The sequence below is a fragment of the Tachyglossus aculeatus genome, unplaced genomic scaffold (assembly GCF_015852505.1).
Source record: "Tachyglossus aculeatus isolate mTacAcu1 unplaced genomic scaffold, mTacAcu1.pri scaffold_140_arrow_ctg1, whole genome shotgun sequence".
Lineage (NCBI taxonomy): Eukaryota > Metazoa > Chordata > Mammalia > Monotremata > Tachyglossidae > Tachyglossus > Tachyglossus aculeatus.
Window position 1 is genome coordinate 406,558 of NW_024044866.1, and position 72,089 is coordinate 478,646.

A 72,089-nucleotide genomic window follows, 5' to 3' on the forward strand; every position below is an offset into this window, starting at 1 on the left:
CAGGTTTACGGGCTTGTGAGACGGGAAGGGTGGTAGGGCCGTCAACAGTGATGGGAAAGCCAGGGAGAGGGCAGGGTTTGGGAGGGAAGACAAGGAGTTCAGTTTTGGATATGTTGAGTTTTAGGTGGCAGGCAGACATCCAGATGGAGATGTCCTGAAGGCAGGAGGAGATGCGAGCCTGGAAGGAGGGAGAGAGAGCAGAGGCAGAGATGTAGATTTGGTTGTCATCAGCGTAAAGATGATAGTTGAAGCCATGGGAGGGAATGAGGTCACCAAGTGAGTGAGTGTAGATCGAGAACAGAAGGGGACCAAGAACTGAACCCTGAGGAACCCCTGCAGTAAGGGGATGGGAGGGGGAGGAGGAGCCTGCAAAAGAGACTGAGAATGAACGCCCGGAGAGATAAGAGGAGAACCTGGAGAGGACGGAGTCCTTGACGCCAAGGTTCGATAGCGTGTTGAGGAGAAGGGGGTGGTCCACAGTGTCGAAGACAGCTGAGAGGTCGAGGAGGATTAGGATATAGTATGAGCTGTTGGATTTGGCAAGCAGGAGGTCATTGGTGACCTTTGAGAGGGCAGTTTCAGTCGAATGTAGGGGACGGAAGCCAGATTGGAGGCGGTCGAGGATAGAGTTGTTGTTGAGGAATTCGAGGCAGCGCGTGTAGACGACTCGTTCAAGGAGCTTGGAAAGGAATGGTAGGAGGGAGATAGGGCGATAACTAGAAGGTGAGGTGGAGTCAAGAGAGGGTTTTTTTAGGATGGGAGAGACATGGGCATGTTTGAAGGCAGAGGGGAAGGAACCAGTGGAGAGTGAGCGGTTGAAGATGGAAGTAAAGGTGGGGAGATGGGATGGAGTGAAAGATTTCATAAGATTAGAGGGAATTGGGTCAGAAGCACAGGTGGCTGGAGTAGTACTTGAGAGGAGGGAGGAGATCTCCTTTGAGGATACTGCTGGGAAGGATGGGAGAGTAGCGGAGAGTGTTAAGAGCCGGGGGGTTGAAGAAGCGGGGGGAGTGACCTTGGGCATCTCACACCTAATGGATTTAATTTTATTAATGAAGTAGAAGGCCAGATCGCTGGGGGTGAGGGACGGAGGTGGGGGAGGAACCGGGGGACTGAGAAGGGAGTTGTATAAACGGAAGAGCTGAAGGGGATGATGGGCATGGATGTCAATAAGGGAAGAGAAATAGTTCTGTCTGGCAGAGGAGAGGGCTGCGTTAAGGCAGGAAAGGATAAACTTGAAGTGGACGAGGTTGGCATGGTGTTTAGACTTTCGCCAGCAGCATTCAGCAACTCCAGCATAAGAGCGAAGGAGGCGGACAGTGGCAGTTATCCAGGGCTATGGGTTAGTGCTACGAGAGTGGAGAAGGGAAAGGGGAGCGAGCGAGTCAAGCTGAGTAGAAAGCGTAGAGTTGAGAGCAGTAATCTGATCATCAAGATTGGGTAGAGAGGAAAAGTAGGTGACGTGGAGTGTGAGGCACTCAGAAAGATAGATGGGGTCAAGAGAGCAGAGATCTCTGTGAGGGAGTAATATGGATTTACAGGGGAAAGGGGTGTGAGTGAGGAGGCAGGTGAGAATATTATGATCAGAGAGAGGGATTTCAGAGTTGGTGAGGGTGGACACAGTGCAGCGGTAGGAGATGATGAGGTCGAGAGTGTGACCAAGTTGGTGAGTGGGCGAGGTGGGGTGGAGCAAGAGGTTGGCAGAGTCAAGGAAAGATGGAAGCCGGGTGACAGAGGAGTCACCAGGGATATCCATGTGGATGTTGAAGTCTCCGAGGATCAGAGGAGAGAAAGTACGTGAAGAAGGGGTCAAAATCGTTAAAGTTGGAGGTGGGGCCGCGGGGACGGTAGATGATGGCTACAAGAATCTGGAGGGGGTGGTAGAGGCGAATAATGTGGGCTTCAAAGGAAGGGAAGGAAAGAGAAGGGGGAGTAGGGATAGTGCGAAAGCGACCTTGGAGGACGAGAAGGCAACCGACACCTCCTCCTTTTCCGGTGAGTCTGGGGGAGTGGGAGAAGAGAGACCTCCACTGGAGAGAGCAGCAGAAGAGACCGTGTCGTCTGGAGACAGCCATGTTTCAGTTTGGGCGAGGAGGAGTAGAGACCTAGATAGGAATAGGTCCAGGATGAAAGGGATCTTACTTAAAACGGAGCGGGCATTCCAGAGGCCACACTTGGCTGTAGCTGTTGAGGGAGGGGAGGGAGGGGGAAGGGTGCGAGGGGTGGGGAGGGTTTGGATTGGGATGAGTTAGCGGGGGCCTGGGTGGGAAGAGTGGGAAGAGGAGTGGCGATGGGAAAGGAGAACTGTGATGAGGTGGGGCGGGGAGGAAGGGAGGGTGTGGGCTGGGGGGGAGGAGTTGAGGATTGGCGCTGGTACAGAGGGATCCTGGGTAGGGGGTGAGGGGGAGTGGGGGGGAGAGGGAGGGAACAAGCTAGGTGGTAGAGGGGAATGGGATGGTGAAGTTTGGGAATGGCAGTTGGGAGCAAGGGAATTGATAGTTCATGGTGAGGCCAGCAGGTCAAATGACAGCACAGCTTGGGGTTAACAATTGAGATGCAGAAGCAACAAAACAGTAGCAATGATATAAATAGGCGATGCTATCACAGAGGGTAGGTAACGATTAACATGCTATGGCAATAATAAAATAGGCAGATAATGATGTCACAGAGAGCAGATACAAACAATTATGTGCTGGAGTAGGATGGACCTGCTAAGGGGGGTTAGGGAACAGAGATACCTGGGGAGAGAAGTGAACAGCCAAATAGCATGGGAGGGCTGAGTAGGTGCGAATGAGGTTGTCGTTAATATATCTTGGTGATAACAAGGGCCTTTTTCCCGGGGGAGGGGGGCAGGGAGAGTCAGTCAGGTCCGGACCGGGAAGGAGGGTATGGGGGAGCACTTTAAGGAAGGTCGCTTAAGCGTTGGTGCTGGGGGTGGAAACAGGGGGCGCCTATGGGGGCGATCTGAGGAGAGGATCCTTCTGGGAGCAGCAAGGCCGCGTGGAGTGATGGCGGGCGGGCCTCTTGGGAACGGAGTCCCGGGCGTCAATGGGGGCGACCTGAGGAGAGGATCCTTCCGGGAGCAGCGGGGTCCCCGCGGTGTGATGGCGGGCGGGTCTCTCGGGAACGGAGTCCCTGGCGTCTATGGCGTCTATACTCAACACCACACTGTAGATAAACAGTGGGGGCAAACAAAAATGGGACAGTTGTTACTACTCAGAAGTGTGCATATTTCCCAGCCTGATTTCCCCTTTTAGAATAGCTGATGACCACCTCTACAATGGTCTGAAGTTTTACAATCCTTACTTCCACTCCCCTTTCTCTGCAGCCCAATGGTAAGAGGGACTAACCTAAAAAGATTCAGTCTCTAGATGCTGAAAGGCTGAAAAGTGTATGGATGGTGATTGATGGATCCAATATATTTCATGGATCCAGTAGATTTCTAGCATCCAGTGGGGTAAAACAACTCCAACTAGCCCGACAAGTAAAGTTCTTCAGTCGTGCCTGGTTCCAACCATCTTAATTTGCAAAGTTTGGATCTCACACACCCCTAGCCTCAAGTTAAACTTCTCTTCTGTCTGATGAATTCGACACGATTCCCAGATTTACTGAGATTTTTTTGTCTGCTGGATTCTCAAGAACTAAGCCATCTTTTCGTCCATAACTCAGGAGGTCACAAGAAATAAATCTGTCACTACTAGCACGACAAAGAAACACATTCAGTTAATCTCTCTGAAAATATGAAAGAAATGCAGGAAACGCTGTGTTGAAAAGGATTGAGCAGAGAGCAGGAAGGTTTATGGGCCTTACAGCGAGCTGGGGAATGATTCTCCAGAGGCATTTTAAACAGATTTTCTCCAAAGTGTCACAAGCGAAGAACCAGATTTCATTTCCATTTCTCCCTGGCCAGGAACGGAGCTCAAATGTTGCATCAGGTAAATTCCTTTATTTTTCTTCTCAGCTTCTCTCTAGGACTAGGTTCAGGGAGCTTTAGTACTAAATGTACAGTACATTTGCTGTAGGTTATGGACAGAATCCAGAAGCCTGCAGAAGCCAAATTCCAGATTCTCACCTGGTCATAGTAAATGTGCCCTGAATGTAGCCCCACCCTTGATGTTCCATTGGCCAAGCCCATTTGCACACCGCCTGACTTCCAGAAATGAGAGTGAGTTCCTCACAAGCATATTAATGATACACAAGTTCAATAGCCCCAGCCATACTGTAAGCTCTAAACTGTAAGCTTTGAGGTTTAGCTTGGACGGGGAACGTGTCTGCTAATTCTGTTATATTGTGCTCTCCCAAACACTTGGGACAGTGCTCTGCATGTAGTAAATGCTCAATAAATAAGGTTGATTGATTGACTGATTGGATAACACAGACTCCTCACATGCATGAAGTACCATCATTGTGTCATTTTCGGTGACCATATTTTCTAAAGGACAATGACGTAGGATCAATGAAATCATACTTATTGAATATCCTGGGTTCTTAATGTATTAAACGCTAGAAAGTGTGCATTGTACCAGAATAGGTTGACACATACCCTGCCTTCCAAAGGAACTGATAACAGTCTACAGAACTGGGGGTGGGGCCCCTAGGGTGTTTGGAGATTTGGGTTGTGGGAAGGAGGGAAGGCCCAAATGCAAAGCAATTGGAAACAATGTGGCCAGAGGGGAAAAGAGAGACAGAGAGGATTGTTTTAATCTCCATTTTACAGACGGAGAAATTGAGGCAGAAAGCCGTTGCCTAAAGTTATTACATTGGTCAAACAGTTAAAGAAATATGTTTTCTGAACTCCAAATCCAATACTCCATTAACTACTTGGAAACCCTTTCAGGATAAATAGAGTTGCGCATACAGGGTGATGGTGAGAGAAACCAGAACGTATTTCTTAAAATATGTCCACGTGTCTAGTCTGTTCATTTATCTCATGGTTTTAAGAAAAGCCTTTAATTTTCCATGACTTTAATCCTGAAGAGGGAGCGAGACTCAGTATGTCCTACAGGAAACAGCACAGACCTGGGAGTCGGATGACCTGGGATCTAATTCCATATCCACCAGCGTGGTTTAGTGGATAGAGCATGGGGATATGGGTTCTAAACCAGGCTCCACCACATGTCTGCTGTATGGCCTTGGTCAAGTCACTTCACTTCTCTGGGTTTCAGTTACCTAATCTGTGAAATGGAGATTAAGAATGTGGGACCCCAGTGCTTAGAATCGTGCTTGGCACATAGTAAAAGCTTACGAATTACCATAATTATTATAATAATCATTTTGTGACCCCAGAAATCCCCTGACCTACCACTGCCCTCACCTTCAAGTACAGCAGTGAGGCTCATCTTGCAACCTAGCTCAGATCTCTTTGGAACTGGGCCCTGGAGTTCCAAGGGAGGAGTTAATCTCTACTCGTCCTGTGAAAAGCCCTGAAGGTGCTTTAAAGCCAACTCTAGGGTTTTATTTTGGTCTGGTGTCCCCCTCCTCATCATGAAAGTTAGGCCACCATGACTCCTTGGATTTATCCTGAGTAAACACTCATTATTAATAAACACTATGTGTCATTATTGTTAAATGTTTACCATGTGTCAAGCACTGTTCTAAGCACTGGGATAGATGCAAGGTTATTAGATTGTCCCACTTGGGGCTCACAGTCTTGATCCTCATTTTACAGATGAGGTAACTGAGGCAAAGAGAAGTTAAATGACTCGCCCAAAGTCACAGAGCTGACAAGTGGCGGAGGTGGGATTAGAACCCATTGACTCCCAAGCCCGTGCTCTTTAGTGAATCGATGTCCTAGAAAACCTCTGAGCAATGTTATTCAGGTTCAGTGATCTGCACACAGAGGTGCCTCCATAAATTCTGTTAGTGATGAATCCTGACAATTAAAAAAATTATAAAAAAATACATTCATATTATCCTATCAGTACCCTTAATCTCTGATTTTGTTTTCAGTGGAGGGCTGTGACAGTAGGGTGTTGTGAAAGCAGTGAGACCTAGTGGAAAGGCCACAGTACTGGGATCCAGAGGACCTGGAATCTATTTACTGCTTTACCAATTGCTTGTTGGGTAATCTTGGGCAAACCACTTAATCTCTCTGTGCCTCAGTTTACTCAAATGTAAAATAGGAATTCAATATCTGTTCTCCCTCCTACTTAGAATGTGAGACAGGGACTGTGCTCCACTGATTAACTTGCATCTACATCAGTGCTTAGAGCAGTGTTTGGCACATAGTAAGCATTAAAAAGGAAAAACAAAGACCCTCCTGGATTTTCTGGATCGGACCATTGGCCCACATACCAACAAATATCAAGTTGCGGGGCAGCATTGAAGGGTTCTGGTTAGAGCTCTTGATGGACTTTTCTAGACTGTGAGCCCGCTGTTGGGTAGGGACCGTCTCTTTATGGTGCCAACTTGTACTTCCCAAGCACTTAGTACAGTGCTCTGCACACAGTAAGCTCTCAATAAATACGATTGAATGAATGAATGAATTGAAGGCAATGGACTCTAGTCTGAGCATCCTTTTCCCTCGAAAGTTCTCAGTCCTCTGGAGGGAACAATGTTCTCTGGAGAGAACAATCAAGCAATCTATCAGTGGCATTTATTGAACACTTACTGGGTGCAGAGCACTGTACTAAGGACTTGGAAGAGTACAATATAACAGAGTTGGTGGTTGACTTGTTCCCTACCAAAAGTGAGCTTCCAGTCTAGAAGCAGAGATTACAGAGACCATGAGATGAGGGTGTTCCTGGTGCAGAAAGCTAGTCCCTCCAGAGTGTAAACTCATAGTGGGCAGGGAATGTGACTGTTTATTTTTATGTTGTACTTTGCCAATAGCTTAGCACGGAGCTCAATACCCAATAAATGCATTCAATCATATTTACTGAGCTCTTACTGTATGCAAAGCACTGTACTAAGTGCTTGGGGGAGTACAATGAAACAGCAGACACATTCCTTACGATTGAATGAATTAATGAATGAAAACAGAGACTCCAGCTTAATATCTGCAGTGTTCAAATGCAATTGGCTCATGGTTCATTATAATAAGAACTTAGAGGAATGTCTTTCTCTCACAGCTTAAAGCACTTAGCCAGTCTTGAAGAGTGCTGGGTCCTGGGGCACAGAGAGAAGAAGAGAAGGGTCTCCCGCAGTTGGTCCAGGAGGTCCCGACTCTCGCTGGGAGGCAGGTTGCTGAGGAAGTATGGCGGGGCCAGCTCCACCAACCTGGGGGCCCAGACAAGGAGGCTCTCGCACCGCGCCCCCTCCCCATGGGGACCCCCACTTCCACCGCCCAGGACCACATCCCTACTTGTACATATCTATCCTATTTATTTTATTTCGTTGGTATGTTTGGTTTTGTTCTCTGTCTCCCCCTTTTAGACTGTGAGCCCGCTGGTGGGTAGGGACTGTCTCTATATGTTGCCAACTTGTACTTCCCAAGCGCTTAGTACAGTGCTCTGCACATAGTAAGCGCTCAATAAATACGATTGATGATGATGATGATGATGATGAAGAGACAATTTGGTTTCCATTTGTTTGTGGATTTTCTTTGTTTTTATGTCATTTGTTAAGCATTAACTATGTCCTACTGTGCTAAGTGCTACGGTAGATACAAGTTAATCATTTTGGACACCATCCATGGCTCACAAGGGGCTCACAGTTATAATTTCCATTTTACAGATGCGGTAACTGAGGCACAGAGAAGTAAAGTGACTTGCCAAAGGTCACATAGTAGACACTGTGAATCCCTGCAGAGTTCAGGTCCTCTGACTCCCAGACCCGTACTCTATCCACTAGGTCATGCTACTTCTTGTTGTTCATTTTCAAGAAGGCTGGCCAGGGTGTGGTAAAGGTGGGAGAAACAATTACCTCTCCTAACCAGGGAAACCTTGTTCAAACAGGGGCATTCATTTCCACAGGAAGCTGGTCCAGAAAACTCCAACAGGTCCAAGGTGGGGTAGAATAAATTCAAGAACGAGAGGGAAAGTTGCCAATGTGAAGGGATAAGTTAGGGATGTTAAATGGCCCAGCACTAAGCGTGATTATGGATATAAAAAAGGGCGATCATTCTGTGGAAACTCAAAGAACCTAGTACAGCCATAGATAGGTTTTTTATTGTTTTTTAAGTTTTCAATAGTATTTGATAAGCACTTGCTCTGTGCCAGGCACTGTACTAAGCGCTAGAGTACATACAACATAATCAAGTTGGACACAGTCCATATCCTACATGGGGCTAATAGTCTTCATCTCCATTTTACAGGTGAGGTAACTGAGGCAAAGAGAAGTTAAGTGACGTGCCCATGCTCTCCGAGCAGCCAAGTGGCAGAGCTAGAATTACTTCTTCACAAAAATGAGATTATTATTATTGTGCCATTGAGTCATTTCCGATTCATAGTGACTCCATAGATATATTTTCCCAGAATGTCCTGTTCTCTGCCATAATCCACAACCTTTTTTACCGTTCTTCCCATATCGTTCTTATGGTCTCTCTCCATCTAGCTGTTGCTCTGCCTCTTCCACATTTTCCCTGGACTTTTCCTAACATTAGTGTCTTCTCCAGAGAAGTAATCATTCTGAGAATAGAATTATGATTGCTACTAGGATTGAAGGTCAGGTTATGTTTAAGATCATTAGATTGCAAATTAACTAATAATAATAGCATTTTTAAGAGCTTTGTGCTTACTATGTGCCAAGCACTGTTCTAAGTGCTGAATAGTCAGGGAATGTGTGTTTCATTCAATCATTCTCTTCCAAACACTTTGTATGATGTTTTGTATTAAGTCCTGGGAAGAGTGCAATTGGTTAAGGAATATAATTTCTAGCTTTAAGGAATTCACAGTCTAGCAAGAGCAGTTGACAGACCCAAGCCATTCATATATGCTACTGCTGTTTACAGGAAAAGTTCATAAATGCAGAACGATGAATACGTTTAAATGAATCTGATCTGATAATATGAGGACATAGCATGACCTAGTGGATAGATCATGGGCCTGGGAGTCAGAAGGACCTGGGCTCTAATCCTGAATCTGCCACTTGTCTTCTGTGTGACCTTGGGCATGTCACTTCCCTTCTCTGTGCTTCAGTTAACTCATCTATACAATGGGAATTAAGCCTCTGAGGCCCATGTGAGACATAGATTATGTCCAACCTCATAATCTTGTATCTACCTCAGTACTTAGTACAGTGCCTAGCACGTAATAAGCGATTAACAAATACCATAAAAAGTGCAAGGATGCATAAACATAAATATTAAGGGCGACTGCTTAATGGACACAACACGAGGAGATGGGTCTGACTCAGGGATTGATAATTCCAATTTTTAAAACTGTTCTTCAAAGAAGCCTTGCAGGGCATCAATCTATCGATCAATCGGTGATATATATTGAGTGCTTATTTTGTGCAAGGCACTGAACTAAGATCTTGGGAGAGTACAATATAATGGAGTTTGTAGACACATGCCCTGCCCATAAGAGGCTTACTTTCCAGAAGGGGGGACAGACACTAAAATAAATTATGGATCTGTAAATGAAGGCTTGGGGACTGAGGGTGGGGCGACTATCAGGTGCTTACAGGGTAGATTCAAGTGCACAGATATTTGCAGAAGGGAGAGGAAGTAGGTGAAATTGATGGCTTAGTTTGGGAAAGCCTCTGGGAGGAGATATGATTTTTGGAGGGCTTTGAATGTTGGGAGAGTGGAGGGAAATGGAGGGAGTGCCAGACAAGAGGGAAAATGTGGGCAAGGCATAGGCAGCAAGATAAAGACGTAGCATGGCTCAGTGGAAAGAGCACGGGCTTTGGAGTCAGAGGTCATGGGTTCAAATTCTGGCTCCGCCAATTGTCAGCTGTGTGACTTTGGGGAAGTCACTTAACTTCTCTGTGCCTCAGTTACCTCATCTGTAAAATGGGGATTAAGACTGTGAGCCCCCCGTGGGACAACCTGATCACCTTGTAACCTCCCCAGCGCTTAGAACCGTGCTTTGCACATAGTAAGCGCTTAATAATGCCATAAAAAGATAGATGTGATCATGATGCAGTGAGTAGGCATGGATCAAATCTCCCCCGGTGTGGACAGGGATTGTCTCTGTTTATTGCTGAATTCTACTTTCCAAGTGCTTGGTACAGTGTTGTGCACACAGTAAAGCATTCAATAAATACGATTGAATGAATAAATGAATGAATCTTCCACATTTCTGGGATCCACAAAGGAGGAAGCCAGGGTAACTTTTTGCTCCAGCATAAAAAGGGGTAAACTGTGCCCAACTCAAGAGTGGCAATCAGTCACAGAGCTCTAGCCTGCCCCAAAGCATTTTTGGCTGCAGGAGTGAGCTGTCACTGGTAGTTCGTGCTCAATCATCGTCATCATCATCAATTGTATTTATTGAGCGCTTACTGTTTGGAGAGCACTGTACTAAGCACTTGAGAAGTACAAGTTGGCAACATATAGAGACAGTCCCTACCCAACAGTGGGCTCACAGTCTAAAAGGGGGAGACAGAGAACAAAACCAAACATACTAACAGCTCGGGGGGTCGCGTAACTAGTTCAATAAATAGCTCAATAAATATTGCTGATTACTGATTGATTGATCAAGGCAGGACTGCACTGTCAGTTCATCTGCCGTTCATATCTTAAAATTGTTGAATTTTTTACTTCTTCTCATAGACTTCTGCCCACCTTCGTGTGGGCAGGCAGGGATCACATTTACCAAGGCTATTTTATTGTACTCTCCCAAACGCTTAGTACAGTACTCTGCACACAGTAAGGGCTCAGTAAATACCATTGATTGATTGTCACCTTGACATTTTGAATTTGAAGATGTTGATTTTCTGTTGAGTGTGTCAGATTGTGTTCGTGAGCTACTTGCAAAGCAGGGACCAGATCTAAATGGACTTCTTATATATTCTCCTTAGTGCTTGGTATGGAAATCCTCCACCCCAGCACACTGAAACTACTGTGGCACACTGCTGCCTGTCCATACTGTGGCACACTGCTGCCTGTCCATGATGACCATACATTGCAAGGGTTTGCAGATGGCAATATAGCAATCATAGGCCATCCCCACAAGGATGAAGACCTCAACTCCACCAAATAAGGGCTTGATAAAGGGTTGCATCGTGCAGTCACCGAAGGAGATGGTTTTCTTCCCAGATAGCAAATCTCGGACCAGTTTGGGAATAACCATGGAAGTGTAGCAGACATCCATGGGGGATAAATGGCAGAGGAAGAAGCACATGGGCTGCTTGATAAGGGAGCTGCCTCTGATAGTGATGAAGATGAAGAGATTCCCTAACAGGATTGCAACATAACAGGAGAGGAACAGCCCAGAGCAGAATATCTGCAAATTTCTATTACCGGACAGTTCTAACAGAACAAATTCTGTGACACTGTTCCTATTTTCCATCCTGGCCATAAAGAATAATTATCTGAAATGATTGCAAAATAAAATACTGTAAATACCATTTAGCAAATTGCAGTTCATTGCACATGTAATTGAAACCGACTTGTAATATTGTTTCAATGTGTATGAGAAATTGCATATCTTTGCTGAATATACATCCCTTTCATTTCTAGTGAGATGATAATTTTTATTTATTTATTAAGTGCTCACTATGTGCCAGGTATTGTGCTAAGAACCGTAGGAAACAGTCCTTCACCCATAAAGGGCTTACAATCTAAGAAGTAGGGACAGAGAAAATTTTATACCCTTTATACAACTGAGAAAACTAAGGCACATAAGAAGAAGCCTGGCCTAATGAAAAGAATATTGACCTGGGAGTCATGAGATTTGGGTTCTAATTCCAGCTTTGCCACTTGCCTGCTGTGTAACCTTGACCAAATCATTTAACATCTCTGTGCCTCAGTTTCCTCATCTGTAAAATGGGGATTCAATCCTACCTCTCTCCTACCTAACCTGAGAGCCCCAGATGGTATAAGGACTGTGTCTGGATTGATTATCTTGTGTCTACCCCAGTGCTTATTGCAGTGCTTGGTAATAGTATGGCTTTAACAAATACCATGATAAAAATAATAATTATTCTTCATCTATCCCTGCGCATAAAACAGAGTAAGTGCCTTAGAAATGCCCTAACAATTATAAATCAAGCAATCAGTCGTATTTATTCATTCATTCAAACATATGTATTGAGTGCTTATTGTATGCAGAGCACTGTACTAAGCACTTGGGAGAGTATAATACCACTGAACTGGTGAGAAGAAAATGATCAGCAAAGAGTTCACTTACAGTAAAAAATACGGGCAAAGTTAAAGAATCAATAGCAGTGCCCATGAAGCTTGTTTTCAACAAGATGCAGAAAAGTTCCTAGCTTTGTTCCCACCACCTCTGGTAATAACAATAATAATTATAATATTTGTTAGAGCTTACTATGTTCCAGACACTGTACAAAGCACTGCTGTGGATATAAGCAAATTGAGTAGGACATAGTCCTTGTCCCAAGTGGGGCTCCCAGTCTCAAAGCAAGATCTTCAGGGACTTTGGGGTCTGGTAGTTCAGGCACTTAGTTCAGGTGCTCAATCAATATTATTGATAATGACTGTGAATACCCCGAAAAGTCCCTTATCAATAGTTTTCACTGAGTGCAATTGGTATGCAGAACTCTGTATTAGATGATTGGGGAACATATAAAAGTCATAAGCCTGAAGCCTATCCTCTAAGAGCCTCCTGGCCTGAGAGAGTTAATGCACTTCCAATCGTGGCAGACACCATCAGAACCTTTAACAGCTAGCTGCATCTTCTGTGCAAAACTTTTCCCAAAGACAACTGTGCACCACACATTTCCTGAGTCGAGGGGGAAAAACTTTGTAGTTGTTTCCTTTTCTTCTCTTCTGAGCTCAGACATAGGTGTGTGAGGTTGCACGTCTCAGAAAGCCCCAAGGAAATAAACTTAACTCCTGGGAAAACCAGAGTTGACTCGAGATTCAGAAATTCCAGTTTCTCGGGAACTGCCTCCATCCATTGTGAAGATTGGACTAAAATCAAGATTTGAGTTCTATCCTGATGCAGCTCTGAAAAGCCTTTTGGTTCCCATGATTGGAAATAAATATCCAAGCACAAGGAAATGCATCACTGTGGGAAGGCTAACAAAGGAGTATTTTATTTTTGTCTTTTCTTTAACATGATCTCTCTTGATCTCTCAGTTATCATGCTTTAGTTCATGGACTTTTCCTGTGCAGGTCCCTGGTCCTTTTAGTATACAAAACAGCCATATTGAAAAGACCTAAGCTAAATTGGCTGACTCTCCTTGGAAAGTTGAGCATGGATTGTAAATTTTGGTCAACATTTAAATCACAATCTTACTTCTAAAATAACGTAAAACAGACCAGACTCATTTCTTAACCTGCCACATCTCTTTTGGCAGATCTTTAAAGTCTGTTTAAAAGATACCTGCATGAACACTTTCATGTGATTCCTTGGTCCTAATGAAGTGGTCCTTAAAGGAATCCCATGACTGATGGGCTTTGTTAGACACAGGAAATCATCCTGTGGTGCTGGGCTTAATGGGTATATAGACCCAAGTGCAGTGGTGTAAGTGGAGCAACGTTTGAAGGCCAGAGTCTAGTAGAAGATCAGAATTTATGTTAATGCCCTTACACTTTATCTGTTCCTCTAAATAATGTTTTTGGGTATTTTTAAGTTTGTTTTTTATCCCTTCTATCCATCTAGATTGTATGTTCTGTGGGCAGGTATCATGCCTACCAACTTGGTTGTACTGTACACCTCCAAGTGCTTAATACAGTGCCTTGCACAAAGTAAGCACTCAATAAGTAATAATGATAATAATAATGGTCGTTTTACAGCACTTACTATGTGCCAGGCACTGTACTAAGCACTGGAGTGGATACAAGCAAAGAGATTTGGACACAGTCCTCGTCTCTCCTGGGGCTCCTAGTTTCGATCCCCATTTTCCTGATGAGGTACCTGAGGCCCAGAGAAGTGAAGTGACTTGCCCAAGGTCACACAATAGACAAGTGGTGGAGCTGAGATTAGAACCCAGGACCTTCTGACTCCCAGGCCCATGCTCTAGCCACTACACTATGGTGCTGCTTCCCAAGAAAAATTGATAGGTTGAGACCCATTCAAGCTAAGTCCCACTCAGAGCCTGCACAGCAGCATCGGGCTCTCCTTTGCTGAGATCGGTCTGGCCAACTCCCCTTGGCTCCTCCAGATCCATCCCTGCCCTGCCAGGGCCTCCTCAGCTCTCTCGGGGCCAGGTCTGTCCTGCTCCACTGTGCTCATATCCGTCTCTTCAGGGTGACGCCCCATACATCTTAGGGGAAGGCAGTTGGACGCTGCATCCCAATCCTCTCCTGGGATCAAAACCCAGCTTGAAATTTAGCCTTAAATCAATCATTCAATTCATTCAATCATATTTATTAAGCACTTAGTGTCTGCAGAACGCTGATTTAAGTGCTGCGGGGAGTACAATATAACAATAAACAGAAACATTCAAGTCATAGTCCTAACATTTGCAGATAAGTGGATAGAACGTGGGCCTGGGAGTCAGAAGGACCTGGGTTCTATTCTTGCTTCGGCCACTTACCGACAATGTGATGTTGGGCAAGTCATTCACCTTCTCTGTGCCTTAGTTACCTCATCTGTAAAATGGGAATTAAACCTGTGAGCCCCATGTGGGACATGGACTCTGTACTATCTGATTAGATTGTTTCTACCCCAGCACTAAAGTACAGTGCCGGACACATAGTAAGCCCTTGACAAATGCCATTTAAAAAAACACTGACATTAACACCCCTCATCATTCATCATTATTCCAACAATTAACTGATATTTTACCTGCCAAGAAGGGGAAAATAAGTTTCACGTTATAACTTAAAACGTAAACAAAGACATCTGAACATTCTCTTGGAGGGTTCCTTATTACCCCTCTGACCTCTACATCTTAATCTTTAAACTCCATAGATATGCATATTGTCTCTAGACTTTAGACAGTTACATTTCCCAGTATTTATTATCCATTCCAGTGGGTTTTCCATTTTATCCCATTATCAACAGCCAGCTCCCCATTCTGAGTTTCTTTCTCTTTCTATTCCTAAATCCTGACATCGCAGTTGCAAGTGAAGAAGGTACACCTAGAACACTGTCCCATTTCCTTAAATGAAAACTATGATCTCAAATAAATCCCTTCTACTGAGCAATTCCAGGCCCCCCAACATGTTTAAACTACCTCAGTCTGGTGAATTATTCCCTTAGCCAAAGTTATACATCAATAGACTGAGCAAAGTGAAGATGACTTTTTTAATTGTTATTTAACTTTCTACTATATGCAAGGAACAGTACTAAGTGTTGGAATAGATACAAGATTATCAGGTTGGGCACATGGGGCTCACTGTCTCAATTCTTGTGTTATACCTGAAGTAACTGAGGTACAGAGAAGATAAGTGAATTACCCAAGATCACACAGCAGCCAAGCGACAGAAACAGGATAGGAACCCAAATCCTCTGACTACTAGGCTTGTGCCTTTTACACTAGGCAACACTGCTTCCCACTGAAAATCCTAAATGCCTCCTCCCCTATGTCTGAAAAGCGTTTTCAACACCCCCTCTGTGTCTCACCTACCAGCAAGGAGGGACTGAGGCACTTTGTATGAGTAGAACCCACCGAAAACCCTGCTTTGCACATAAACATATAATAGTGACTGCTAAAACCCATATCTGCCATCACTGTACAGCACACATCAAAGCAGTAATTCCTGCTCCCTGAAGTTTACAATTGATTTCAACATCAATTGAAGACCATAATTAGTTTTCCATCCAACTGAGAGGAGTTATTCCTTTTTCTGAAAATATTTTATTTGGAAAGGCATAAGGTAATGGATGACAGCATTAAATATAGACATTGAAATGGAGGAAGAGATGTTTACAGCCCGATAAACAGTAAACAATTCACATTTCCCTTGAGCCTAGAAGAAAACTCGGGTAAATTGTACAGAAAAGAGCTGGGTATATAGAATAAGACAAACACAGGAGGGGAAGAGATGTAGATATCTGTTTCACCTGACTGATTTTCCCTCCAAACACGGCTTCCAACACCATACCTTTCTCATGACCGTTGTCATCTCTCTGTTCCTCAGCGTGTAGATGAGGGGGTTGAACATGGGGGCGATGATGGTGTAAAACAGAGCAAACACCTTATCCTCGGGGAAGGTCTGGGATGGGTGGAGGTAAATGAAGATGGTGAGCAAGAAAAACAATGCCACCACGGTGATGTGGGAAGCACAGGTGGAGAGGGTTTTGTGATGTCCTTTCGAAGGACGGGTCCTCAGACTGGCTAAAATGGTGACATAAGAGAAGTCCAAGACTTCAAATGGGACCACCACAATTGTCCCTGTATTGGTGAGGACTAAAAATCCAATCATGTCAGTATCTGTGCAGGCTAGTTCCAGGAGAGGGTAAATATTGCAGAAATAATGATCAATCTTATTAGGGCCACAGAAGGCCAAATATGTGACAAGAAATCACTGGACCGTGGACTGGAGAAGTGCTCCTTCCCAGCACACTGCAACCAGTGTGGCACACTGCTGCTTGCTCATGATAACCACATAGTGCAAGGATTTTCAGATGGCAACATAGCGATCGTAGGCCATCGCCACAAGGATCAAGTGCATGGTGAAGATTTGCATCATGCAGTGGCTGAAAGAAATGGTTTTTCTCTCAGATAGCAAATCTCTGATCAGTTTGGGAGTCACCGTGGAAGTGTAGCACTGTGGACCACCCCCTTCTCCTCAACACGTTATCTGACCTTGGCTTCACAGACTCCGTCCTCTCCTGGTTCTCCTCTTATCTCTCCGGTCGTTCTTTCTCAGTCTCTTTTGCAGGCTCCTCCTCCCCCTCCCATCCTCTTACTGTGGGGGTTCCCCAAGGTTCAGTGCTTGGTCCCCTTCTGTTCTCAATATACACTCACTCCCTTGGTGACCTCATTCGCTCCCACGGCTTCAACTATCATCTCTACGCTGATGACACCCAGATCTACATCTCTGCCCCCGCTCTCTCCCCCTCCCTCCAGGCTCGCATCTCCTCCTGCCTTCAGGACATCTCCATCTGGATGTCCGCCCGCCACCTAAAGCTCAACATGTCGAAGACTGAGCTCCTTGTCTTCCCTCCCAAACCTTGTCCTCTCCCTGACTTTCCCATCTCTGTTGACGGCACTACCATCCTTCCCGTCTCACAAGCCCGCAACCTTGGTGTCATCCTCGACTCCGCTCTCTCATTCACCCCTCACATCCAAGCCGTCACCAAAACCTGCCGGTCTCAGCTCCGCAACATTGCCAAGATCTGCCCTTTCCTCTCCATCCAAACCGCTACCCTGCTAATTCAAGCTCTCATCCTATCCCGTCTGGACTACTGCACTAGCCTTCTCTCTGATCTCCCATCCTCGTGTCTCTCTCCACTTCAATCCATACTTCATGCTGCTGCCCGGATTATCTTTGTCCAGAAACGCTCTGGACATATTACTCCCCTCCTCAAAAACCTCCAATGGCTACCGATCAATCTGCGCATCAAGCAGAAACTCCTCACCCTGGGCTTCAAGGCTCTCCATCACCTCGCCCCCTCCTACCTCACCTCCCTTCTCTCCTTCTACTGCCCAGCCCGCACCCTCCGCTCCTCCACCACTAATCTCCTCACTGTACCTCGCTCTCGCCTGTCCCGCCATCGACCCCCGGCCCACGTCATCCCTCGGGCCTGGAATGCCCTCCCTCTGCCCATCCGCCAAGCTAGCTCTCTTCCTCCCTTCAAGGCCCTGCTGAGAGCTCACCTCCTCCAGGAGGCCTTCCCAGACTGAGCCCCTTCTTTCCTCTCCCCCTCGTCCCCCTCTCCATCCTCCCGTCTTACCTCCTTCCCTTCCCCACAGCACCTGTATATATGTATATATGGTTGTACATATTTATTACTCTATTTATCTATTTATTTATTTATTTTACTTGTACATTTCTATCCTACTTATTTTATTTTGTTGGTATGTTTGGTTCTGTTCTCTGTCTCCCCCTTTTAGACTGTGAGCCCACTGTTGGGTAGGGACTGTCTCTATGTGATGCCAATTTGTACTTCCCAAGCGCTTAGTACAGTGCTCTGCACATAGTAAGCGCTCAATAAATACGATTGATTGATTGATTGATTGATTGTAGCAGACGTCCATGAGGGACGAGTGGCAGAGGAAGAAGTACATGGGCTGTTTGATTAGGGAACTGCTTCGGACAGTGATGAGGATGAGGAAATTCCCTAAGAGGATTGTAATGTAACAGGAGAGGAACAGCCTAAAACAAAATATCTGCAAATTTCTGTCACTGGACAGTCCTAAGAGAACAAATTCTATGACGTTGTTCCTATTTTCCATCCTAGGAATGAAAAATATTTCCCTGAAATGATTGCAAAATGAAACATCGTAAATAGCATTTAGGAAATTTAAGTGACCAGTTCATTGTACTTATAATTGACTATCACTTACAATACCATGTCTATACGTACAAGAACACTGCAAGAGAAACTTCTTATCTTTTCTGGATATACATCCCTTTCATTTCTATTGAGGTGATAATTTTTAATACATTAAGAGCTCATCGTGTGCTAGGCATTGTGTTAAGTACCAGAGTACAAGCTAATTGGATAGGAAACAGTACTTCTTCCACATAGGGCTCACAATCTAGGAAGTAGGGAGAGGGAAAATTTTATCCCCATTTTGCAATGGAAAATATTGAGGCACAAGAGAAACAGCCTGGCCTCATGGAAAGAGCACAGGCTTGGGAGTCACAAGATTTGGGTTCTAATTCCAGCTCTCCTATCTGCCTGCTGTGTGACCTTCACCTACTCATTTAACGTCTCTGTGTCTCAGTTTCCCCATCTGTAAAATGGGGATTAAATTCTACCTCCCTCTTTATTAGACTCCGTGCCCCCATTTTTTATGTCATTTGTTAAGTGGTCACTATGTGCCAGACACTGTTCTAAGCACAGGGATAGTAGAAGCTAATCAGGTTGGACAGTGTCTGTGTCCCACATATTAACATGTTGATGCAGCCTGGCTTAGAGGAAAAAGCCTGGGGTTGGGAGTCACATGTCGTGGGTTCTCATCCCAGGTTCACCACTTGTCAGCTGTGTGACTTTGGACAAGTTGCTTAACATCTCTGTGCCTCAGTTGCCTCATCTGTAAAATGGGGATTGAGACTGTAAGCCATACGTGGCACAACCTGATTACGTAGTATCTACCCCAGTGTTTAGAACAGTTCTTGGCACATTATAATTGCTTAGTTATTATTATTATGATGATGATGATGATGATGATGATGATGATGATGATGATGATGATGATGATGTTATGTGATTTTCCCGAAGTCAAGCAGCAGACAAGTGGTGGAGCCAGGATTAGAACCTGGTCCTTCTGACTCCCAGGCCCATGCTTTATCCACTAGGTCACACCGCTTGTCTATATTGATTATCTTTTATCTATCCTAATACTTAGTACAGTGCTTAGCACATGGGATTTAACCAATACCAAAATTAAAATAATAACAAAAATAATTATCCTGAATTTATTCCTATGTATAACCCAGAGTAAATGCTTAACAAATACCATAACTATTACAAATCAAGTAATCAACCCTATTTATTGAATGCTTACAAGGTGCAGAGTACTGTACTAAGCACATTGGAGAGTACAATATAACAGAGTTTATACTGACATTTCCCGCACAATTGCTGTAAATATCATTATTAAGAGATTGAGTGGCTTGTTCAAGATAATCCAGCAGTCCAGGAACAGAGCAGGAACTAATAATAATAAGAAGAATAATTATTATGGTGCTTGTTAAACACTTACGATGTGCCAAGATCTGGAGCAAATACAGGTTCATGAGGTTGGACATAGTCTCTGTCCCACAGGCGGTTCGCACTCTTAATCCCCATTTTACAGATGAGGTATCTGAGGAATAGAGAGTGAAGTGACTTTTTCCAAGGTCACAGAGCAGCTATGTGGTGGAGCTGGGGTTAGAACCCAGGTCGTTCTGACTCCCAGGCCTGTGATCTATACACTAGGCCATGCTGCTTCCCATATCCAAGTCTCTCACTCCCAGTCCTATCATCTTTCCACTGGGCAATAGTGCCCAGCAGTAAATATATTCTTCTAGAGATCATGTCTGTCACATGAGGATGTTTCAGAATTCAAATAATCTGATTTCCTTTTTCTAATATATCCTACTTTCCTTTGAATACACACCTTACCGTGGAAGTAGAGTCTGTGTATGCTGACAAAGCTTAGAGCTTAGAGCACGAGAGTTATACTCTTATCAGGCTTACCCATAATGGTAAGGTCTAAGCCAGAGCATCAGACAAAGTTGATTCACCTGTGCTGGGCAGCAGCAGCACCAAAGAGAAGGCAATAGAAAAGGAGTTCCCATTTCTTTGACCCAGAAAACTCTATGCACTACATACCAGAACAAGTACAGAAAGAAAATGCGATGTTCTGGAAAAGACATGTCCAAGGAGTCACCATGGTATGAAACGACTCAAAGGCATTCGACAACAACCATAAAGCCCATCAGTCACGGGATTCCTTTAAGGAACACCTGATTAGAACCTAGAAATCATGTGAGGGTGTCATTCAGATATTTTTTAAACAGTCCTGGAGATCTGCCAAAAGAGAAACCGTGGGCTAAAATAAAATTCTTTTTTTTAATCTGTTTCACAATATTTCAGAATTAAGACTGTGACTTTGGTGAAGACAAAAATTCACAATCCATGCTCAAATTTCCAAGGAGAGTCAGCCAACTCGAACTTAGGGTCTTGCAATCTGGGTTCTTTATTATATTAAAACGACAAGGGACCTGCACAGAAAAGTCTATGAATCAAATAATGAGAACTGGGAAATTAAGAGAAAACTCTGTTTTCATAAAAAAGAAAAAAAAAAACTTACTCCTTTGTTAGTCTTCCCACAGTGATGCATTTCTGTGTGCTTGTATCTTTATGTCCAGTGACTGGAAACAAAAGGCTTTTCAGAGCTGCATCAGAACAGAACTCAAGTCTCAGTGGAAATCCAACCTTTACATTGGGTGGAGTCAGTTTCCAAAACACTGGTGTTTCTGAATCTCAAGTCATCTCTGGTTTCCCGAGAGTCAAAATTATTTCCTGGGTGCTATCTGAGACATGTAAACTCACCCACCTATTTCTGAGCTCAGAGGGGAAAAAAAGAGGCAAATACAAAGTTTCCCCCCTCAAGCCAGCAAATATTTGGTGCAGAGCTAACTTTGGAAAAATTTGCCTAGAAGACCCACCCATTAAAGCTAAACATTTCAAAGGTCCAGGGACTCTGCCAGATCCCAAAGTCCCTGAAGATCTTCCTTATCAGAGGTGGGGGTGGAACAAATCCAGGAACTTTTCTCCATCATGTTGAAAACAAGTTTGAGTACAGCTTTGTAGGTACTGCTATCAATTCTGTAACTTTGCCCATATTTTTGATTATGATTTAATCATTTGTTGATTACTTTCTTCTCCCCAGATTATACCATCTTAACTACGCAGTCAGTTCATTTGCACTCACAGCCAGCCATACAACGTAGGCACTATTAAATAATTTAAAGACTCATTTAACCATCTTTCCATTTTCTTTTTCGTCTAATTGGAAATTATTCTGTACCTCTTGAGCCCAGGGATCATGTCTTATCTTGTTATACTCCTTCAAGGGCTTAGGTTTGTGCTCTGCATGCAGTCGATACTCAGGAAATACTATACATTGATTGTTTTAGGAGCTAGTTTCAGAACCGTACAATAACCCTAATGGTCAACAGAAAGGACAAATGTTCATTCACCTTTAAATTTCAAATATTTCATTCTACTAGTTGGCTACAGAATTACGAAGTTATGAAAACATTGAAGAAACTCTCAAATCATTTAGCTAAGATGTCTTGTTTGAAAAGAAGCTGGTAAAAATGCCCATAGGAAATAATAAATTATACATCATCCATATGCATTGGAACTCAGGTTTACCTATTTCTAAATCATGGAAGAAGTCGTTGAAGATTGTCTTTAAATTTTTTCAGAATCAAAGAATCAATGTACTCATGGAGTTTGTGTCTCCCTCCTGAGCACAGCCCACCTCAGCATGTGAAGCAAAGAGCAGGTCATAAACACACAGACCAACTGTGAGTGGAGAAGGTCTCCTCCCAGAGACCTTCCCTGAATAAGCTCTCTCTTCATTTATCTTCCCCACCCTCTGCTCTGCAATGACTCTGCACTTGACTGCGTACCTCTTAGGAACTTTAGTTTTTGCCCCCAAACTCATCATTTATAGTACATGTCCTTATGCTCTCATGTTTCCCCATCTGTAACTGATTTCAACCTCTATCTCCCCCCTGTAAACTGTCAGCCTCATTGACAGGGCATGGTGGGCTGGGTAATATCTACCAATTCTGTTGCATTACACTTTCCCAAGTGCTTAGTAAAGTGTTCTACCTGCTTAGTACAGTGGTTTGCACATAGTAAACGCTCAAAAAATACGACTGAATGACGGCTCTTGTGGTCAGGGATTGACTCTATTTCTGTAGTATACTTTCCAAGTGCTTAGTACAGTACACTGCACACACTAAGCGCTCAATAAATATAATTGAGTGAAATGAATGAATGCTCCGCACATGGTAAGTGCTCAAAAATCACTATTGTTTGACTGATTAACATAATCCCTTCCTGAGCTCAAATATTATGGTACTATCACCTAGCACTATTTTCCCAAGGGAATACTAATAATCATTATGATACTTGTTAAATGCTGACTATGTGCCAAGCACTGTTCTAAGAGCTGGGGTAGATACAATTTAACCTGGTTGGACACAGTCCCTGTTCCATATGGGACTCACAGTCTTATCCCCATTTGACATATGAGGTCACTGAGGCACAGAGAAGTGAAGTGACTTGCCCAGGGTCACACAGCAGATAAGTATGGTGCTGGGAATACAGCCCAGATCCTTTTTACTCCCAGGCCATGTTCTATCCCTTAAGCCATGCTCCAGTACTCCAGGTCTCAGAGGGAAACAAAGACTTCTCTTATACCCTCTTATATTCCTGTCCCTTTTGTAAAGGTTCTCTATAGTTACTAGATGTCTAAAAGAAATAGTAGTTGGAAATGTGATATTTCTCAAGTGCTCACTATTTGTCAAACATTGTATTTAGCAACAGGGTATACAGAAAATAATCAGCTCAGACACAGTCTCTTTTCCTTATAGGACTCACAGTCAAAGAAGGAAGGAAAACAGGTATTGAATCCCCATTTTACGGAAGAGGAAACTGAAACACAGGGACGATAAGACATACCCAAGGTCACAGGGCAAGCAACTGATTTTTATTTTTATTATTATTATCATATTTGTTATGTGCTCACTGGATGGATACAAGCCACCCCGTGCTCCTCAAGGGAAACTGGGGTGACATTCTATTCCAATTCTCTCTTGAGATCTAAATCCAACTTGAAATCTAGGCTAAATTCCAACCAGAGTCCTAGTTTTAGTAATATTTCTAGCTGTTGCAGCCTCACCTAGAGGATATGACAAGGGCCTGGGAATCAGAAGGAACTGGATTCTTATTCTGGGTAGAGACCGTCTCTAACTTTTGCCAAATTGTACTTTTCAAACGCTTAGTACAGTGATCTGCACACAGTAAGTGCTCAATAAATACAATTAAATGAATGAATGTCTTTGACCTTGAGCAAGTGACTCAACTTCTCTATGCCTCAGTTACATCACCTGTAAAATGGGACACGGACTCTGTCTAACTTGATTAGCTTGTATGCTTAAGTGCTTAAGTACAGTGCCTGACAGTTAGTAAGTACTTAACAAATACCATTAGAAAAAAGAAAAGAAGATGAAAAACTCTGACCCTACTACAATGCATTATGCTTGCAAAATTCACCTTTTAGACAGTACACTAATGATTGTCTACCTGCCAAGTGAGGAGCATATTGCCTTCCACATTATAAAACAAGCTGCAATGAAGATATCTGAACATTCTCATGGGGATAGCTCCTTACCTCACCTCCGACTTCCAGATCATATTTTTCAGAATCCATGGATATGCACATTATTGTCTCTATCATTCTGAAAGCTACTTTTCCCAGTATATATCTTCCATTCTAGTAGGTTTTGCATTTTATCTTATTTAAAGGCAGCCATCTCCCTATTCTGAATTTCTTTTTCTCTCGAGTCCTAAATCCTCACATCATGGCTTCAACTGCAGAAGAAGGTACCACTAAGAACTTTCCCTCTTTCCTTCAATGAAAAATATGATCTCAAATAAATCCCTTCCATTGATCAATTCCAGGACTCCCCAACTTGTTTGAAATATCTCAGCCTGATGAAGTAGTCCCTTAGCAATATTATGCACCAATAAAATGCACTAAGGATTGTAAAGATGATTTTCCAGTCATCTTTTTTAAGTGCTTACTGTGTGCCAAGCACTGTACTAACTGCTGGGGTAGATATAAGATAATCATTTTAGACATAGTCTAGATTCCACATGGGGCACAGAGTTTCAACTTCCATTTTACAGATGAGGTAACTGAGGCACACAAAAGGAAGTTAACTGACTTGCCCAGGGTCACACAGCGGGCAGGTGGCAGAAACAGGATTAGACTCCAAATCCTTTGACTACTAGTCTTGTGATCTTTTCAATACCTCCCATTTGAAATTATATATGCTGCCTTCCCATGTCTGAAAATTGTTTTCAAATCCCCTTCTGTGCCTCATCTACCAGCAAGAAAGGACTGAGGCAATTATATGAGTAGAACCCACTGACAACCCTGCTTTGCACAGAAGCATTTAGTAGAAACTATATCTGCTAAAACCCACATCTGCCATCGCTGCACAGTGTACGTCAAAGATGTAACTCCCTCTCCCTAGAAACTTACAATTAATTTTAACATCAAATGAAGGCCATAATTAGAAATCCATCTCATTAAGAAGGGGTTATTCTGTTTCTTGAAAATATTTTATTTGAAATGGCATAGGATAATGAATGGATGCATTAAATATAGGCATTGAGGTGGAGAAAGGGATGTTTACTGTCTGATAAACAGTAAGAATTCTCCATTCCCCTGAGCCTAGGAGAAAACCTGGGTTGATTGTACAGAGAAGAGGTGGGTAGATAGAGTAAGCCAAATGCAGGAGGGGAAGACAGGACATGTGGACATCCATTTCACCTGCCTGCTTTTCCCTCCAAACGAGGCTTCCAACACCACACCTTTTTCATGGCCGTTTTCAACTCTCTGTTCCTCAACGTGTAGATGAGGGGGTTGAACATGTGGGCGATTATGTGTAAAACAGAGTAAACACCTTATCTTCTGGGAAGGTCTGGGCTGGCCGGAGGTAAATTAAGTTGCAGGGCAAGAAAAACAATGCCACCACGGTTATATGGGAAGTGCAGGTGGAGAGGGCTTTGTGACGTCCTTCGAAAGAGTGGGTCCTTAGACTGGTTAAAATGGTGATGTAAGAGAAGACCAAGATTGCGAAAGAAACCGACACAACTGTCCCTGTATTGACGAGGACTAAAAATCCAGTCACGTAGGTATATGAGCAAGCCAGTTCCAGGAGAGTGTAAACATTGCACAAATAGTGATCAATCTTATTAGGGCCACAGAAGGGCAAAACAAGACAAGGAGCCACTGGACTGAGGAATGGAGAAATGCTCCTCCCTAGCACACTTCAACCACTGTGACACATCGCTGCGCGATCATGATGACCATATAGTGTAAGGGTTTGCAGATGGCAACATAGCGATCGTAGGCCATCCCCATGATAATGAAGATCTCCAACCCACCAAATAAGTGCAAGGTGAAGAGTTGCATCATGCAGTGGTCGAAAGGAATGATTTTCTTCTCGAACACCGAATCTCTGACCAATTTGGGAGTCACTTTGGAAGTTTAGCAGAGGTCCATGAGGGAGAAGTGGCAAATGAAGAAGTGCATGAGCTGTTTGATGAGGGAATTGCCTCTGACAGTGATGAGGATGATGAGATTCCCTACGAGCATTGCAATGTAACAGGAGAGGAACAGCCCCAACGAAGAATATCTGCAAATTTCTATTACTAGACAGACCTAAAAGAACAAATTCAATGACGTTTTTCCTATTTTCCATCCTGGGAATGAGGAATATTTCCCTGAAATTATTGCAAAATGAAACATCGTAAATAAAATTTAGAAAATTTCAGTGCCAAGTTCATTGTATTTATAATTAAATATCACTTACAATACTGTGTAAATGTATGTGAGAACACTGCAAGATAAACTTTATATCTTTTCTGGATATACATCCCTTTCATATCTACTGAGATGATAAAAACATATTTTTATTCATCAAGAGCTCACCCTATGCCAGGCATTGTCTTAAGTACCAGAATGCATGATAATAAGGTAGGAAACAGTCCTTTTTCCATATAGGGCTCACCATCTAAGAAGGGAGATGGAAAATGGTATCCCCATTTTGCAGTGCAAAAGCACAGGCATAGGAGACACAAGATTTGGGGTCTAATTCCAGCTCTCCCACCTGCCTGCTGTGTGATCTTGACCAACTCATCGAACGACTCTGTGCCACATTTTCCCAACTGTGTAATGAGGATTAAATTCTACCTCCCTCCTACTTAGACCCCGTGCCCCCATTTTTTAATGTTATTTGTTAAGTGCTTACTATATGCCAGGCATTGGTCTAAGCACTTGAACAGTGCTAATCAGGTTGGACAGGATCTGTTTCCCACATGTTGACATGTAGAAGCATCCTGGCTTAGTGGAAAGAGGCTGGGGTTGCAAGTCAGAGGTAGTGGGTTCTCATCCCGGCTCTGACACTTGTCAGCAGTGCAACTTTGGACAAGTCACTTAACGTCTCTGTGCCTCAGTTACCTCTTCTGTAAAATGGGGCTTAGGAGTGTTAGCCACACATGGTACAATCTGATTAGTTTGTATCTACTCCAGGTTTAAGAACAGTGCTTGGCACATAATAAGTACTTTAAAAAGCCATTGTTATTACTATTATCATGTTAAGTGATTTGCCCAAGGTCAAGCAGCAGACAAGTGGTGGAGCCAGGATTAGAACCCTGATCCTTCTGACTACAAGGCCCTGTCACCTGTCGTCCGGGGACGGGTTCGTTCAGTGATTGGTGAGGCAAGAGAGAGAGAGAGAGAGAGAGAGAGAGGGAGGCGGGGGATGGAAAGCCTGAGTTTTATATAAAATTTATTCCGCGAGGCGATTTGAACTTATGTAATTGTTTAGGTGCAATGGATTGAACTTCCCTTTCGGGAGGAATATAATCAATTAGCGATATTAGAGCTTCCGTACATGGGAGGAACACAATCATACGTTAATCGCACGTGGGTGAGGTGGCTAGCTCTCACTCATGTGCACTTCCCACTCGGGAAGAATTCATTTCATGCCTAGCTCTCACCATGTGCTCTCCCTACATGGGAGGAATCCACTCATGATTCCCATCAGCAGCGGGGTACCAGGGTCCCACTCACGAGACACTCACACCTCCCGCGGCTCTTGCCTCAGTGTGTTGGTTCTGGTTGCAGAGCGGGCGTCTGGCCTTCTGGGCAGAGAGAGACACGTGGGCTGCTGTTGCTGCAGCGGCTGCTCCTCCTGCTGCTGCGTGTCCTGGTGTTCTGACCCCGAAGGTCAGAGGCGATAGGTATTTATTACCTGTGCCCCCAGGCCATTCCAGCTTCGGGCATCAGTCTATCCAATCTCTGCCCTCCCCCCTCCTCCATACCTAATTTGATTGGCACGGGGCAAGGGACACCTTCTGTATTCCCAGCTTGGGCTGTCAATCTAGCAGTTTTGGTTGTGCGGGCAGTATTCCACCCTCACTTCCGAGTTCCTCCTGCTGGCTCAGTTGGTCACGAGATAGTATTTGACCTTGAGATGGCCGGTACCCCAGGGTCACCTCGGGACAGGCCCATGCTTTATTCACTGGATCACACTGCAAGCCTTGTACAGATAATCTTTTATCCATCCTAATACTTAGTACAGTGCTTAACACATAGGACTTAACAAATAGAATAATAAAAATAATAACAGCAATAATCATCCTGAATTTATTCCAGTGTATAACACAGAGCAAATGCTTAACAAATACCATACATATTATAAAACTAGCAATCGATCCTATTTATTGAGCACTTACTATGTGCAGAGCATTGCACTACGTGCATTGGAGAGTACAATATAACAGAGGTGATGCACGTATTTATTCATTCATTCATTCAATCAATCATATTAAATGAATGCTTACTGTGTGCAGGGGACTCTATTAAAGCGCATGGGAAGTACAAGTGGGAAACACATAGAGATGGTCCCTACCCAACAACGGGCTCATGGTCAAGAAGGGGGAGACAGACAACAAAACAAAACATGCAGACAGCTGTCAAAACCATCAGAATAAATAGAATTATAGCTATATGTACATCATTAGTAAAATACATAGAGTAGTAAATATATACAAGGAAAATAAATGGAGTAACAAATATTTACAAGTATATACAAGTGCCATAGGGCACAGTGGAGGGTAATGGAGAAGGGAGGAGGAGAGGAAAAAGGGGGCTCAGTCTGGGAAGGCCTCCTGGAGGAGGTGAGTTCTCTGTAGGGCTTAGAAGGGAGTAAGAGAGCTAGTTTGGCGGATGTGTGGAGGAAGAGTATTCCAGGCAAGAGGAAGGACGTGGGTCAGGGGTCTATGGAGGGATGGGCAATAACGAGGCACAGTGAGGAGGTTAGCGGCAGAGGAGTGGAGAGTGCTGGCTCGGCTGTTAAAGGAGAGAAGTGAGGTGAGGTAGGAGGGGGCGAGGTGATGAAGATCCCTGAGGCCGAGAGTAAGGAGCTTTTGCTTGATTCGTAGGTTGACAGGCATCCACTGGAGAATATTGAGGAGGGAAGTGATATGCCCTAAGCCTTTCTGTACAAAGATAATCCACGTAGAAGAGTGAAGTATAGACTGAAGTGGGGAGAGACAGGAGGATGGCAGATCAGAGAGGAGGCTGATGCAGTGATCCAGTCGGGATAGGATGAGAGATTGAACCAGCAAGGTAGCGGTTTGGATGGAGAGGATAGGGTTGATCTTGGCGATGTTGTGGAGGTGAAACCGGCAGGTTTTGGTGACGGATTGGATGTACGGGGTGAACGAGAGAGTGGAGTCGAGGATGACATCAAGGTTGCGGGCTTGTGAGATGGGAAGGATGGCAGTGCCGTCTACAGTGACAGAAAAGTGAGGGAGAGGACAGAGTTTGGGAGGGAAGATAAGGAGCTCAGTTTTGGACATGTTGAGTTTTAGATGGCGGGAAGACATCCAGATGGAGGTGACCTGAAGGCAGGAGGAGATACTAACATGGAGGGAGGGAGAGAGAGCAGGGGTGGTGGAGATGTAGATTTGGGTGTCATCAGCATAGAGATGATAGTTGAAGCCGTGGAACGGAATGAGTTCACCAAGGGGGTGAGTATAGATAGAGAACAGAAGGGGATCAAGAACTGACCCTCGAGGAACCCCTACAGTATGGGGATAGGAGCGGGAAGAGGAGCCCGGGAAGGACACTGAGAATGAACGGCCAGAAGTATAAGAGGAGAACCAGGAGAGGACGGAGTCTGTGAAGCCAAGGTTGGATAGCGTGTTGAGGAGAAGGGGGTGGTCCACAGTTTCGAAGGAAGCTGAGAGGTCGAGGATGGTTGGGATAGAGTAGCAGCCATTGAATTTGGCAAGAAGGAGGTCATTGGTAACCTTTGAGAGGGCAGTTTCGTTGGAGTGTAGGGGACGGAAGGCAGATTGGAGGGGGTCCAGGAGAGAGTTGGATTTGAGGAATTCGAGGCAGCAAGTGTAGACGACTCGTTTTATGAGTTTGGAAAGGAAAGGTAGGAGGGAGATAGGGCGATAACTAGAAGGGGAGTTGGGGTCAAGTGAGGGTTTTCTTTTTTAGGATCGGGGAGATGAGGGCATGTTTGAAGGCAGAGAGGAGGGAAACAGTGGAGATTGAGCAGCTGTAGATGGACGTTAAGGAGGGAAGGGGCGATAGTTTTCATAGGATGAGAAGGAATGAGGGAATCTTAGAATGAGAACTGGGAAATTAAGAGAAAACTCTGCTGTTATAAAAAAGAAAAGAAACCTTACCCCTTTGTTAGTCTTCCCACAGTGATGCATTTCTGTGTGCTTGGATCTTTATGTCCAGTCACGGGAATCAAACGCTTCTTAGAGCTGCATCAGGACAGAACTCAAGTCTCAGTGGAAATCCAACCTTCACATTGGTTGGAGGGAGTTTCCAAAAAAACTGGAGTTTCTGAATCTCGAGTCATCTCTGGTTTCCCGAGAGTAAACTTTGTATCCTTGGCGCTGTCTGAGACATGCAACCTCACCCACCTATGTCTGAGCTTAGAGGAAAAAAAAAACCCGGCAACTACAAAGTTTTCCTCCTCGGTCCAGCAAATGCTTGATGCAGAGATAACTTTGGAATAAACTTTGCTTAGAAGACTCAGCTGTTAAAGCTAAACATTTTAAAGATCCAGGGACTCTTCCAGCTCCCAAAGTCCCTGAAGATCTTCTTTATCAGAGGTGGAGGTGGAACAAACCCAGGAACCTCTCTTCATCACGTTGAAAACAAGTTTGATACATCGTGGGCACTGCTATCAATTCTGTAACTTTGGCCGTATTTTTGATTATAATTTAACAATTTGTTGATTATTTTCTTCTCCCAGATTATACCCTTTCAACTACCCAGTCAGTTCATTTGCATTCACAGCCAGCCATACACATTAGGCACTATTAAATAATTTAAAGACTCATTTAACCATCTTTCCACTTTTCTTTCATCCAATTGGAAATTATTCTGTACCTCTCACAGCCAATAGATTGTACGTTCCTTGAGCCCAGGGATCATGTCTTTTATCTTTATTATACTCCTTCAAGAGCTTAGCTTTATGCTCTGCTTGCAGTTGATACTCAGGAAATCCTATGGATTGATTGTTTTATGAGCCAGTTACAGAAAGCATATGATAACCCTGATGGTCAACATAAAGGATAAATGTTCATTCACCTTTTACTAGTTGGCTACAGAATTATACTGTTATGAAAACATTGAAGAAACACACAAATCATATAGCTAAGGTGTCTTGTTTAAACAGAAGCTGGTTAAAAATGCCCTTTGGAAATAATAAATTATACATCATCCACATGCATTGAAACTCAGGTTTACGTATTTCTTAATCATGAAAGAAGCATTTGCAGGTGGCCTTTAAATTTTTTCAGAATCAAAGAATCAACTGGAAATTTACTCATGGAGTTTGTGTCTCCCTCCTGAGCACAGCTCACCTCAGCATGTGGAGCAAAGAGCAGGTCATAAGCACACAGACCAGACGTAAATGGAGAAGGTCTCCTCCAGAAGGCCCTCCCTGAATAAGCTTTCTCTTCAATTACCTTCTCCACCCTTTGCTCTGCAATGACTCTGCACTTGGCTGTGTACCTTTGGTTTTTGCCTCAGCCCACATCATTTATAGTACACCTCCTTATGCTCTAATGTTTCCCTAGGTATAATTGATTTTGATGTCTAGCTCCCCCTGTAAACTGTTAGCTCACTGTGGCCAGGGGTAATGTCTACCGATTCTGTTCTATTGCACTTTCCCAAGCGCCTTGTAAAGTGCTCCAATCTCTTAGTACAGTGGTTTGCACACAGTAAATGCTCAATGAATGCGACTCAAGAACATTTTAGGCAGGAATTGACTCTATTGCTGTAGTGTACTTTCCAATTGCTTAGTACAGTGCTTTGCGCACAGTAAGCTCTCAATAAATACAATTTAATGAAATGAATTTATGCTCTACACATGATAAGTGCTCAATAACAACAATTGATTGATTGTTTGCTTGATTGATTAAAATCGTCCCCTCCTGAGCTCAGGTATTGTGCTACTATCACCCAGCACTATTTTCCCAAGGGAATACTGATAATCATTATGGTACTTGTTAAAAGCTGACTATGTGCCAAACACTGTTCTAGGAGCTGGGGTAGATACAATTTAATACTGTTAGACACAGTCCCTGTCCCACGTAGGACTCAAACTCTTATTCCCATTTGACAGATGAGGTCACTGAGGCACAGAGAAGTGAAGTGACTTTCCCAGAGTCACACAGCAGACAGGTGTGGTGCTGGGATCAGACCTCAGATCCTTCTGACTCCCAGGCCCATGTTCTATCCACTAAGCCACCCTCCAGCGCTCTGTGTCTCAGAGGGAAACAAAGACTTCTCTCATACCCTCCTATATTCCTGCCCCTTTTGTAAAGGTTCTCTATAGTTACTGGAAGTCTAAGAGAAATAATAGTTGGAAATGTGATATTTGCTAAGTGCTCACTATGTGCAAAACGTTTTACTCAGTACCAGGGTAGATGGAAAATAATCAGCTCAGACACAGTACCTCTTCCTTACAGGACTCGCAGTTAAAGTAGGAAGGAGAGCAGGTATTGAATCCCCAGTTTAGAAATGAGGAAATGGAAACACAGAGAAGTTAAGGGATGTGCCAAAAGTCACATGGAAAGTAAGTGATCTTAATTTTTATTATTATTATCGTAGTTGTTATGTGCTTACTGTATGGCTACAAGCCACCCCATGCTACTTAAGAGAAACCGGGATTGACATTCTAGTCTCTCTTGGGATCTAAATCCAGCTTGAAATCTAAGCCAAAGTCCAACCAGAGTCCCGGTCTGAGTCATAGTTCTAACTCTTGTGACCTGGCCTAGAGGATATAACAAGGGCCAGGGAATCAGAAGGAACTGGATTCTCATCCTGAGTAGGGACCGTCTCTATCTTTTGCCAAATTATACTTTCCAAACGCTTAGTACAGTGTTCTGCATACAGTAAGTGTTCAATAAATACCACTGAATTAATGAATGTGTTTGACCTTAAGCAGGTCACTGAACTTCTCTATGCCTCAGTTACATCACCTGTAAAATGGGACACGGACTCTGTCCAACTTGATTAGCTTGTATCTACCCCAGTGCTTAAACACTGTGCCTGACAGATAGTAAGCACTTAACTACATACTTAACTGTGGGGGTTCCCCAAGGTTCAGTTCTTGGTCCCCTTCTGTTCTCGATCTACACTCACTCCTTTGGTGACCTCATTCACTCCCACGTCTTCAACTATCATCTCTACGCTGATGACACCCAAATCTACATCTCTGCCCCTGCTCTCTCCCCCTCCCTCCAGGCTCGCATCTACTCCTGGCTTCAGGACATCTCCATATGAATGTCTGCCTGCCATCTAAAACTCAACATATCCAAGACTGAACTCCTTGTCTTCCCTCCCAAACCCTGCCCTCTCCCTGACTTTCCCATCACTGTTGACGGCACTACCACCCTTCCCGTCTCACAAGCCCGCAAACCTGGTGTCATCCTCGATTCCGCTCTCTCATTCAACCTTCACATCCAAGCCGTCACCAAAACCTGCCGGTCTCAGCTCCACAACATTGCCAAGATCTGCCCTTTCCTCTCCATCCAAACCGCTACCCGGCTCATTCAAGCTCTCATCTTATCCCGTCTGGACTACTGCATCAGCCTTCTCTCCGATCTCCCATCCTCGTGTCTCTCCCCACTTCAATCCATACTTCATGCTGCTGCCCGGATTGTCTTTGACCAGAAACGCTTTGGGCATGTTACTCCCCTCTTCAAAAATCTCTAGTGGCTACCAATCAATCTGCACATCAGGAAGAAACTCGTCACCCTGGGCTTCAAGGCTGTCCATCCCCTCGCCCCTCCTACCTCACCTACCTTCTCTCCTTCTACAGCCAAGCCCGCACCCTCCGCTCCTCTGCCGCTAAACTCCTCACTGTGCCTCGTTCTCTCCTGTCCCGCCGTCGACCCCCGGCCCACGTCATCCCCCTGGCCTGGAATGCCCTCCCTCCGCACAGCCGCCAAGCTAGCTCTCTTCCTCCCTTCAAGGCCCTACTGAGAGCTCACCTCCTCCAGGAGGCCTTCCCAGACTGAGCCCCCTCCTTCCTCTCACCCTTGCCCCCCACATCTCCCCCGTCGTACCTCCTTCCCTTCCCCACAGCACCTGTATATATGTATATATGTTTGTACGTGTTTATTACTCTATTTGTTTATTTTATTTGTACATATCTATTCTAATTATTTTATTTTGTTAATATGTTTGGTTTTGTTCTCTGTCTCCCCCTTCTAGACTGTGAGCCCACTGTTAGGTAGGGACTACCTCTATATGTTGCCAACTTGTACTTCCCAAGCGCTTAGTACAGTGCTCTGCACAAAGTAAGCGCTCAATAAATATGATTGATTGATTGAGTAAAATACCTTTAGAAATAAGACAAAAAGAAGAAAAATTCTGACCCTACCACTATGCATATTGCTTGCAAAAATCATCTTTTATATAGTACACTACAGATTGTCTACCTGCCAAGTGAGGGATAAATTGCCTCTCACATTATAACATAAAGCTGCAACAAAGATATGTGAACATTCTCATGGGGATAGCTCCTTACTGCTCCTCTTACGTCTACATCATATTTTTTAAACTGCATGGACACATTATTGTCTCCATCATTCTGAAAGCTACTTTTCCAAGTATTTATCTTCCATTCTAGTAGGCTTTCCATTTTATGTTAACAGCAGACATCTCCTGTCTGAATAGCAGTTTCTTTTCTTTCGAGTCATAAATCCTCCCATCATAGTTTCAACTGCAGAAGAACGTACCACAAAGAACACTACCCCCTTTCCTTCAAAGAAAAATATGATCTCAAATAAATCCCTTCCCACTGAACAATTCCAGGAAGACCCAACTTGTTTAAAAGAACTCAGCCTAGTGAATTAGTTCCTTAACCATATTATAGACCAATAACATGCATTAAGTGACGTAAAGATGATTTTTAATGATCAGTTTTTTAAGGGCTTACTGTGTGCCAGACACTGAACTAAGCACTAGGGTAAAATAAGATAATCATTTTGGACACTGTCTAGATTCCACATAGGGCTCAGAGTCTCAATTTCCATTTTACAGAGGATGTAACTGAGACACAGAAAAAAAGTTAATTGACTGGCACAAGGTCACACAGGACACAAATGGCAAGAACAGTATTAGAACCCAAAACCTCTGACTACTAGACTTGTGCTCCTACCGCTAATCACACTACTTCCCATTGAAAACCATAAATTCTTCCCCCCACCCACGTCTGAAAAGAGTTTTTAACCCCCGTTCTGCGCCTCATCTACTAGCAAGGTGGGACTGAGGCAACTGTATGAGTAGAACCCACTGAGAAACCTGCTTTACACAGAAGTATTTACTAGAAACTATATCTATTAAAACGCACATTTGCCACTGCTGCACAGCACACATCAAAGATGTAACTCCCTCTCCCTAGATGCTTACAATTAATTTCAACATCAATTGAAGACAGTAATAAGCTCTCCATTCCATTAAGCAAGGAGATATTCCTTTTCTTGAAAATAGTTTATTTGAAATGGCAAAGGATAATGGATGGCCGTATTAAATATAGGCATTGAGGTGGAGGAAGGGATGTTTACAATCCGATAAACAGTAAGAGTTCTTGTTTCCCCTCAGCTTAGGAGAAAACCTGGGTTGATTGTACAGAAAAGAGTTGGGTGGATGGAGTAAGCCAAATGTAGGAGGGAAAGACAGAACATATGGACATCTATTTCACCTGCCTGATTTTCCCTTCAAACATGGCTTCCAACACCACACCTTTCTCATGGCCGTTTTCATCTCTCTAGTCCTCAGAGTGTAGATGAGGGTATTGAACATGGGGGTGATGAAGGTGAAAAACAGAGCAAATACCTTATCCTCATGGAATATCTGGGCTGGGCAGAGGTAAGTGAAGATGGAGGGCAAGAAAAGCAATGCCACCACCGTGATGCGGGAAACACAGTTGGAGCGGGCTTTGAGACATCCTTCCGAAGAGCAGGTCCTCAGACTGGCTAAAATGGTGACATAAGAGAAGCCTAAAACTGCAAAAGTAGCCAGCACAATTGTTCCTAAACTGGCGAGGACTAAAAATCCAGCCACATATGTATCTGAGAAAGCCAGTTCCCAGAGAGGGTAAACATCACAGAAATAGTGGTCAATCTTATTAGGATCACAGAAGGGCAAAAAAATGACAAGAAGCCACTAGATGATGGAATGGAGAAATGCTCCTCCCCAGCACACTGCAACCACTGTGGCACATCGCTGCACGTTCATGATGACCATATAGTGTAAGGGTTTGCAGATGGCAACATAATGATCATAGCCATCCCCACGAAAATGAAGATCTCAACCCCTCCAAATAAGTGCAAGGTGAAGAGTTGCATCATACAGTGGTCGAAAGAGATGGTTTTCTTCTCAGACATCATATCTCTGACCAGTTGGGGAGTTACTGTGGAAGTATAGCAGATGTCCATGAGGAACAAGTGGAAGAGGAAGACGTACATGGGTTCCTTGAAGAGGGGGCTCCATTTGATGGTGATAAGGATGAGGAAATTTCCTAAGAGGGTGGCAATGTAACAAGAGAGGAGCAATCCAAAGCAGAATATCTGCAAATTTCTATCACTGGACAGACCTAAGAGAACAAATTCTGTGACATTGTTCCTGTTATTTTCCATCCTGTGAATGAGGAGCATTTATCTGTAATGATTATGAGCAGAAATATCATAGATAGTATGTACAAAGTTGCATAGTTTTTATTATATGTGATTTCTCACCTAAGTCTTTTAACCAAACTGCTACAGGTTTGCAGTTATTGGCAAAACTGGGAGTGTTCAAATCCAAATTTTCATAACCTCTCTATTCAACACAGCTGTCCTTTGCTTGATAACATCCTGTAAATTCAGCCCCATTCAAATCCTGTCCATAGGGAAAAATACCAAGGAAATTAATGGCCAATGCCTTTCAAATGAATTTTAAAGTCTCGGTTGCCATACCTCATTCTATTAGAAATAGCCAGCTGAAATAAAACGTTTTTGGCTCATTTGAAGCTATTTCATATTTGAACTGGGAAAAAATTACATATTGACATATAAATAATCATGTTCTGTCACTGTTAGTCTTCAAAGGAGTTGATGTGTTTGGGATTCCTTTAAAACCTGTCTGATGGAACCAGAATGTCTGCAGAGAAGATCTGGGGGGAGAAGCTAAGCAATTCTAGAAGCATCATTTTTCTTTTTACAATTCTCTTTTCGTATGTCGCTGACTGACTTTGGACATGACAAAAAAAGAAGTGATTGATATTGTGTCAAATATTTAGGATTTTTTTCTGACAAAGTCTGAGGATGGTGGACACAAGGCACCATACTAACATAGAAAGGGGGTGATTCAAATCCCGAAATGTGAACTTTGTCCAGATGAGTTCCTCTAGCAAAAGATACAGTTTACACAGCTTCATCTAATGTGCTAAAATCAGATCAAGTATGTGAGTGTCAAGGACCTTATGACAATTTCCCAGCAGATAAATGGTAGAATGAACAGAATTTTATCCCAAGAGAACATATCTCTTATCCAGGAAAATGCACCAGTGCTTGACAAGGAAATACTCTCTTGCATTCAAACGCAAACCTCGTTTTAGGCAGGGAATTCGTTCATTCAATCATATTTATTGAGCGCTTACTGTGCGCAGAGCACTGTACTAAGTGCCTTTTGGGGCTTGGAGCTAACTGTTTTTATTTCAATCCAGAAACTTTGTCTCATGCACTTAATTTGCATTTTAGTTAACCGTTTGACCTCTGCCACCATTCCATCTCAATCTTCTGTCTCTGAGCTCCGAGTGAGGCCAACATATTCCAAGGAGAGATTTTCTCCCTTACCCATCGGCTTTACTGGAAACAGACATTGGGATCTACACAGCTGAAATCAGGCAAGTTCTGGGCAGGAGGCGTTTATGGAGTCAAGGACTTAAGTTCATCAAAGATATCAAAGATAATCTTGGATTCTTTTTTGTTCCATTTTCTTGAATTACTATATTTTCTTTTGGTAAAACCATCTAGAAGATGCAGAGTACCAAGAGCAATATATATATCCAACTTTTATCCTTCCCACATCTTCTCCTCCACCTAACTTCCCATCACAACTGACAGCGCAGATATCATCCCCATTTCGAACGCCAACAATTGTCGGTTTATCCTTTATTCCTCTCTCATTCCCCATAGTCAATGAATTGCCAAATCCTCCTTAAAAGAATCCTTCCCCCATATACCCAGGTTCCTGGAGGAAGGCAGGAGGAAAGTTGTGAGTAATGGGGTGAATGCAGGAGAGGTGAGAGCAAGGCACAGTGAGAATCAAACAATCATATTTATTGGGTGCTTATGTTGTGCAGGGCACTTTACTAAGCAAAGAGTATAAGAGAGTTGTTGGTCACGTTCATTCCCTTCCCACAAGTAGTTTACAGTCTAGGGGGGAGGAGAGACATTAGTATACATAGAAAATTGTCGATATGTACACAAGTGGTGGAAGGCTGAGGGTGGAGTAAGTAAACGTTGTGAATCCAAGTGCAAGGGTGATGCAGAAAATGAGAGGGAGTCGGGAAAATGAGGGTTTAGTCAAGGAAGGCCTCTAGCATGAGATGTGAGTTTAAAAAGACTTGAAGGTGGGGAAAGTGGTAGTCTGTAGTATATATAGGAGGAGGAAATTTCAGGCCAGAGGCAGGATATGGGCGAGGGGTCACTGGTGAGATAGACGAGATCAAAGTACAGTAAATAGCTTGGTGTGAGAGGATCAAAGTGTGCGTCCTGGGATATAGTAGGAAATCAGGGAGGTATGATAGGAGGGGACAAGGTGGTTAAGTGTTCAAAATCCAATGGTAAGGATGTTCTGTTTGAGCAGAGGTGAATGGGTAACCACTAGAGGTTCCTGAGGAGCGGTGAAACATGGATAGAATGGTTTTGTAGAAAAAATGTTCCAGGCAATTGAGTGAAGTATGAACTAGAGTGGAGAGAGTAAGGAGGTAGGGAGGTCAGCATGGAGCTGATGCAGTAATCAAGGAGAGATAGGATAAGAGCTTGGATCAAGATTTTAGCAGTTTGGATGGAGAGGAAAGGGCAGAATTTAATGATTTGAGAAGGAAGAACCTACAGGATTTGGTGACAGATTTAATATGTGAGTTGAGTAAGAGAAATGAGTTGAGGAGAAGGTCAAAGTTACATCCTTGTGAGACAGAGAAGCAACATGGCCTAGTGGATAAAGAACAGGCCTGGGAATCAGAAGGATCTGGGTTCTATTTCTGGATGTGTTACCTTGCTGCTGTTTGACCTTGGGCAAATCTCTTAACTTCTCTGGGCCTCAGTCTCCTCTCCTCAACTGTCAAATGGCAATGAATTGCCTGTTGCCCCTCCTATTTAGAATGTATGTATGTGTCAGGGAATGTGTATACCAACTCTGCTACACTGTACTCTCCCCAGTCCTTAGAATACTGCTTGACTCATAGTAAGCACTTAACAAACACCTCAAAAAAAGGAGGTTTGGCTTATAGCACCTAAAATCTGGGCATCATACAAAGATGGCCAAATAGAAACTTCACCCTGCCAGGTAGTGTAGGGGTTTGCAGAACTCAGTGTAACAGTCGTAAGCCATTTCCACTAGAATGAAGTTCCCAACCCCACCAAAGAAATGCACAGCAAAGAGTTGAGCCATAGAGTTGGAAAAAGAAATTGTTTTACTCCCAACAAGTACGTTTCAGATCATCTGGGGAACAATGGTGGAGGTATAGTAGAGATCCAAGGCAGGCAACAGACTGAGAAATAAATACATAGGCTGTTCGATCAGATGGCTACGTCTGATAGTGTGAAAATGAGAAGACTTCCCAGGAAGACTATAAGCTAACATGCTAAGAACAGGACAGAGTACAGTGTTTGGATCTCCAGGTTTGGGGAAATTCCCATGAGTACAAATTAGGTGATTCTTTACCTTAGAGGAATGTGGTTCTACTCCAAGCTCCGTCATGTACCTGCTGTCACCTTGGGCAAGTCACTTCACTTATCTAGGCCTTACTTTACTTTTCTAAAAAATGGGGATTCAATACCTGTTCTCTCTTCTACTTAGACTATGAAGCTTTTGTGGGATCTGATTACCTTGCGGTTACCACAGCGCTTAGCAAATAGAGGCACAATTACTATAATCAATTATTATTAATAGATTGTTATGTTAGAATATTTTCATTCCAAGGCAGGACTTCAATTCAACCTGACTGCTGCACCGCTAAGCAAATTGTAATCATTTCTGTAAATAGCAAAATCTAGAATGAAACAGAAATATTCCAATTGCTAAATGTTGCAGGAGGAATCTCAGATACAAGAAGAGGTTTGTTGTACCGATCCCTTTCAGAAATGTTTACTTGATGAATGGGACTGTAGAGTGAGGGAGTAAGATGACCCACAAGATCTGCAATGCACAGAAGGTTTACTGGGGCATCTGTAGAAGTCGAGGGGAAAGACCTGACTTCCTGCTGACTGACATCTTGGCTGCCTCTTCCCAGTCTTCTCCCCAACACGTTCAACCCCTGTCAGCTGAGCTCCTCATCTTTACCTTGGTCACTGCCCAGTGATGCTGCAACATAGATAGTTGGTTCCGAGCAGCTTATCTCACCCAATGGCCTAGGTCAGCATCTGTGGGCAGGAGGATCCCAATGAAATCTGTAGCCTTGAGTGACTTTCTGCTGGACAAGGAATTTGGCGGTGAGAATCAGTGTAGCCTAGTGGATCGAGTACGGGCTTGGGAGTCAGAAGAACCTGGGTAATAAACCCGGTTCTGCCACTTGTCTGCTGTGTGACCTTGGGAGAGTCACGTCACTTCTCTGTACCTTTGTGACATCATCTGTAAAATGATAATTAAGACTTGTGAGCCCCATGTGGAACGGGGACTATGTTCAACCTGATTACCTAGTAATTACCCCGGTGCTTAGCACAGTGACTGGCACCTGGTAAGGGCTTAAAAATGCCATAAAAAAGAAGAATGAAGAGGAGAAAAGATTTGGAAGAGGAGGAAGAGAAAGAGGAAGAGGAAGAAGAAGAGGTCCCCTATAAGAATTTCCAAGGCTAGAAAAGCCTGTAAATTGAAAATTCCTTTTGAACTAAACAAGAATGACATAGAAAAGGAGAGAGATAGCATATTTCTAAAATTCAATTTACCTTTAGATGAAAAAATTCCTGTGATGTAGAGTACACAGACTTTTTAATTTTTTTCTTAGGGAAAAATGTTCTAGAAACGTTGATTTCTGTGCCCCAGGCTGGGTAGTAAGGCTGATGTGTGAAAGGGGATAAGATTCTCCTACAGTGATGATTCTAAATTCTGCACCTGTCAGCTCTGAACAGGTATTTAGGGACGGTCGTGGTAGGGCAATTCTTTAAGCATACACTTCCTCCTTCCTTGTCATAATCCACATGAACAGCAACACCTGAACATTGGGTCTGAGCAGCTGTGCTGGAAAGTTCCGCCCAGGACCCTGCCAGTCGTGGCTGCTCATAAAGAGAGGCCATTTAGAACATAAAAATATTGCAACATCTGAACACACCCTGGTGTGTTCAGGGGGTGAATGAATATAATACCTTTGTCCCATGGGCCAAAGTCTTGAAGGTCCTGTTCTGTCCTTGTAAAATTCCTTTACTGAATTGCCCCCTACTAGTCAAATATTAATATTCTTTTCCTTGAAATGCAGCCACTGAGGACAGGAAAGGTGTTTGCTCATTGTTGTATTGAACTCTCCCAAGCGCTTGGTTCAATGCTCTGGACACAGTAATCACTCAATAAATACAATAGACTGACTGCCTGACAGATCCATCTTACTCTAGAACCAGCCGAGGCACCCGTCGCTTCTAAATTACAGCAATAAACTCTTAGAAGCCAAAATGTCCTGAGCCTGCTGAGACAATCTTTCTCATCCTCCTGAGCTCAGGAAGAACAGAAAAGCTGTTAGGTGGCACCAATATCTCTGCTGAACCAGTCCAAAAAATCCTCCGGAAAATACTTAAAGGCATCTGAAGACTCAAGGGAACCAGTCTCCAAGGGACCTTATACCTGTCCAGCCATGAACTCTAGCGATTGAGACTAATGAACTTGGTATCCGTTTCATCATCTGATGAGGAAAGCTTACTTATTTTTCTTTACAGCTGCTTCCTTCCTAATTCAGGTAATCAAATCTCAGCTACTTTACATACTAAGAAATGCAGAAAAGCCAGTTGAAATAATAATGGTATTTGTTAAGCACTTACTATGTGCAAAGCACTATTCTAAACTCCAGGGGATACAAGGTGATCAAGTTGTCCCACGTGGGGCTCACAGTCTTAATCCCCATTTTACAGATGAGGGAACTGGGGCACAGAGAAGTTAAGTGATTTGCCCAAAGTCACACAGCTGACAAGTGGTGGAGCCAGGATTAGAACCCAAAATCTCTGACTTCCAAGCCCTTGCTCTTTCCACTGAGCCATGCTGCTTCAGTATGATGAGTTATTTTCCTCATCTCTTCCAACTCAACCTTTTACTCTCTCTCCTCTTTTTCTTAATGGTATGAGTTAAGTGCTCACTGTGTGCCAGACACTGTACAAAACACTGGGGTAGATAAAAGATCATCAGGTAGGACACTGTCCATGTCCCACATGGGGCTCACAGTCTTAATCCCCATTTTATAGATGAGGTAACTGAAGCACAGATAAATGAAATTACTTCCCTAAGATCACACAGCAGACAAGTGGAGGAGTCAGGATTAGAACCCGGGCCTGTGTTCTTTCAACTAGGCACACTTCTTCTCTTCTTTCTTCTCCCTTCTAGCTCCCTTCTTTTTTACACTACCTATATTGTTGCTGCTTTCTACTAATCAGTTCCTTCCTTCTTGCCTCATCTCAGCCTCCCCTCAAGTCCTCTTGATCTAGTGCTCCCCTAAACTATTTGAAGAGGTTCGGGTTTGTCCTGAGAGAGCCAAACATCTCATTCACTGAACTAAAATCAGGTGCTCGGTGGCCAGGTTAACTTGAGAGATCTGATGAACTTGGATTGTGAAACCCCTGAGGGACAGAGTCAGGGTCCAATTCCCATCTGTGAATGAATAAATAAATACGATTGAATGAATAAATCTGTGGATTTTCTCCCAGACCTTTATACAGTGGCCCACACAGTGAGTGCTGAATAAATGCTGTTACTGCTACTGTAAACCATTCTTTTGATTTCAAATGTTAGGGAGAGGCAGTATCTTCTTGCAAATGTATCTGTTCGGGTCTTAGTTCCTTGATAATGTTGTGTTGTTGATGACCCTGGCAGGAGTCCATCATAGAACACCCAATAAAGGCAGAGGATGTGCTTTCATATTGATTTATCTCTATGTACAAGTCCCCATATGCATGTGGCTAGTTAATTAGTGAAGCTTGAAACTTTTCTGGCCGTTTGTGGACTGCCATGGGCTTAGATTGTAATGGGTTTGGAGTTTAAAGCTAAAAAGAACCATCATTTTAGCCTTAACCTAAACATTAGTTATAATCTAAACCTGGGACTGGTCATACAGTGTATAGAGATAGAGAGAAAGAGAGAGGGAGGAAAAGGGGAAGGGAGAGAGAGAGAAAGAGAAACTGTATTGGTTCAAAGGCAGCACTCTCACCTATTATATTGCTACACTGTACTTTCCCAAGCTTTTATTACAGTGCTCTGCATATAATAAAGGGCTCAATAAGTGTGATGAATTGATTGCTGGGGTCAGAAAATATTTAAATACATATATTCATTGTAGGGAAATAGTTAAGAATAAATTATCTGCTTCCAATTCTGCTCTATCAGCCTGAGAGATTAATATAGTCCCCTTTTCTTAGCAATGGGAAATTGGATAATAACAATAATGTTAATGATAATATTCATTCAGTGATTAGTAGGTGTCCAATACTTTGCTAAGTGCGGGGGTAAAGACAAAACAATCAGATGGACATAGTCCCTGTTCTAGGCAGGGATCACAGCCTAGAGGGTTGGGAAATAGGTTTCTTATTCAGCTTTTCAGATGAGGAAACTAAGGTAAAGAACATTTAAGCAACTTGAGGACAGTCACATCCGGGCCTCCTAACTCTAAATCCTGTGCTTCTTTCCATTTGGCTACACAATTAGATTAACGGGTTCCAGTCATGATACCTCCCACATAATGCCTACTTACTTTCATCCAGTGAAGGGGAAAAAATCATTCAGTCTTATGAATATTAATGGCAAAACAGACACAGAAAGCAAGAATTGATCCTCTAACAATTTCCTTCAATATTAGTTTCCATAATGAATTCACGCTGGGATTTGCAAGCTTTAGCATATTAACAATAATAATTTATTACAGTATTTGTTAAGCACTTACTCTGTGCAAGGCACTGTACCAAGCTCTGGATACTGGTCTCTTAACTTTATGGAGCCAGTGTCAGACGTGTGAGGGTGGAATTATGGTAAATGCAGGCAGGGCTGATGCAAAGCATGCAGAGCAAATGAATTTTTCAGGTCTGAATATTTTTGAAAGTAATTTGCAAAGATAACTTACTGTCCCACCGAGAGGAACCATTATGCCACAAGCACGTTGAAATGAATCACACAAAACACCTGGTTTTATATTTTAATTACTAAATGATGACTGTTCTAGGAGTCATTACACATGCAAATAACAATCATGGAAAATTGTTCTCAAGAAAGACATGAAGAGCTCCATGTTCTTGAGGATTTTGGAAGAGGGGAAGCCTTGGCTGAAGCATGCCATAGAAAGGTTGATAGCCATGTGATGTTAACTCTGCCACAAAGAGAGCAGACATGCTGATGATCATTTGATCTACACGATATCAAGGATCATGTCTACCAACTCTGTGGTATTTTACTATCCCAGGCACTTAGTACAGTGCTCTGCACACTTAAGGCACTCAATAAATACCACTGAGTGATTGGTACAAGACGGGGGTCTGGAAGTACAACCCGTGGATATGCTAATGTGGAATAATGTGTGCAGAAAACACATGCTAATGCTAATTTATTCATTCAAGTGTATTTATTGAGCGCTTACTGTATGCAGAGCACTTTACTAAGTGCTTGGGAAGTACAAATGGGCAACATATAGAGATGTTCCCGACCCAACAACAGGCTCACAATCTAGAAGGGGGAGACGGACAACAAAACAAAGCAAGTAGATAGGTGTCAATAGCATCAGAATAAATGGAATTATAGCTATATACACATCATTAATAAAATAAATATGGGTAATATGTACAAATGAAATTAAGTAATAAATGTGTACAAATATATACAAGTGCTGTGGGGAGGGGAAGGGAGTAGGGCAAAGGGGGGGGTGGTGACAGGGAGGAGAGGAGGAGGAGGAGGAGGAGGAGGAGGAGGAGAGATAATGCACAATGCTATGCTAAAGTGTACAGAAAACGTAAGAAATGGAAGTCAATTTTATGCACTTATTTTCTTTCTGTTAACAATTTCGTACACCACACCTTTCTCATGGCATTTTTCATATCGGTGTATCTCACTGTGTAGATGAAGGGGTTGAACATGGGGGCGATGATGGTGTAAAAGAGGGCAAACACTTTATCCTCGCTGACGGAATCGCCCAAGAGAATATAAGTCAAGATGAGTGGCAAGAAAAACATGAGTACCACGGTGATGTGCGAACCACAGGTAGAGAGAGCTTTGTGCCGACCCTCTGTGGAGTGTTTTCTCAGGACTGATAAAATGATGAGATAGGAAACGATCAAGTCAAAAAAAGTTAGTAGGGACAGAACACCCGTGCTGGTAATGATTGAGATGTTGACAAAATAGGTCTCGGTACAGACGAGCTTCAGCAGAGGAAGCACGTCACAGAAATAGTGACCAATCTGATTGGGGCCACAGAATGGTAGCTGCACCATGATGAAAATCTGCACGATCGAATGCACAAATGCCCCTACAAAGGAGGCCAAGACCAACGTGTGGCAAGTCTGCCGGCTCATATCCATCAGGTAGTGGAGAGGCTTGCAGATGGCGATGTAGCTATCATAAGCCATGGCCACTAGGATTAATATATTTGCATCGCTGAAGAAGTGAGCGCCAAAGAGTTGGACCATGCAGGAGTTGTGGGAGATGGTTTTTCTTTCCAGCAATAGGCCCGCGATCATTTTAGGAGCAACTGTGGCGGTGAGGCAGAGGTCCATGGTGGACAAGGAACTGAGGAAAACGTACATAGGCTGCTGACTAAGATGGCTGTTTCTGATGGTGATGAGGATAAGAAGGTTGCCCAGTAAGGTGGCTAAATAACAGAGTAAGAACAGCACGAAACAAGTTACCTTCCCCTTTTGGTTTAGGAGTAGACCCCCGAAGACAAACTCTGTGATGTTGTTTGAATTCTCCATCAGGTTGGCCAACGTGATGAGTGTACAGCAGATGGATATTTACCTGAATCAGCCAAATTGAGAAATATCAAGCATTACTAATTTCGAAGCACTAGCTCAGAACACAGATCCTCATTCTGAATAGGAATGGAGGGACTGCTGTACTATTAAGAATACATTAAAATATAATAATAATGATGATTATGATGATTATGAAGGGAGTGAGAAAGGCACTAGGAAGTTTCCAGGGCTATACTAAACATTAGGTAGACACAAGGTAATCAAATCAGACACAGCCTAGATTTGAGCAAGTTCCTTAGCTTCTCAGTGCCTCAGTTTCTTCATCTGCACAATGGGGATAAAATATCTGTACCCCCTTCCTCTTAGACTGTAAGCCTACAGGGGAAATTTTATCCCATTGTACAGATGAAGAAACAGAGGCACTGAGAAGATAAGGAACTCACCCACAGCAGTCAAATTGCACAACTAGGACTAAAAGCCAGAGTCCTGGACTCTTTCTACTAATTAATACCTCATCCCTTAATGTTTGCTGAGATCATTGTTCTAAGTGAAAACATACTGGAAAGGTCATTGGATCCCTCACAATTCACTGTTTAGAAATTTACTGTAAGCAGTTCAAGATATAAATGGAGTCTATGACATTTCTCAACTCCACTATCATTAAGTATTTTCAGGATGCATTTTGTTCACCAGTTTTTACAAGTTCAACATTACTTAGTAGTTATACAGGATTTCTCCTAGTATTTTCAAATACGAGGAGATCTGAGGTGCAGATTGGATGCCAGGACCGAAAAGAAAGAGAGTTAAAGAGAGGTGCATAAGCAGTCATAAAGACAGAAAAATAAAGAGACAGAGATAAAGGAGGCAGGGCAGGAGAGAGCTGTCTGATAAACTTAGATTCATCTTCAGAAGAGTCCTATTAGCAAGACCTTTCAGGTAGAGAGCCTTACATTAATATATTAAAAAACAACATCTTTAACAAGTTCAGAGCTGTGGGTAGAACATTCCAGAGAAGTGATCTGGGAAACAGAGTGAAGTAATGGACCGGAGGAAAGAGAGAAAGGCAGCTAGGAGATGAGTGAGGAGGGCTGGTATAGTTGTTATGTCAGGATAAGAAAAGTGACTAGATGAGTGTGGTGGCCATTTGGGTGAAGAGGAAGAGGCCGGTTCTGGGAATGTTGTAGTAGTAAAACCAAAAGCAATTGGCAACAGCCTGAATATTGGGGTTGAAAGAGAGGGAGGAGTTGAAGATATTGCGTATGTGACATTATTCTCACGAAGAGAATTCATCCAAAAACATGATTGCAGCTACTTCCTGATTGCCCCAAGCTATCTTTGTAGTCCTGACCTCCCACACCCTATCCAATCCCCCTCTCCTCCTGCCTCCACATCATGTACATTTGTCAAAATCTAAAATTGAATTTCTCAGCTTCCCTTCTAATCCTCTTCTCTTCCATTCCTGTCCATCTACAATCAATCAATCAATCAATCAATCAATCAGATGTATTTACTGAACACTCACTATGGGTGAAAAAATCTACTAAATGTTTAGGAGAAAACAATAGATTTGGTGAACAGGAAAACAGTCAGGGAAATACATTAAAATAAAGTACAGGTAGAGGATGCAAGGGTATATGCATCAGCACATCACACCCCACGTCATCTCCCTATCCGCTCTACCCAATCTTGATGACCAGATTACTGCTCTCAACTCCCACCCTCTCCACTCAACTCAACTCACTCGTTCCCCTTTCCCTTTGCCACTCTCGTACCATTAACCCACAGCCTTGGATCCCTCCCACTGTCCACCTCCTTTGCTCTTATGGTCGAGCTGCTGAACGCTGCTTACGAGAGTATAAACACCAAGCTAACCTCGTTCACTTCAAGTTAATACTTTCCTGCCTTAACTCTGCCCTCTCCTCTGCCAAGCAAAACTATTTCTTCTCCTTTATTAACACCCATGCCCATCATCCCCGTCAGCTCTTCCATACACTTAACTGCCTTCTCAGGCCGTTGTTCCTCCCCCTCGTCCATCCCTCACCCCCAACGATGTGGCCTCCTACTTCATTAGTATAATTAACTCCATCAGGTCTGAGCTCCCCAAAGTCACCCCTCCCCCTTCTCCATCCCCCCAGCTCTCAACCCTCTCTGCTACTCTCCCATCCTTCCCAGCAGTATCTTCATATGAGATCTCCTCCCTCCTCTCAAGTGCTACTCCATCCACGTGTGCTTCAGACCCCATTCCCTCTCATCTTATCAAATCTCTCGCCCCTTCCCTCCTTCCCTCCTTAACTTCCATCTTCAACTGCTAACTCTCCACTGGTTCCTTCGCCTCCGCCTTCAAACATGTCCAGGTCTCCCCCATCCTAAAAAAACCCTCTCTTTACCCCACCTCCTCTTCTCGTTATCGCCCTATCTCCCTCCTACCCTTCCTTTCCAAACTCCTAGAACGAGTCGTCTACACCCGCTGGCTCGAATTTCTCAATGCCAACTCTCTTCTTGACCCCCTCTAATCTGGCTTCCATCCCCTACACTCCACCGAAACAGCCCTCTCAAAGGTCACCAACGACCTCCTTCTTGACAAATCCAATGGCTCCTACTCTATCCAATCCTCCTCGACCACTCAGCTGCCTTCGACACTGTGGACCACCCCCTTCTCCTCAACACACTATCCAATCAATCAAACAATCGAATTTATTGAGCGCTTACCGTTTGCAGAACACTGTACTAAGCGCTTGTGAAGTACAAGTTGGCAACATATAGAGACAGTCCCTACCCAACAGTGCTTCACGGACTCTGTTCTTTGCTGGTTCTCTTATCTCTCCGGCCATTCATTCTCAATATGTTTTGCGGCTCCTCCTACCCCTCCCATCCCCTTACTGTAGGGGTTCCTCAAAGGTCAGTTCTTGATCTCCTTCTGTTCTCTATCTACAGTCACTCCCTTGGTGAACTCATTGGCTCCCAAGGCTTCAACTATCATCTCTACGCTGATGACACCCAAATCTACATCTCTGCCCCTGCTCTCTCTCCCTCCCTCCAGGCTCGTATCTCCTCCTGCCTTCGGGACATCTCCATCTGGATGTCTGCCCTCCATCTAAAACTCAGTATATCCAAGACTGAACTCCTTATCTTCCCTTCCAAACCCTGCCCTCTCCCTGACTTTCCCATCACTGTAGATGGCACTACCATCCTTCCCGTCTCACAAGCCCGCAACCTTGGTGTCATCCTCGACTCCGCTCTCTCATTCACCCCACACATCCAATCCGTCACAAAAATCTGCCGGTCTCACCTCCACAACATGGCCAAGATCTGCCCTTTTCTCTCCATCCAAATCGTTACCTTGCTGGTTCAATCTCTCATCCTATCCCAACTGGATAGGCTTCCTCTCTGATCTCCCATCCTCCTGTCTCTCCACACTTCAGTCTATACTTTACTCTGGTGTCCGGATTATCTTTGTGTAGAAACGCTCTGGGCATGTCACTCCCCTCCTCAACAATCTCCAGTGGCTGCCTGTCAACCTACGAATCAAGCAAAAACTCCTCACTCTCGGCTTCAAGGCTCTCCATCACCTCGCCCCCTCCTACCTCACCTCCCTTCTCTCCTTCAACAGCCCAGCAAGCACCCTCTGCTCCTCTGCCGCTAACCTCCTCACTGTGCCTCGCTCTCGCCTGTCCCGCCGTCAACCCCCGGCCCACGTCATCCCCCTGGCCTGGAATGCCCTCCCTCTGCACATCCGCCAAGCTAGCTCTCTTCCTCCCTTCAAGGCCCTACTGAGAGCTCACCTTCTCCAGGAGGCCTTCCCAAACTGAGCCCCCTTTTTCCTCTCCTCCTCCCCATCGCCCCTGCCCTACGTCTTTCCCCTCCCCACAGCACTTGTATATATTTGTACAGATTTATTACTCTATTTATTTTACTTGTACATATTTACTATTCTATTTATTTTGTTAATGATATGCATATAGCTTTAATTCTATTTGTTCTGACGATTTTGACACCTGTCTACATGTTCTGTTTTGTTGTCTGTCACCCCCTTCTAGGCTGCGAGCCCGTTGTTGAGTAGGGACCGTCTCTATATGTTGCCGACTTGTACTTCCTAAGCACTTAGTACAGTACTCTGCACACAGTAAGCGCTCAATAAATACAATTGAATGAATGAATGAATATGAGGATATGTGTAATAAGTGTGGGGGTGAGTGTCAGATGAGGATCAAAGTGCTTAAATCTCCATTGTCAACATTACCCTCATCCCAGTATCTGAAAGTAACATCCTTGGTGCCTTCTTGAGTTTCAGCCCATACTCCACGTTGTTTCCTAGGTTGTCTTCCTCTTTACTGTAAGCTCAGTGAAGACAGGGAACATGTCTAACAACCCTCTTACATTGTATGCTCCCAAGCACCTATTACAGTGCTCTGCACACAGTAAGTGCTCAATAAATACCATTGATTGAGTGATTGATCTTCCTGAAGCTAAGTACTTTTCCCCCTCCTCAAAACCTTCCAATGTTTGCCCACTTTTCACTGCGTCAGACAATAAACTCCTACCATTGGTGTTCTCCATTTTACATATTGGCCCTTCTAATTTGCTGAACTCCAGGTTTTTTTGTTTCGTTTTGTTTTTTATGGTATTTGTTAAGTACTTACTATATGCCATGCATTGCACTAAGCATGGGGGAGATACAAGCTACTCAGGTTGGACACAGTCCATGTTCCACATGGGACTCACAGTCTTAATCCCCATTTTACAGAAGAGGTTACTGAAACACAGGGAAGTGAAGTCACTTGCCCAAGGTCACAAAGCAGACAAGTGGTGGAGCTAGGATTTGAAGCCAGTTTTTTTCACTCCCAGGTCCGCACTCTATCCACACAGCTACGTTGCTTATCAATTCATACTCTTCCTCGTCTAGAATCCTCGCCCTTTTCCAGTCTATCAATCAATCGCAACTATTGAAAACTCCTATATCTCGCTCTCCCTGCCCCACGGCTTGAAACTTCTTTCCTCCACAAACTCATCAGAACTCAACAAACTACATGTTAGTAGCCTGCCTAAAATCCCACCTTCTCCAAAAAGCCTTCCCCAAATTTTTTACCAACTCCCTGAGTGGCATAAGCCTCACAGCCAACTCTAACACTAGTGTATTAATTTCTAAAGCAAACTCAGCTCAGCATGATATAAATCTTCTAAGCCATCTTTAGCATTTTAATGCAATATTCAAATATTTTGTTTTGATTCCCCACTTTGTAAACATTATTATGCCTGTTTCCCTTATAGAGGTGGCAGTTCCTGTAGACAAGGAATGTGTCTGATGCTCCTGTCATACGCAAAGTGCTTAGCACTGTACATGTACCACTACTCCTGCTACTACTACTACTCCTAAATGAGACACAGATATTTCAGAAAACTTACGGTTTTTGGATCTACCAACTCCAAGACGTTTAATTGGCTTCTCCAACTCTTTCCCGAAGGCAGGTTAAATCTTCTATTTCAGCATGAAAAACAACACCAGAAAAATAGTCTGGACTTGACAGCCATATTCACCACAGGCAAACATTTACATCATTTGATCTCAACAACTGTCCCTTTAATTCATTCAGTCAATCAATATGTATTTATTGGGCACTTACTGTGTGCGGAGCACTCTACTGATCTCTTGGTATAGTACAACAATTGGCTCTCAGATTTGATTTCCAGGCATTCCTAGTTGAGAGGCAGCTTTTAGAGGGGAGCAAAGGTTTGAGACTTTTGAGCTGATGTTTGTCTGCACTTTTCTCTTCACTCCTGAAACAGCAATGGCTGTTCATAACGGCAGTTAGTAGGCTCAGAGCCCACAGACTTTGGAGTTTCTGTGAAAGCCTGTGCTAAATGAATAGATAGGGATATTTAGAGAGGAATATTTAAATTCCCTTAAGGGATCTTGAGAGTTATGCCTGAGGGTATTTCACACCTATTTCTTCAGAAAAGTTGGATAAAGCATTGTACCATGAATCCCCATTCCCCACCCCCCATACGTGCCCTACCTCCTTCCCCTCCCCACAACACTTGTACATATTTGTACAGTTTTATTACTCTATTTATTTTACTTGTACGTATTTACTACTCTATTTTGTTAATGATGTACATATAGCTATAATTCTATTTATTCTGATGGTTTTGACACCTGTCTACATGCTTTGTCTTGTCTGTCTTCCCCTTCTAAACTGTGAGCCCGTTGTTGGGTAGGAGGACCCATATTTATACGTTGCCCCCTTGTACTTCCCCAGCGCTTGGTACAGTGCTCTGCACACAGAAAGCGATCAAAATACATTGCTGAATGAATGAATGAATCATTTAGATGCTGTATAGAACTAATCTTTGATTCACTGGGGATTTTAACACAGCTTTTCAGCCTTCCTTACTCATGCTTACAGTCCACTTCACATGCACCGTAGTGGCAACAGCATTAACGTTCTTACCGTGTACTCTACTACTGTTCAGTACTGTACTAGGCCCTGGGAGAGGTGGGAATTAGACAAGATTCCTGTCCCTTCCAGGGCTCATAAAGCACCAATTGTATACATCATGCTATTTCATTAAATTTTCAAAGACATTCCTTGATTAAAACAATTATATAACTATAATAATAGTAACTCTGAGATTTGTTTAAACACTTACTATGTGCCAAACACTGTGGTAAGCACTGGGGTAGATTCAAGGTAATCATTCTCCTGAGGTGTTTTCAACTTCAATACAAATCTCGGTAAGGATAGTTTAGAATGCAATGAGATATATTGGTGATTATTAATTTTAAAATTACAAGTAATTTTTAAGGGAAAAGTTCTCTTAGAAAGAGTCTTTCTGGACAATAATCCCATTTCAAAGATGAGAAAATGGAATTACGGAGAAGTTGAACGTCTTACTCAAGGTGAAACAATGGAGAGCTGTTCAATTTGGAATCAGTATGCAGGTTTCTGGCCCCAAAGACCTTGTGGTCAGTATGCTCAGTGTCTGTTCTATAAAAGAATGGCTTGTTAATCTTGAACCTCACGTCAGTGGGTGCCCCCTCATTCTAGTACTCAATCACTGGTATTTTGTGAGTGCTTCCTCTGTGAAGAATACTGTCCTAAGTGCTTGGAAGAATACAATAGAGAAGCAGTGTGGCTTGGAGGAAAGAGCACAGGCTTGGGAGTAAGAGGTTATTAGTTCTAATACCGCCTCTGCCAACTGTCAGCTGTGTGACTTTGGGCAAGTCACTTAACTTCTTTGTGCCTCAGTTACCTCATCTGTAAAATGGGGTTTAAGATTGTAAGCCCCACGTGCGACAACCTTATTACCTTGTATCTACTCTAGTGCTTAGAAAAGAGCTTGGCATGTAGTAAGCACTTAACAAATGCTATTATTATTATTATTATTATTATTATTATTATTATTATTATTATTATTATTATTATCATTATTACTAGGCATGATCCCTCCCCTTACGTTGCTGACACTTTAGTGGAGGAGACTAAAATAAATCATGGTAGGGGGAAGCAATGTAGAGTATTGGGATTTTTTACTGTTCAAGCTTGTCAGGATTTGAGTGGGGCACCGAGTGAGTTTTCATAACCTGTTGAGTGTCCCATACAGGGAATTAAATGAAATAAGAAAGTTGCCGTGTCAATTTAATTCAACCTGTCCTTCCATTGGAGGTCAAACTTCTCTGACATTCCAGCTAAGATAGGAAGGGCTTGGGGTTTGAGTGGTAGTAGCAGCTGCACTCTCACCTACCTTGCATAATCATCTATATACATGTATCAATAATGTCACATTTATTGAGCATTTACTGGGAGAAGGGCACTGTACTAAGAGCTGGGGAAGAGAAAATATAACAGATTTGTAAACACATTCCCGGCCCACAGTGAGGTTACAATCTAAAGGGTACGATCTCAGTCAGCAATGAATCCTTCTTCCCTCCTCCACCCTGTGCCCTCAGCTCTATGCTCAAAGAAGTGCCAGCCTGACCCCTCATCACCACCATCATCATGATCACCACTGAGCTTCTTCTGTACCAATTGTTTTAGAGCATACAATAAGAGTAAGAGAAAAGGCCCCTCTCCTCAAGGAAATTACATGCTATAGAGGTAGAGGAGAAAACACAAAGTAATCAATTAATCAGTCAACCAATGAGCAGAGCAATGCAGAGCACTGTTCTAGGGACCTGGGAGAGTATGGTAAAGTTTTTCTTTCGTTTAATTTAGTTTTAATAGTATTTGTTATGCACTTGCTATGTGTCATGCACCATTCTAAGCACTGGAGTTGATACAAGTGAATCAGGTGAGGTACAGTCCCTGATCTACACGGGATTCACAGTCTAGTAAGAGGGAGAACAGGTATTGAATCGCCATTTTGCAGTTGATGATACTGAGGCACAGAGAAGTTAAGTAACTAAGCCAAGGACCCACAGCAAGCAAGTGGTGGAGCCAGGATTAGAATTTGGGCCCTCGGGCTCCCAGACCTGTGACATTGCCAAGCTGCTTCCTACCATGAGAGGCAGGATCCCTTTTCTCAGTGATCTTTCAAACTAAAAGGTAAGGCTGATATAAACTCATTTACAGATACGAGGAAGACAAAAATGGAAAGATAGATATGAAGATGAGGAACTGCTTCAAATCTAAAGGGCATAATTCAGTATTTATAGAGGCGGTTACTGTTTGTGCATTCATATGTATGGATGCAAATGTTGGAAGTATATAACTTAAGGCGAGGAAATGTAACTGGGGAAATTGCCCTGCATAAAATAGCTAGAAGAGAGCATAACTTCAGAAGGACATAAATATCTTACTTTGCTTAAGGGTCAAACTCTGGCCTGGAGGACAAGCCCATATATATGAGGAGGGAGAACATGAAAGGGAAGTATAGAGCAATGAACTTCAGAGCTAAGCTTGTGCTCTGCCCTTTATTAGGCCTCTCCAGTGATGATTCAATGACAGCATTTCATACTAACATTCACTGGGTTGGGTATCGTTTTTTAAAAAATCAAAAACATCAGCCCTTGACTATTGTTGCTGCTTGCTTTGTCTATAATTACTTTAAACTGATCCAGACCTCTCTGACTGCTACATATCAAAATAATTGACTGATAGATTCTCGGCTATGCCCCACTACACCACACTGGGCAATCAATAGCAAGTACTGAGCACCTGTGTGCAGAGCACTGCACCAAATGTCTGGGAGAATGCAACAGAGCTAGAATACATGATACATTTTGGGTAGGACAAATCTCCTACAGTTCTACCACAAGAACGCTGTCAGAAGCCTGGGAACCCAGGAATCTGACAAAACTGCTCAGGGACAAACTCTACTTTGCTTCGAAAATAGACACATGAAGTCTGGACATTTTTTAAAAATTCGTATTCTGAGACTTTAAGGAATAATATCAAATATTAGGAGTGAGAATCAGATGGAGCAAGTGAGAAGAAGGATAGGCAAAAAAAGAAGGCTGCTGATGAGGGAGAGGAAAAATTAGGTGACCTGTGCTTCCTACTGTTTCTTCTTTCTCCCAACTTTCCATTCTAATAAATTGGAAACCTTAGGAAGATTACGGGATTAAGCTAGCCACGAGAATCCGTTGGACCACTGGGACCAACTGAGGGCTAGTTCTCTTGTCATGACCCTGGGTTACCGTTCTGGCAACTCCAGAAATGATTCAGTCTCTAGACAGGAGAGCAGGTGCCCTAAGAGGCCCATTGTGCATTTGAGTGGCTACTAGCTGCAATGGGAAGATCTCCTTTTGGCACGGTGCCTTACCAGTTTAGGGAACCCGGCAATGGCCCTCGCCGGGACAATAGAGCAATGGTTAAAACCATTAAAATTCCTTTGGAAACATAAAACCTGTGACCTGGAGATTGTAGGGCGTGGATAGGATTTCTTCTTTGGTGCTTACTCTGTGTCAGGGACTGTATTAAGCTCTGGGGTAGATACAAACTAATCTGGTTGGACCCAGTCCATGTCCTTCATGGGGCTCACAATCTTAATGCCCATTTTACAGAAGAGGTAACTGAGCCCCAGAGAATAATAATAATAATACTATCATAATAATAATAATGATGATGATGATGGCATTTGTTAAGCATTTACTATGTGTGAAGCACTGTTGTAAGCGCTGGGGGGGAATACAAGGTGATCAGGTTGTCTCCTTTGGGGTCACAGTCTTAATCCCCATTTTACAGATGAGGTAACTGAGGGTGCAGAGAAGTTAAGTGACTTGACCAACGTCACACAGCTGACAAGTGGCAGAGTCAAGATTAGAACTCATGACCTGACTCCCAAGCCCGGGCTCTTTCTACTGGGCCACGCTGCTTCTCAAAGAAGCAAAGAAGTTACGTGACTTTCCAAGGTTCCACAGCAGAGAAGTGACGGATTCAGAATTAGGAGAACATGTCCTCCTAATTTACAGCCTGGTACTCCAGACATTAGACCATGCTGCTTTGGTTTAACCGAAGAGATTAGGGGATGCTGAAGGACATTCTTGACTTTGAGCCCGTTGTGGGCAGGGATTGTCTATCTTTGTTGCTGAATTGCACTTCCCAAGTGCTTAATGTGGTGCTGTGCACACAGTAAGTGCTCAATAAATATGATGGATTGAATCAATGGGAAGATGCGATGGGAGCCACAAGCAAGAAAACCTCTATTTCCCCCCAGGATACACCCTCCTGCACCACACCTTTCTGATGGCACTTTTCATCTCTGTGTTTCTCAGCGTGTAAATGAGAGGGTTGAACATGGGAACATTTATGGTGTAAAACAGCTAGTACTTTGTCCGCCATGAAGGTGGTGGCTGGACATATTCATTCATTCATTCAATCGTATTTACTGAGCTCTTACTGTGTGCAGAGCACTGTACTAAGCGCTTGGGAAGTACAAGTTAGCAACATATAGAGACGGTCCCTACCCAACAGTGGGCTCACAGTCTAGAAGGGGGAGACAAACAACAAAACAAAACATATTAACAAAATGAAATAAATAGAATAAATATGTACAAGTAAAATAAATAGAGAAATATGTACAAACATATATACATATATACAGCCGAGAGTGAGGAGTTTTTGCCTGATGTAGATGAAGACATATGTAGATGAAGATGCAGGTCCCAAAGAATAAGACCACTACAGTGATATGGGAACCGTTGGTGGACAGGGCTTTGAGCTGACTGTGAGGGGAGCATATTCTTAGGGAAAATAATATGACTATGTAAGAAATAAGCAACACCACAAAGGTGAACATGGCGATCATTCCTGTGTTGGCCAACTCCAACAGGCCTACAACAGAGGGGTCAGTGCAGGCGAGTTTCAGCATAGGTTCACATCACAAAAATAGTGATCGATATGATTGTGCCCACAGAAAGGCAACTGGAGGGTGAGGATTGACTGAGCTATCTAATGTACAAATGTTACAACGAAGGGGAGAAGCAGAATGCCGTTACACTCCCGCTGGTTCATGACGACCGTACATTGCAGTGGCTTGCAGATGGCCACGAAACGATCATAAGCCATCCACACCAGGATGAAGATCTCAACACCACCAAAGAAGTGAGAAGCAAAAAACTGGGTCATACAGCTGGGGAAGGAAATGGTCCTCCTCTCCATCATCAAGTCAGCAACGAGTTTAGGGGAGATGGTGGAGGTTCAGCAGAGATCCTCAAGGGACAAGTAACTGAGGAAGAAATACATCGGCTGATCGATTAGGTGGCTGAACTAGCTAGTGAGGAGAATGAGCAGATTGCCCATCACGATGCCAGTGAAAAGGAGCAGAAATAGCTCGAAACAGACAACCTTCACCGTAGGATTTGGGGAAAGTCCCAAGAGAATAAATTCTGAACTATTGTTCTGGTTTACCATGAAGTCAGCAAAGGCTCTTCCTGGATTTCGTGAGTTTGCCTGAAATGATAAAATATTGAAACATAGCCAATAAGACAAAGCATCCATATCTTCACTTTAGCTCTCTAGACTTCCCTCACATGAACCAAGCCTGATCATACATTTTTACTCTTGAAGTCTGCCATTTCATTTGTGATTTTTAGTCGGTATCAAAGACATTGCTAGGCATGGTTTTCTTCAGTCAGACAAGCATCTTTTGAAGGAGTTTGAAGTAGAAATAAAGGAGCAGAATTTCAAAGATAAGCAGGATTGCTTCATCAGTTCATTGAAGACACTGATAAGTGGAAAGAACTAATGTCTTTAGGTTCAGGACCCCAGGTTTGAGTTCTATACTACTAGGGCTGAATATAGGGCCTAGCACCCAGTAAGCGCTCAGTAAGAGCCACTGAATGAAACAGAAGACTGCAGACAGGTATTCAGCCACAGATGGGGAAATGGACTGCTCAAAAACTAAATTTTGCCAGGCTACCTAGACTAAATGAAACAGGTTCCCTAAATTCTAAGCCAAATGCTTAGTTATTTCATCATAACCAGGACTCCATAAAATGAAAATCAAGGGGAACAGTTAAACATTCAGGGACTCTCTACCTTTTCTTACTGTGTGAACACTGGGAAGATAGCAAAACAATTATCCTTGGCCCCCCCTTGGAGCAGCAACTGCTTTATCTACGGGGACGGGGCCCGCCTAAAGAGCAGTCAGCATCCATGGGAGAGTGAAGAGTGGCTGTGGGCTCCTGGCCGTCCCTTTGTGCCTGACCGAACCCAGGAATACGAGAAGAAGGAGGAGACCAACCCATTCCAGTGTAGATCAGTGCCCCCAGCCAGATCCAGCTGCCCGGCCGAGAATGAACAGGGGTGGAGAGAGGCAGGATGGAACCAGAAGGATTAAGCCAGAGATGGAGCCATTCTGGGGAGATTCTCGCACTCGGGGAACTGGTTAGAGTTCATTCATTCATTCAATCGTATGTATTGAGCGCTTACTCTGTGCAGAGCACTGAACTAAGTTCTTGGAAAGTACAATTCATTCACCCTGTCTACAACGGGCTCACAATCTATAAGGGGGAGATATCAGTTCAGACCATCACTGTACCCCAAACTAGGCAGGCTTGTAGAAGGGGAATGGCTTGCCAGAAATAATAACTAATAAATACTTTTGGTACACGTTAAGCGCTTTCTGTGTGCCAAGTACTGTTCTAAGCTCTGGGCTAGATACAGGTTTATCAGATTGGACACAGTCCCTGTCCATCATGGGGCTCACATTCTTATCCTCATTTTACAGATGAGGCAACCCTGTCACAGGGACGTGAAGTGACTTGCCCAAGGTAACACAACCGATTTGTGAGGGAACCGGGATTATAACCCACATCTTTCTGATTCCCAGGTCCGTGCTCTATCTACTGGTGGCCCCATCACTGACACAGCTCTCCTCCCTCCAGCATTCCCACCCTGGCTACCATGGCAACCGCTAACCAGTCTCGGATGCTACAACCGAGCATTGGCATGATGCTTAAGTCACTTTGGCTGTCAGTGGTTCCTGTATGTCAAAAACGTTTTCAGCGGGAACGTGATTGTCAGGGATGAGAAAGCGTGACTGATTCTGGGAAAAACCCTGGCACCATCATCAATTCTCCTGAACGGACGTTGTCCTACGAATCAATGCCTTACCGTGGCAGGAGAGTTTGCATACACCAGTGTTGCTTAGGGCTATGCCATTGAGAGCAACTCTCACTAGGGTTACCCATAATGGAAAAGTCTAAGCGGAAGCATCAGACAAAGTTGATTTACCTGTACTGGGCAGCAGCAGCATGGGAAAGAGTCAAAGGCAGATAAACAAATGATCAAAATGTGGATCAAGACAACGGCAGAGACTCAGATTTTCACTGCACGGAAGGAGGATTTATAGATAAACTACCAGTAGTCATTCTGGTATGTGCTTCCTTAGAGTTTTCTTGGTAAACATAAAGAAGTGGTTTGCCATTGCATTCTTCCATGCAGTAACCTTGAGTCTCTACCCTCGAGTCCCTCCCATGCACTTGCTGCCCAGCACAGGTGAGTTTTGACTTGTAGCAGATGGTCTTCCACTCGTTATCCTCTGGCCAAGCTACGATTCTGCTTGACTTCTGACTCAGAAATCTCCAGTGGCTACCAATCAATCTGCGCATCAGGCAGAATCTCCTCACCCTCGGCTTCGAGGCTCTCCATGACCTCGCCCCCTCCTACCTCAACTCCCTTCTCTCCTTCTACAGCCCAGCCCGCACCCTCCGCTCCTCTGCTGCTAATCTCCTCACCGTGCCTCGTTCTCGCCTGTCCCGCCGTCGACACCCGGCCCACGTCATCCCCCGGGCCTGGAATGCCCTTCCTCCCAATATCCACCAAGCTAGCTCTCTTCCTCCCTTCAAGGCCCTACTGAGAGCTCACCTCCTCCAGGAGGCCTTCCCAGACGGAGCCCCCTCCTTCCTCTCTCCCTCGTCCCCCTCTCCATCCCCCCGTCTTACCTCCTTCCCTTCCCCACAGCACCTGTATATATGCATATATGTTTGTACATATTTATTACTCTATTTATTTATTTATTTATTTTACTTGTATCTATTCTATTCATTTTATTTTGTTAATATGTTCGGTTTTGTTCTCTGTCTCCCACTTCTAGACTGTGAGCCCACTGTTGGGTAGGGACTGTCTCTATATGTTGCCAACTTGTACTTCCCAAGCGCTTAGTACAGTGCTCTGCACACAGTAAGCGCTCAATAAATATGATTGATTGATTGATTCATTGACTTTCCCTCCCACAGCCGAGGGTAGGGTACTGGAAACTCTCCAGGTGCAATCCTGAGCGGGGCTGAGGATATTAGTTTGAGTATAAAATCACTTCTAGACTATAAGCTCGTCATAGGCAGGGAATGTAACTACCAACTCCATTATGTTGGATTCTCCCAAGCATTTAGTACAGTACTCTGCACACAGTAACTCCTCAATGAATACGTTGACTGACCTACAACCTTTCACAGCAGTTCATGCTCTCTGGTAGTCTCCTATCTACAATTTATTTTAGTTTCTGTCTCCCCAAATAATAATGATACTGTGGCTCTTCTTAAATGCTAATGATACACCGAGCACAGTAGTATGTACAGGGGTAGTTTCACAGTAATCAGGTAGGACACGGTCTCTACCCCACAAGGGATTCACAGTCTCAGTAGCGGGGAGAACGGCCCTTGGATTTCCATTTTATAGATGACTAATCTGAGGCTCAGAGAAGTTAAGTATGCTGCCCGAGTTCACACAGCAGGCAAGTGGCAGAGACAGAATTAGAACCCAAGCCCTCCGACACCAAGGACTGGGCCCTTTACACTGCACTATACCATTCCTACAACACTGTGAGCTTGGAAATCCTTGACAGCAGAGATCATTTGAACTAATACTATTGAACTCTGTAGGTGATCAGTACGTACAAATGATTCATTCATTCATTCAATCATATTTATTGAGCTCCTACTGTGTGCAGAGTACTCTACTAAGCGCTTGCGACATACACGACGGCAACATATAGAGACGGTCCCTACCCAACAACGGGCTCACACTCTAGAAGGGGGAGACAGACAATTAAACAAAACATGTAGACAGGTGTCAAAACCGTTAGACTAAAAGGAATTATAGCTATATGCACATCATTAACAAGATAAATAGAATATTAAGTATGTAAAAGTAAAATAAATGGAGTAATAAATCTGTACAAATATATACAAGTGCTGTGGGTAGGGGAAGGAGGTAGGGCGGGGGGGAGGATGGAGAGGAGGAGAGGAAAAATGGGGCTCAATGAGTCATTTAATCCTACAGGAATTATTGTTGATTCCTTCATCGATGCCATCAAGGCCTGTAAATTGAAGTCTTCTCTCTTCCTGTGCAGGGAGTCGACATTATCCCGCAGAAATTTCCAACATCTGCCCGGTGACGGGATTCCTCCTGCTGGGTTTCTCGGAGGTCGAGGAAGTGCAGCTGGTCCACGCTGCGCTGTTCCTCCTGATCTACCTGGCGACCCTGACGGGGAATCTCCTCATCCTCGCCATTCACCGCCCTCGACCGGCGCCTGAACAGCCCCATGTACTCCTTCCTCAGGAACCTGGCTCTCATCGACCTCTGCTACATATCCGTCACCGTCCACAAATCTGTCACCATCTCTTTGACTTACTGTCGATCCATCTCCTTCTTGAGCTGTGCCACCCAGCTCTTCTTGGTGGCCCTGTTTCATGCCTGGAAGTTTTTCGTCCTCATGGAGATGTCCAACGACCGCTACGTTGCCATCTTCCTCCCTCTGCGCTACGAGGTCCTCATGAAACCAGGGGTTTGTGGGAAGATGGCGGCCGCCTCCTTGCTCAGCGGAGGGCTGTTCGGGATCTTGCTTTCAGCTTCGACCTTCTCCTTGTCCTTCTGCAGGTCCACCGCTGTCCAGCATTTCTTCTGTGATGTCCTCTCCCTGCTGAAGATAACCTGCTCTGAAGACCACACTGCTATCAAAGTGAGCGTGTCCTTTGGGCTAACCATAGGTGCCATTGTCGCCTCATACATGCGCATCTTCCGGGACGTTCTGAGGATGCCGGCTGCCGAGGGCCTGGCCAAAGCCTTCTCCACCTGCCTGCCCCATCTCATCCTCATCATCGTCTTCCTCTCCACAGGCGTGTTTGAATATTTCAAGCCTCCCTCACACTCTTCCTCGGTATTCGACCTGCTGATGTCCGTGTTCTACGCCGTCATGCCCCCGTCCCTGAACCCCCTCATCTACAGCCTGAGAAACCGGAACTTGAGAGCTGCTCTGTGGACAGTCTTAAAAAGCAGATTTCCCCCAGACTCCTCTTTAGGTCGAAATGTGTTTCCTTGTGCTGATATTCAATCCATAAGTAAATCAATAATATTTACTACAGGAGCGAAGTGTGCTATCTGGGCTGTGGTAGGAGAGTAGCGAGGTGAGGTAGGAGGGGGCAAGTTAATAAGTGCTTTAAAGCCAGTGGTGAGGAGTTTCCGTTTGATGTGGATGGGCATGGACACCTCTGGAGGTTGTTGAGGAGTGGGGAAACATGGACTGAAAGCTTTTATAGAAAAATGATCCGGGCAGCACAGTGAAGAATGCACTGGAATGGGGAGAGACAGGAGTCCTGGGTGGTCAGCAAGGAGGCTAATAAAGTAAACAAGGTGGAATAGAATAAGGGATTGGATTAACGTGGTAGCAGTTCAGATATACAGGAAAGGGCAGATTTTAGCGATGTTGTGAAGGTGGAAGTGACAGGATTTAGTGATGGGTTGAATGAGAGAGAGGAGTCGAGGATAATGCCAAGGTTATGGGCTTGTGAGACAGAAAGAATTGCTGGTCATCTACGGTGATGTGAAAATCAAGGCTAGGACAGGGTTTAGAGGGGAAGATAAAGAAAAGATTTGGTAGGCACGTTTCCTGCCCACAAGGAGCTTACAGCCTAGAGGGGAGTGATCAGGCTACTAGGAGCCATGACATTTGGGTTCTAATGCCAACCCTGTCATTGACCAGTTGTGTGACCTTGAGTGACCAACTTAACCTTTCTGGGTCTCTCTGCAACATGAGGATTTGTTACATGCTTTCTCTTTCTCTTATATTCTGAGCCTTTTACGGCCAGAGGCTTTGTCTGAGCTGATCATTTGTTTCTACTCAGCACTTGTTACAGCCTTTTGCATGTAAACTGTTAATAAAGACTATAATGATAATGTTGATAATTATGATTATGATAATTAATTATGATTATGATCAGGAGGCCGTGAATTTTTGCTTCCTGGGTTACTTCCTGCAGGGTCTTACAACAGTATATTTACAGGCATCTTGTAATTGCTTTCTAAGGTATCTTCCAGGTGGGTTAATAATAACAATAATAATAGTTATTATTTTCATTGTTATGGTGTTTTATAGTGCTTTCTTTGTTCCAGGCACTGTAGTAAACACTGGGATGGATACAAGCAAATCGGGTGGGGCTCACGTGGGGCTCACAGTCTCAATCCCCATTTTACAGATGAGGTAACTCAGGGCCAGAGAAGTGAAGGGACTTGCCAAAGGCCACACAGCAGATTAGTGGCAGAGCCAGGATAAGAATCCACATGGATGGATCACAGTGAGTCCCTGCATTGCTTTGATTTTTCCTGAGGTACTGGTGGTAGGAGGGATAGCCATTTACCTGTGGAATACTTATCTAATATCGAGACATTTCAGCCTCCCAAATGTCCCAGGTCTGGGTGATTTTATCCACTGTGCTGACCAAATATTCAATTAGATGGTCTTCTGGACTGCTAGTTTGTTATGTGCAGGGAACGTGCTGCCTGATTTAGCTGTATTGTACTCTCCCAAGATTTTAGTAGAGTGCTTTGCACATAGTAAGTGCTCAATAAATACTTTTGAGTGAGGATGATGATCATGATGATGATATTAATAAAAATAATTTAGGAGTCAGTCAATCGTATTTATTGAGTGCTTATGGTATGCAGAGCACTGTACTAAGCACTCAGGAGAGCATAGTATAACTATATGGCAGACACATTCTCTGCTCATAATGAGCTTACAATCTGGAGTGGGAGACAGGCATTAATATGAATAAGTACATTATGGATATGTGCATAAGTGATGTGGTGCTGGGAGGGGGATGAATAAAGACAGCAAGTCAGAGGGATGCAGAAGGGAGTGGAAGAAAAGGAAAAGAGGCCTTAGTCAGGGAAACCCTTTTAGAGGAGATGTTGTTCAGTAAAGCTTTGAAGAGGTGGAGACTAAGGCGTACTCTTTGGGGAGGTACGACCACTGGAAGAAGGGGAATAAAATATGGATACAGATCCCATATAGCTGCTCAGATCCATCTCCTCTCATCCAACCATCTATCCATTCATCCATTCATTCATCCATCCAGTAGTTCATCACTGCAATTTGTTGAGCACATCTTGTGTACCAAGTGCGGTAGCTAGCTTTTTGGAGACATCATGACCTGCCCCTCCCAGAAGACGAAGGGGAGATGGAGGTCAGGGCCCCTCAGACCCACTCTGCCCAGTGAGGACTTTGGGGACGGGGGTTGGAGGGACACGGAGGGACAATGAGGCAGATGGAATAGTCGGAGCCAATCTAGGGAGATGCTCACACTTGGGACCTATGTTGGGGTTCAGTCCAGGGCCATGTCCCCCAACCGAGCAGGAGGCTTGCAGGAGGGGGGCGTTGTCCACTGCAGTGACCCCAACCATCACAAGCCCCTCCATCCCGTTTGGCTTGTTTCCAACCCAGTGCTTAGTACAGTGTCTGGCACAAAGTAAGTGCTTAACAAATATCATTATTATTGTTATTATTATCCAATGCCCAACCTTGGCTATCACGCAGCAGCGTGCCAGGTTTTGACACTGTGGCACAGCCTTAGCAGTTTGGAGGAGTTTACAGTCTACCCAGGCGCTCTGACAGTGCTCTGCACACAGTGAGCACTCAATAAAACGCTTTAACGAATGAATGAATGACAATTAGGCCCATGCTATTTTCACTAGATCACATTACTTCACTACAACGTTCACTCTCAGAAAGGAAAAGTTGCAAGTCGGCTAGATAAACTTTATTCAGAAGAAGACATCGATACGTAGGAATGAAACACAAGGAGGGAATTTTTCCATGTCATGTGAGACTGATAGATTTTGGACAGCTTCATTGGTCTGGGAAGAAAAAATAATTTTCTTGATTAAGAAGTATAAATGACTTACCCAAGAGAAGCAGCGTGGACAAGTGGATAAAGCTCAGGTCTGGGAGTCAGAAGGACCTGTGTGATAATCCCGGCTCCTCCACCTGTCTACTGTGGGGCCTAGGGCAAGTCACTTCACTTCTCTGTGGTTTCAGTTCCCTCTTTTGTAAAATGGGGATCAGGATTAAGCCCCTTGTAGGATATAAATGGGATCCAACCTAGTTACCTTGTATCAACCCCAGAGCAATGTCCTCTGAGTCCAGCACATTCTGATCTTATCAGACGTCCCACCAGACTCTGAGAAAGCCTCCTTTAAGCCAGAAAAGACAACTGTTCATATGCACCCCTCTGTAGGGTGTCAGTGAGGTGAGTGATGGCAATAACAACATAAAGAGACTGTTCTTTTCTAGAGAAAAAGGTGGGATGGTGAAGGCAGCCTTCACGTTACTCAGGCTGTAGATGAGGGGGTTCAGGTTGGGGGGTACCACGGTGTGGAACATGGGCACCAGCAGGGCCAGTTTCGACGGGAAGCCTGACGGAGGCTTCAGGTAAGCACAGAAACAAGTCATGACAAAGAGAATGACGACGCCGAGGTGAGTTCAGCAGGTGGAAAAGGCTTTGGCCAGACCCTAGGCGGCCGGCATCCTCAGCATGGCCCAGAAGATGCGCACGTACGAGATGACGATGTAGACGAAGCAGACGACGGCTAACGTTACCCCGACGGTCATGCTCACGTCGATGGCGAAGTGGTCCTCTGAGCACGTGATCTTCATCAGGGAGGGGACGTCACAGAAGAAACTCTGGACAACGCTAGACCCACACAAGGACAGGGAGAATGTTGAAGCTGACAATAAGACTCCTAACAGCCCTCCACTAAGCCAGGAGGCGGCGGCCATCTTCTCACAGGCCCCTTCGTCCAAGATGGCCTCGTAGTGCAGGGGGAGGCAGCTGGAATCATAGCAGTCGTAGGACATCGCCGTGAGGACAAAGTACTCCGAAGCGGCAAACACGATAACCAGTAATATCTGGGCCAAACAGCCCAGGAAGGAAATGGAGCTGTTATTAGTCAAGCAGATGGTGATGGATTTGGGGACGGTGATAGAGATGAGGCACAGGTCCAGGACTGACAGGTTCCTGAGGAAGAAGTACATAGGGTAAGTTCTGGGTCCCCTTCTGTTCTCTATGTACACTCATTTCCTTGGTGAACTCATTCGCTCCCACGGTTTCAACTATCATCTCTACGCTGATGACACCCAAATCTACTTCTCTGCCCCTGCGCTCTCTCCCTCTCTATAGTCTCGGGTCTCCTCCTGACTTCAAAACATCTCCATCTGGATGCCTGTCCGCCAACTAAAACTCAATATGTCCAAGACTGAACTCCTTATCTTCCCTCCCAAACCCTGCCCTCTCCCTGACTTTCGCTTCACTATTGACGGCACTACCATCCTTCCCGTCTAATAAGCCCACAACCCTGGTGTCATCCTCGACTCTCCTCTCTCGTTCACCCCTCACATCCAATCAGTCACCAAAACCTACCGGTCTCACCTCCGCAACATCGCCAATATCCGCCCTTTCTTCTCCATCCAAACTGCTACCCTGCCCGTTCAATCTCTCATCCTATCCCGACTGGATTACTCCATCAGCCTCCTCTCTGATCTCCCATCCTCCTGTCTCTCCCCACTTCAGTCTATACTTCACGGTGCTGCCTGGATCATCTTTGTGCAGAATCGCTCTGGGCACGTTACTCCCCTCCTAAAAAATGTCCAGTGGCTACCAATCAACCTATGCATCAGGCAAAAACTCCTCACTCTCGGATTCAAGGCTCTCCATCGCCTCGCCCCCTCCTACCTCACCTCCTTTCTTTCCTTCTATAGCCCAGCCCGCACCCTCCGCTCCTCCTCCACCGCTAACCTCCTCACTGTGTCTCGTTCTCGCCTGTCCCGACGTCGACCCCTGGCCCACGTCCTCCCCCTGGCCTGGAATGCTCTCCCTCCGCACATCCGCCAAGCTAACTCTCTTCATCCCTTCAAAGCCCTACTGAGAGTTCATCACCTCCAGGAGGCCTTCCCAAACTGAGCCCTATTTTTCCTCTCCTCCTCCCCATTCTCCTGCCCTACCTCATTCTCCTCCCCACAGCACCTGTATATGTGTTTTTACAGACTTATTACTCTATTTATTTTACTTGTACATATTTACTATTCTGTTTATTTTATTTTGTTAATATGTTTTGTTGTCTGTCTCCCACTTCTAGACTGTGAGGCCGCTGTTGGGTAGGGACCGTCTCTATATGTTGTCAACTTGTACTTCCAAGCGCTTAGTACAGTGCTCTGAACAAAGTAAGCGCACAATAAATACGATTGATTGAATGAATGAATGAATAAATGAATGAATGAATGAATGAATGAACGAATGAATGAATGAATGGGGTGTGGAGGCGCTGATCGAGCCGGCGATGAGGAGATTCCCCGTCGGGGCCGCCAGGGAGATCAGGAAGAAGAGTGCGGCGTGGACCAGCTGCAGCTCCTGGGCCTCCAAGAAACCCAGAAGGAGGAATAACGTCACCGCGGAGCCGCTGGGCATTTTGTGGGGATAGCATTGACTTTCTGCAATGGATGAGGGAAGAGCAAAAGTCAGAGTCCATTGATGGGATGAGTGAAGAATCTGACAGGACATTTGCTAGGGATTCTTTATGGAGAGAAGGCAGTTATTGAATTCAAAATTATCTTTGAGTTTCTTATCTGGCAGGGATGAGGAAAGACGAAGATTTTCACATTATTTTGCTCCATTTAAAGGGAGTTCCTGAGATTGTCTCCCCTCTGCCACCCCAACAGAGTTAGTAGACACATTCCCTGCCCTCATCGAGTTTAAAGTCTGAAGAGAGATCTTTTTCTATCTTCATCTTCAACCCTCCCCAATGCCTGAACATATTCACTGCTTCCGCTACCCAATACGTTGTGCGTGCACACACACACACACACACACACACACACACACACACACACACACACACACTCCTCCTCATTATCAGCTTTCTTCAACCGACTGTCCAAAAAGAACCTACTTATCGTGACTCACTTTCGACACTTCCTCCTCCCACCATCTGGCTCCCACCTTTCCTTTGGCCTGGATATACACCCTTTTCAATTCCCCAGCCCAGAGATATCCCACCCTCAAAAACCCTCTGGAATTCAACTTTCTCAAGGAGGATTTAGCTAATTCACTTCTTCCCATCATCTGTCAGTAACCACCTCCAGACTTAATCCATCCACAGACCTTCAGGATATTGCTGCTGAACGTAAAATACATTACTCTAGACTGTAAGCTCCTTGAGAAAACATGCCTACCAACACATTTATATTATATTTCTCCAAGCATTTAGTACAGTGCTCTGTACACAGTAACCGCTCAGTAAATGTCTCTTATAGGTTGACTGATTAATGTCTGCTTCCCTCCTAGGCAGTGAGCTCCTTGTGGGCAGGTACATGTCTACCAACTATTTTATAGCTCTCTGCACACATTAAGCTCTCAAAAATATGATTATCAAGCACTAATAATGACAATAACAATAATAATAATAGTATTCTTTAAGCGCTTACTATGTGCCAAACATTGTACTAAGCGCTGGGGTAGATAGAAGGCAATGGGTTTGTCCCACCTGGGGCTCGCAGTCTTAATCCCCATTTTACAGATGAGGTAACAGAGGTCCAGGGAAGTTAAGTGACTTGCCCAAAGTCAAACAGCTGATAGGCGGTAGAGCTGAGATTAGAACCCAAGACCTCTGACTCCCACCCCCGTGCTCTTTCCACTAAGCCACGCTGCTTCTCATCCACATATCAACTGTTCCATTCTTTTCTCCTCCCAGTTGTAAATGTCATTTTGCTTATCTAGCCTGTTAGATTGGGGAGTCTTTGAGGGCAGGGATCATGCCTTTCAACTCTCTTTTTATGGTATTACTTAAGCTCTCATTACGTGTCGGGCACTGTACTAAGCTCTGGAGGAAATACAAGAAAATTGGGTGGGTCGCCGTCCCGGTCCCACACAGGGCTCACAGTCTCAATCCCCATCTTATAGATGAGAGGACTGAGGCACAGAGAAGTGAAGTGACTCGCCACAAGTCACCCAGGAGGGACGCAGCCTGGCCCAGTGGAAAGAGCATGGTCCTGGGCTCTAATTCTAGCTCTTCCAATTGCTTGTTGTGTGACCTTGGGAAAGTCACTTATTTTCTCTGTGCCTCAGTTCCCCTGTTCTCTCACCTGCTCAAACTGTGAGCTCCATGAGGTACAGGAATAATATCCAACCTGACTAACTTGTCCAGTGCTTAGAACTATGTTTGACACATAGTAAGCACATAGAAAATGCCATTAAAATTGAAAAAAGAGGGAACCGTTATTAGCACCCATGTCCTCTGACTCCCAGCCCATGCTCTATGCACATGACCACACTGCCTCTCTCTTGCATCCGCCCAAGATTTGGTGGAAGAAGTCCTGTGAGAAGGAACTGCGGATGAAGCATCTAGCTGGTTCAGTCTCAGTCATATTCTCTTGTCCCTGCCCGGAGGGTTGAGCTGATAGTTGAAGCCACCACAGCCCGGGGCTATTGCCATGCCATCATGTCATAACCCGGCAGCCATGGTAGCCGGGGTTTGGGCGGCGGATGGAGGGATCCAGGGGACTACTGTAGGGGCAAATGTTTTCCCTCTGCTTGTGTACTCAGCCCTGGCTCTAACTCCACCCTGGACCCCGGGTGGGAACGTCTTCCCAGAGTGACCATCACACTCACATCGATTAGCTTGATGATCCCTCCCTGTCTCTTCCCAACTACTATGGGTGGCCCAGCTAGCATGGGGCTGGGAGAGCCCCGACCCTCTCTGGGCTGGGTTGGTTCCCCCAACCCCACCCCTCTCCTCGGGCTCCTGGATGCAGCGGCCATGGAGGGACAGCGAGGAGCCATCAGCCCCTCTCTGCTCTCCCGCAGACACTGAGATGCGCTTTCCAGACATGGCCCCACTCCCCTTAGATAAAGCCATCGCTGCTCCGATGGGTGTCCCCGGAGGACCAGAGTACGGTCATTGGTCCCCAAAGTTTTTTAGTCCCCACACAGATGAAGATCCAGTGATGGCCCTTGTCTGCAGCGTTCCATGGCAACAGCATTCTAATTGTTCCCGCTGTCACTGACCATCTGGGTCAACGGGTGGGCTCTTCGTCTTCTTTTTTTTCTTCAATGGTACCTGATAAGAGCTTAGTATGTGCCAGACATTGTACTAAGTCCTGGAATTCGATACAAACTAATCAGGTTGGACATAGTCTCGTCCCAAGTGGGTCTCACAGTCCCAACCCCCATTTTACAGATGAGGTAACTGAAGCCCAGAGAAGTCTAGAGACTTGCCCAAGGTGTCAAAGCAGAAAGGTAGAAGAGCCAAGATTAGAACTCACATCATTCTGACTACAAGATCCATGATCTATCGAATATGCCACGCTGCTTTCCTGATCTTCATCTTGTTCGTAACCTCAAAAAATCTATCGATCATTTAATCAGTTGCATTTTCTGACTTCTGATTGCAAATCTAGAAAGAACGAGAACGAGAAATGACTCTAAATCTATCCTAAGACCCTCCGGCGGGTTTGTGGGATCAACTTAAAGCATCAGCATGAGAAGCAGTATAGCTTAGTGGCAAGAGTACGGGCTCGGGTGTCGGATGACATGGGGTTTAATCTTGGCTCCACCACTTGTCTGCTGTTTGACCTTGGGCAAGACATTTAACTTCTTTGGGCCTCAGTTGCTTCATCTGGAAAATGGGGATTAAGAGTATGAACCTCCCGTGGGACAACCTGATTACGCTGTATCTACGCCAGAGAAGCAGCGTAGCTCAGTGGAAAGAGCACGGGCTTTGGAGTCAGAGGTCATGGGTTCAAATCCCGGCTCCACCAACTGTCAACTGTGTGACTTTGGGCAAATAATTTGCCTTCTCTGTGCCTCGGTTACTTCATCTATAAAATGGAGATTAGAACTGTGAGCCCCCCATGGGACAACCTGATCACCTTGTGACGTCCCCCAGCGCTTTGAACAGTGCTTTGCGTATAGTAAGCGCATAAGAAATGTCATTTAAAAAAACAGTGCTTGACACATAGTAAGTGCTTAACAAATGCAATTATTATTAT

General features: G+C 44.2%; 1 protein-coding gene and 1 pseudogene across 1 annotated transcript; both read right to left on the reverse strand.

The window, feature by feature from the left end:
• Nucleotides 1-25,306: 25,306 nt before the first annotated feature.
• LOC119923069 (olfactory receptor 4P4-like) lies at nucleotides 25,307-46,331 on the reverse strand. The gene is made up of 5 exons (XM_038742626.1): nucleotides 45,431-46,331; nucleotides 40,531-40,551; nucleotides 36,335-36,502; nucleotides 35,818-35,987; nucleotides 25,307-25,618 (listed from the first exon to the last, which is right to left on the reverse strand). The coding sequence occupies exons 1-5, from the start codon at nucleotides 46,329-46,331 to the stop codon at nucleotides 25,307-25,309; spliced, it is 1,572 nt and encodes a 523-aa protein (XP_038598554.1).
• Nucleotides 46,332-56,973: 10,642 nt separating this feature from the next.
• Nucleotides 56,974-58,183, reverse strand: LOC119923061 (annotated as a pseudogene).
• Nucleotides 58,184-72,089: the final 13,906 nt, after the last annotated feature.

Excerpts from the sequence above, each read along its gene's own strand:
- LOC119923069 (XM_038742626.1), bottom strand. The coding sequence starts at position 46,331 with ATGGAGAATTCAAACAACATCACAGAGTTTGTCTTCGGGGGTCTACTC. Across the intron at positions 40,552-45,430 it reads TGCCATGAGAAAGGTGTGGT|CATCACTGGGCAGTGACCAA; the intron begins GTACGAAATTGT and ends TCTATGTTGCAG. Across the intron at positions 36,503-40,530 it reads ATCACTGGGCAGTGACCAAG|GAAATTTCCTCATCCTTATC; the intron begins GTAAAGATGAGG and ends CCACCCTCTTAG.